General features: G+C 50.7%; 6 protein-coding genes across 9 annotated transcripts in view; 5 read left to right on the top strand and 1 right to left on the bottom strand.

Moving 5' to 3' along the window:
- Positions 1-219: 219 nt before the first annotated feature.
- Positions 220-2,613, top strand: C2CD4D (C2 calcium dependent domain containing 4D). Of its 2 annotated transcripts, none has more exons than XM_044236517.1 (2): positions 220-448; positions 1,464-2,613. In XM_044236517.1, the coding sequence occupies exon 2, from the start codon at positions 1,515-1,517 to the stop codon at positions 2,556-2,558; it is 1,044 nt and encodes a 347-aa protein (XP_044092452.1). In that variant the 5' UTR covers positions 220-448; positions 1,464-1,514; the 3' UTR covers positions 2,559-2,613. The 2 variants fall into 2 exon arrangements, with proteins under 2 accessions (XP_044092452.1, XP_044092451.1); XM_044236516.1 differs by having other exon boundaries at positions 1,371-2,613.
- A 5,181-nt stretch (positions 2,614-7,794) lies between these two features.
- Positions 7,795-30,048, top strand: RORC (RAR related orphan receptor C). 2 transcript variants are annotated; one of them, XM_044239259.1, is made up of 11 exons: positions 7,795-7,882; positions 10,080-10,109; positions 21,023-21,108; positions 21,454-21,595; positions 22,800-23,312; positions 23,546-23,667; positions 24,796-24,928; positions 25,093-25,200; positions 25,385-25,495; positions 26,802-26,911; positions 29,792-30,048. In XM_044239259.1, the coding sequence occupies exons 1-11, from the start codon at positions 7,843-7,845 to the stop codon at positions 29,951-29,953; spliced, it is 1,557 nt and encodes a 518-aa protein (XP_044095194.1). In that variant the 5' UTR covers positions 7,795-7,842; the 3' UTR covers positions 29,954-30,048. The 2 variants fall into 2 exon arrangements, with proteins under 2 accessions (XP_044095194.1, XP_044095196.1); XM_044239261.1 differs by lacking the exon at positions 29,792-30,048 and having other exon boundaries at positions 26,605-26,885.
- Positions 30,049-34,670: 4,622 nt separating this feature from the next.
- Positions 34,671-37,010, top strand: LINGO4 (leucine rich repeat and Ig domain containing 4). The gene has a single exon (XM_044239258.1). It carries the CDS (start codon positions 34,684-34,686, stop codon positions 36,463-36,465), a length of 1,782 nt encoding a protein of 593 aa, XP_044095193.1. The 5' UTR covers positions 34,671-34,683; the 3' UTR covers positions 36,466-37,010.
- Positions 37,011-45,435: 8,425 nt separating this feature from the next.
- Positions 45,436-61,667, top strand: TDRKH (tudor and KH domain containing). Of its 2 annotated transcripts, XM_044239256.1 has the most exons (14): positions 45,436-45,537; positions 53,826-53,974; positions 54,880-54,986; positions 55,594-55,783; positions 56,483-56,622; positions 56,723-57,047; positions 58,138-58,298; positions 58,488-58,660; positions 58,881-58,945; positions 59,206-59,357; positions 59,593-59,694; positions 59,958-60,054; positions 60,237-60,326; positions 60,509-61,667. In XM_044239256.1, exons 2-13 carry the CDS (start codon positions 53,851-53,853, stop codon positions 60,287-60,289), a joined length of 1,689 nt encoding a protein of 562 aa, XP_044095191.1. In that variant the 5' UTR covers positions 45,436-45,537; positions 53,826-53,850; the 3' UTR covers positions 60,290-60,326; positions 60,509-61,667. The 2 variants fall into 2 exon arrangements, with proteins under 2 accessions (XP_044095191.1, XP_044095192.1); XM_044239257.1 differs by lacking the exon at positions 53,826-53,974.
- Positions 61,668-61,987: 320 nt separating this feature from the next.
- OAZ3 (ornithine decarboxylase antizyme 3) lies at positions 61,988-65,058 on the bottom strand. The gene is given in 6 exon segments (XM_044239255.1): positions 61,988-62,228; positions 62,974-63,059; positions 63,566-63,741; positions 64,486-64,560; positions 64,562-64,622; positions 64,910-65,058. Coding segments are annotated over 6 exon segments (564 nt in total). The 5' UTR covers positions 64,933-65,058; the 3' UTR covers positions 61,988-62,085.
- A 3,241-nt stretch (positions 65,059-68,299) lies between these two features.
- MRPL9 (mitochondrial ribosomal protein L9) overlaps positions 68,300-68,332 on the top strand; it is a 4,217-nt gene continuing 4,184 nt past the window's right edge. Inside the window, exon 1 of the mRNA XM_044239254.1 lies at positions 68,300-68,332. This exon is cut by the window's right edge and continues 105 nt beyond it. Within this exon, the coding sequence (XP_044095189.1) occupies positions 68,321-68,332 (12 nt within the window). The 5' untranslated portion in view covers positions 68,300-68,320.

Raw genomic sequence — 68,332 nt, 5'->3', positions numbered from 1 at the left:
TAGTCACACTGCAAGTCCCTCTGTCTGAGTTACTGTGATGGCTCCAGAACAGAACAATGAGGGGGACTCCATCAAAAAGGGCTTTGCAGAGTGTGTGTGACCATGGCCATGGGTTTCACCTAGCAAGCCGAGGGTAGGGCCCGGGCAGCACAGAGGGATGGAAGCCACTGCCCCCTGATGACCTCCTTCTACTTCCCTGCAGAGAGGGCCAGGGCCCAGGACTGGCTTGCTGCTAGAAACCTGGAGGAAGGAGTTAAAAAGGCCGGGCTGATGACCGTGGAGACAGAGCTCTGTTTATCCAGGAAAAGAGGTCGAACGTAGGCAACAGAGGCCCCTGCCAGCTCCTCCCAGAAGAACTGGGCTGGGGGAGCAAGCTGGAGAGGAAGCTGCTCCCCTCTGGGCTCTGAACTCCTGCCAGCCAGAAGCCAGGAACCAGCGCAGCCCAAGGGTGAGGACTGCCCTCCGGGCGTCTGACGGAGCTAGCTGTGGGCTCGGGATCCCAGGCAGATGGTCAGACGGTCAGGATGTCGCGGTCCCGCGGGTGGGGCGTGGGTGTGCGGTGAGGGAGCAGCGGTGAAGCCTCCGGAACCGACTCTGGGGGTGGCAGAGAATCAATACCGCCTTTGTGCTCAGTGGTTCCTAGGGAGAGGAGTGGAGAGTGGGAGTGGTGGCCCAACGGACCGCCAGCCTTGCAGACTCAGGATGCCCTGGGGCTGGGAGGCTGCGGCAGGGCAACGAAGGGCTTGGGGAGGAGGGTATTCTGTGACCCCCGCCTCAACCCCAGAGGTGCGTCTCCTTGGACCTGCCCTGGGGGCTCGCAGGGCAGCAGCCTGGTGTGCCGTGAGTCGGCTCCGGCGTGGGAGCCACTCAGAAAGGAGAGGGAGGAGCAAGAGGAGGCAGGTGGGGCCAGGACGGAAGGATGGCTCAGGTTGGAGAGGCTCGTTCCTGGCTGCCAGGAAGGTAGCCGGAGCTAGCTTCCTCCTTCCTCTGGGAGGGGAGCCAGACAAGACCTAGGAGGAGAGTCTGAGTTCGGGATGGGCGAGGGAGAAGGGGATGAGATTGCCAAGGGCCTCTGTGTCTCTTCCCGGGAACAGGATGTCCCAGCAGGGGTCGGGATCTGTGTCCGTGTTTGTGACTATGGACCTTTCGGTAGTTTGAGCATGTTCATCCATTCTCCTAATAGTAGCCTAGAGTTTTAGTGGGTGTGTTGGGCCTTCTCACTGAGCATCTTTAGCACTAATGGCGGAGTCTGAGATCTCGGGTGCCTAAGGCGTGCATCTGCAAATGTGACTGTCCGATGCCCTGATGCCCTCCGTTTCTCCTCATGACCCCAGCTTCACCCCCCCCCCTTGTTTTTCCTGCTCGGATAGGGGCCCGTGCGCCAGGAGAAAGTGCGCCGTGGTGGACCAACCGGTATATGTTCGCCGTATCACCCACTTCGGGCCCTTTTCTGTCCTCCGCAGGCCTCCGCCAGAACGCTAAAATCGGACTTTCCCCACCCCCACCCCCACTGCATGTGGCTTTTGGAGAAAGCCGGCTACAGGCTGGGGCCCCCGGAATCCAGGCCTCAATGGGCGCCCTCCAGCCTACTCCCCAAGCGCCGAGCCCCGGGCCCGCCCGCGCGCGCCTGTCCAAACGTCCTCACTCCCGATCGCATTCCGCAGTTCTGCATCCCGCCGCGGCTCCCGGACGCTGGGGGCCCCAAGCCCCTGGCCGGGCGCAGCCTCCCCGCGGCCTGTTCGCTGCCCCACCTGGCAGGCCGGGAAGGCTGGGCCTTCCTGCGCGAGAGCCCGCACACGCGCCGGCGCGAGTCCCTGTTCCACCCGCCGCCGCCGCCGCCCGCCGCCGCCGCCGCCGCCAGGGGGCTTTCCCCAGCGCACGGCCGGTGGCACGTCTCCGCCCCGGACCTGCGCCTCTGCCGGGCCCCCGACAGCGACACGGCCTCGTCGCCCGAGTCGTCGCCCTTCGGCTCGCCGCGGTCAGGCCCCTGCCGACCCCGGCCGCACTCACTGTCCCCGGAGGAGGCGAGCTCGGCCGACACCAGCCCGCACGCGCCGCGCCGCGCGGGGCCGCCGCTCTTCCACCTGGACTTCCTGTGCTGCCAGCTGCGGCCGACCAAGGAGAGCTTGCTGCGCCTCGGACCCCACGGCGGCCAGCTGCGGCTCTCGGCCGAATACCAGGCCGGGCCCCGGCGGCTGCGCCTGCGCCTGGTGAGCGCGGAGGGCCTGCTGCAGTCGCGGCCGGGCCCCGGGAGCGGCGGTGGAGGCTGCTGCGTGGTGCTGAGGCTGCGGCCGCGCGTCGGTCCGCGGGGCCAACGGAGCCGCGTGGTCAAATGCAGCGCCAACCCCATCTTCAACGAGGACTTCTTCTTCGACGGGCTGGGCCCACCAGACCTGGCCGCCCGCAGTCTGAGGGCCAAGGTGCTGGACAGGGGCGCAGGCTTCCGCAGAGACGTGCTGCTGGGGGAGTGTGAGGCGCCCCTCATTGCCCTGCTGCCCCCCTTGGGCGGGGGGCTGGGTCTGGGGACCTCCCTGGCACCTGCCCATCTCAGCCTGTAGACTGAGAGACTGTCTCTTCCTCAAAGAGATCTCCTCTAGGTCTGCGTATTCTTTCTTTTCGTCTGCCCAGCTTGTATTTATTTTTGCTAATAAAATGTCTGTTTTTAGCAGGATCTCGCCCCTTGTTGGCATCCTATGCTCCGATCTACAGCCTGCTCTTTTCCCTCCGCCTTGGCTACACCAGGGATGGAAGAAACTCACTTACACCGAGTTAGAGCTGACCTCAAGTGGTGGTTCTCAAACTTGAGTGAGCATTAGAATAACCGGGCATCCACAGGCTTGGGCTCCATCCCCAAGAGATGCTGAAGCTAGATTAATAGGTCTGGGCAGGGTAGGTCCTAAGGCCCTGTCCAAAAAGGCCTCCACCCCTTCAGGGGGTCCTCTAATCACTGAGTCACTGCAGAAAAAGCTCTGTGACTGAAACCAACATCAGCCACCTTTCCCCCAAGGGGGTTCCTTGTGGCTGCATAGGGGAAATCAGCAGTCCCCCACCCCTCTGCCTCCCCACTTGTACCCTTGTGTGTCCTGAGGAGAAAAGAAATTTCTGTGTCTTGAGAGTGAGTCAGGAGATGTCAGCACACAGTGCTGAGTTAAGTGTTTTCTCTCTTGCCTGTGCCTGTGCCACCCTAGCGGGCAAAGCTGCAGCCAAGAGTCCAAGCAGCCCTTGAGGACTGAATGGCAGAGAAAAACTGTCCCAGGAATTGAGATGGGAAGGGCGTCTTACCTGAGTGTGAGAGCTCTTCTCAAAGATGCTCTGAAAGGCTACCCCAGTGAGTAGGGGGAGGATGGGGAAGGAGAAAATGTAGGTCACATTGTGTTTACCTCCTACCTGAATGTCCCTGACGTCAGCAGTGACCTTCTTCTCTCTCTCTCTCTCTCTCTCTCTCTCTGTCTCTCCACCCTCCCTGGAGTTGGTTCCTCTTGGCTCATGCCCAACTTAGAGGAAAGAGGGATGGAGGGAAGGAGGGAGAGGAGAAGGAAGGCAACGGGCCAACCCAGCTTCTTTCCCCCTCCCCCTTGGGCCCTTTCTCAGTTTCCATGGTGCCCTGAACCAGAGCCTGCTGGATCCTGATAAAGCTCAGCATGAGTGGTGCTAACAAAACACAAATGTACTTCGCTCAGATCGCAGGGATGCTTTCTCCCTCCCCTGATTAGGTACCCCCACCAGCCGCCCCAGCCCAAGGCCAGGGAACCCTTGCTCAAGCCATCCACCAGGGGGTAACATTGACCAAACCATAAAAAGGGCTAACAGCTACAAGGATTATCACCCAGCAAGGAACTGTTCAACAACTTGTCAACTCGTTTATTCTTCCCAGCACTTTTGTTAGCCAATGTGACCTTGGGCTTTACTCCTATAGTGAAGAGTACAGTTAGGATTCAAACTCAGAGGGTCTGGCTCCAGAGTCTAGGCTCTTAATACCCCACTATATCTCTAAGTGCCCGTTGCCACCTCCCACCCAGAAGGTGAGAGGTGTCTGAGAGGTGTCTCCTCCTTCCCTAGAAGGACAGTGTTACCATTTTTTTTCCAGTCTGTGAAATCACCCATTGGCCTAGCTCTTTCCTTAATACTGTCCTTCTCTGTCAGCCCCAAATCCCCCCATCACAACCTTTGATGAGCAACTGGATTTGATGCCCATTTGAAAGTCCCTGGAGAGAAACACAGAGGTCATTTAACTTTCATTCATGCATTCCTGCAACACAAGGTAGGGAGGCCCCACTGAGGTGCCAGTGATCAAAACAGACATTGGGATCAGACAAGTTACAAAATGAATAAGTAAAATGTTAAATAAAAAGAAAGAAAGAAAGAATGAATGAAAAGAAAAGAAAAGAGAAGTTAAGTTACTTGGTAAATGTTATGGAGAAAAAGAAAGCAGGAGGGGGCCTAGGAAAGGGGAGTTAGATAAAGGGAAGGGAAGACCATAGGAATGGATGGGCCAAAACATCGTTTTTTAGCCACAGTACTTTGGATCAGGTCCTGTAGCTTACCTGTGTTTTCCCAGTAATCATCACAACTGCTCGGTAAGGAAAGTACTGTCATTCCCATCTAACTGAGAGGTAGATCAGAGAGGCTAAGTAAACTCGCCTAGGAACAGCCTGGTTGCCCAGAAGGTTTAGGACCCTGGCTCCCCCAGATCTCCCACCCCACCCTGCTGCTCAGAGGAGGCTGTGAGGTGGAGATTCAAAGAGCGACTCACTCAAGTCACAGCTATGAGCTGTTCCCCTGTGCTGGAGGCCAGGGTTCCCAGAGGAACTTCTGTGTTCTGTGTTTTTGTGGCTGAAGCCACAGAAACGTGCCCCCAGACAAATACAGTGCCAAGAATCCCTCCTGTGTGCACACTGCTGGGGTCTCAAAGCCCGTTCCCAGGAGTTACTATCATTCCCTTTTACATAATGCAGTCATTGAAGACTCATAAATAGCAGGCCATGTTCTTATCCAAGTCTTTCAGCTCCCAAACTCCCAGCTTCCACCTTTCAGCACTGCTGCTGTGCCCAAGCCTAAGTGATCACAGATGTTAACTGACAGATGAGTGGTACAGGCAGGTCACCATAGAAAGTTCAGGGCCAGTAGCTGGGGTCAAACTCCTACTATTCCCTCCACCCACAGTGGCCTTTGTGACAGGAAGGGGGAGGGGTGGAGACCTGGAGCTCTACAGATGTTTCTAGAGCCTCTGTTATGCTTTTTTTAATGGTTGAGGGAAGAGGGAGGTACAGCCCCCTGCCTGGATCACTCCCATGGGCTGAGGACTCCCCAGGCCTGGACCTCCTAGAAAGGACCCAAGAAAAGTTGTCCTCATCATTGACTCAGGCTTCCCAGAGAGGATGGCCCTGGAAGGATGGCGCTGGAGCAGTATGGGGCCTGCAGGCTGCCCAGACCCCACATTCTTTCCACCTTCACACCCCCAGGCCCTCCCTGGAAGGGCAGGCTTGCACTGAGCTTTAAGTGGTTTCTGTGGTTTAGAGGGTGGGGAGGAAGGGAAAACAAGTCGGTGACTGGTCCCCCAGTTCCAAGCCACCACCACCAACCTCTACCTCCTCCAGGCTGCTTGCCCCCCACCCCCCCCACCCCACCCCACCACCCCGCTTTGAGATTCCCCAGTCTGATAAGGGAACTTGGGCACGTGGGGGTGAAATGATTCTCTGATCCCTATCAGCCTCTTCCTTGCATAAGAATTGTTAAGAATAAATTTGAGGAGGGGAAAAAAAAAAACAAACATTGCCCCGCTTTGAAAGGACCAATTCCTCCAGAAAAGGGGCTGTGATTGGAGCAGGAGACAGGAAGATTAGGCATGAGGGGGTACTCCCAAAAGGATGATCACAGTAACTTCTTGTCCTAGGGACAAGAATCCCAGGAATCCATGCTTGGGAAAGGAAAGGGGTAGAGATCCTGGAATGTCCAGAAAGCACATGACTTGCTTAGGCTGAGACGCCAGGACCCTGTCTTCCAAAGCCCCAGTCATTTCCTCCCCACCCTACACAGTGTCACCAGTGGCGTGGCTGGGAGAGACAGTCATACCTGTGGTTTGGGGGGGTAGCCCGATAGCCTGGCATGGTGGCCCCAACCAGGAGGTCAGAAAGGGCCCTGGGGGACCCAGAATCACAGAGGAAGAGAGGCTGGAAGAGGAGACAAGATGGAGAGGCACGGAAAACAACCATAGACAGGAAGGGGCAGACAGGGAGAGACAGAGAGGATCCTGAGTGGAAGCAAAGCCAATCACTGGGTTGGGAAAGGGAGAGCAGTACAGCCGGACCCCAGCCTTCCCCTGTACCCCTGTCCCTCTGCCTCTGGGCTGGCTCTACTTGTCTGCCAGAGGGCACCAGATGGGGTGGTACTTTGGAGAGCCTTGCCTCTTAATCCAAGCCTGCCCGAGGGGGAGAGTACCCAAACAGGTCTGCATCCTGTTCTGTGTGAAGTGTGGGCCACTTAGATGTGTGGGCCTTCCATTTACAAAAATGGTGTAGGGGACACACCGTCAGAATCTTGGCATAAGAAGGTCCCCCAAAGTGGCCGCTCTACTCTTCCTCACTCCCTATTCCTTGCCCACCATCCTAGGAGTTGGGAAGTCCTTCTTCACTTCTAGCCTTTGTCCTTCAAGCTGCAGCCACTGGGAGATACCAGGAGTTACCCAGGAATGGAGGTGCTGATGGCAGCAGAGTGCAAAGCTCCAGGGTGGGGCGGGAGGGTGGGATGGCAAGACAGGAGGGCAGGAGAGGGAAGGGACAGCCGCCCGCCATCTCCATGCCAGGTGCCACGTGCTGTGGTGTGGCTGGCTCCTGCTCTGCTGTTTACCAGCTGGGAGCGAGAGCAGGAGCTGGGGCCAGGGAGCCGCCCCACTGCGTCTTGGCCCCTGGCCAGCCAGCCTGTTGGGTAACCAGGAGAGCCAGGCCCAGCTAATCAAACTCTGGACTGAGGCTGTGCGAGAGAGAAGCGGCATCCAAGACCTGCCCCAGCCTCATCCTGTCCTGAAGCCTTCTGCAGAGCCCTTCCTCTGCATGGGCTCCAGTGTGGGCCCACTGAGTTGAGGTGGGGGGCCTCTACTTCCTCCAGCTAGTGCAGGGGCATCTCTCCTGGCTGCTCACCTTCCATTGTTCTCTGCCCCCACACACTCCTCCAGCCCTGCAATGCCCCCAACAGACCAGGAAAATGTGGAGGCATCAGCAAGCCAGGGAATTCAGGGGAAGGACAGGGAGGTGCAGGGGCTAAGCAGCCAGAGACTTCAAGAAATTGAGGAACCATGGGATGAGTCTGACCTCATCCCGGAGAAGCAGCACAATCCGTCCCCCCCACCCCCCAGAGAAGCCATCCCTTCCCCATCTCCTCTGTTCTTGCTGCCTCTCTTGGTCAGGTAGAAAACACACCATCCTAAAGTCACGAAGACCTGGGTTCAAATCACAGTTCAGCCACTTACTCTCCTTGGGCAAGTCAGTAACCTCTCTGAGCATCATGTAGCTTAGGGGTAAATCTGGAATAATGATAGGTGTTGTGAGGATCAAAAAAAATCATGGACCTACATAAAGCATCTGGCAAAGGGCCCAGCACACATAGGTGGTCAATAAATGCTAATCCCCTTCCCTTTTCTTGTTTCTCCTCCAGGTTCCAAACTCTGTTCTTCCAATCGCTCGCCTTGTCCCCTCCTGCTGCCAGGCCACTCTGCCAGCCACTCCTTTCCCCTGCCTGCTGACGGGCCAGGTACTCCCTCCCTGCTCCCTCCTCCCTCTCCTGGGCCCTGCTCCCTGCCCTCCTGGGCAGCCAGGGCAGCAAGGACGGCACCAAGGGAGCTGCCCCATGGACAGGGGCCCACAGAGACAGCACCGAGCCTCGCAGGGTAAGAGGCCCATGGCCCTGCAGGCAGGTGGAAAGGACTTGCCAGGAGGTTCAGAAGAGAGAGAGATTGGAAGAGTTTGGTCAAGAAGAGAGGAGGAGAAGGAGGAGGACAAGACAAGAAAAGAGGAGAGAGATGGACTGGCTGGGGATGCCGGCCAGTCTTGATGGAAACTGAAGGAGAAGCAGGAGGAGAGACTGGGGACTCAGCAGAGGAGGAGAGCATGGAAAGGGGGAGAAGCAGGAAACACATGGAGAGGAAAGAAAGGGAGCTGTGGAGAAGGAAGCAACAGGTGTGGGGCAGGGGTGGGTGGGGGTGTGAGGAGCTGAGCCAGGAAGAGTCAGAATGTGGGCAGGCCCTCCCCAGCACGAGCGCCCCCTGCGAGGAGGTGGCGACACTGCTGGTGGGACGGAACCTAGCCACCGCTGGAAGGCTGGCCACTCCACCTTCTGTTCACTCAACAACGGAGGGACCTGTCCTACCTTTAACGGTGACAAACCGAGGGTCGGGGGTGGAAGCAAGCACACCCTGTCAGCTGCCTATGCCCACTAGCCTGGCACTTTCCTTCCCACTGGCCCAGGAGGGTGGGGTTTCATTTCTGCAGCAGACCGGGGCAGTGGGAGACAGAGTCAGGCAGTCCTTGGCCCCACGTGTGGTCTAACTCAGAGACCCTCTCAGAGAGGGAGCCACTGCCACATGCTTGATCAGTAATGAGCACCAAAGCGAGTGAGGCCAGCAGGCTCTGGGGCCACCTGGTGGAGGAAGAAATCCACTTCCCAGGCAGGCAACCGGCTGGCTGGTGAGGGGAGCACCCCCCTCCTGGGACTGCTCCAAGGTACAGGGTTGGAGGCCAGAGAGAGGTGCCACGTCAGGGAGGAAGCTGGGTGGGGCCAGTCAGGATCAGGGGGAGGGGGGAGGGGCCGGATGGAACCTCCTTCCTGGGGCAATCCTCCCCCACCCCACCCCAGCAAAGCCCAACACTTCTAGTCCATTCATCACCACTACCACCACCCCCCAACCCTGCCCCTTTGAAGAAGCTGACCAGTGGGGAGCATCTCCTGTGCAGAAGGACAGTATGTGGGGGATGGTGGAGAGATGTCCAGGATTGGGCAGCGGAAGGGAAAATGTAACAGGAGAGCAGATTCGGAGGTCAGGGAGATTATAGGGGGCATAAGAGAGGGCTGCAGCCTTTTCTGGGACAAAAGGCTGGTCTTGTGCTCTATGAGAAGCTGCTGTGTGTGGTAGGAAAGGGATCAAGGACTGGCAGGAAAAACTTCTTCCCAGGGGCTCCCTTGGTAGGTGTTCAATAAATGCTATAAATGAATAACCACCTTCCCCACCCCACCACTAAAACCATGACTGCCATGACGCTGTAGCTAAGGCTTTCCCCTTAGCAGCCACCCCTCAGAAGTATGTGCGTCCCTGCCCACCCCGTGTCAACCCACCCAGGCACTCTACTTGCCTGCTGTCTACCTGCACTAGCAGTAGGAAGGGACTCCCTCCTCTGCGGGCTGGTAGACCAGATGTCTGGGAAAGCAGAATCTCTCTCTTCTTCCTCCAGATATTTTCAGTGTCTTACCCTCAATCTTCATACCTCTGGAAGCCCTAGGTGCTTTCAGGCACCAGAAAGCAACCAAGAGATTTAACTCCCACAGAGCTGTAACTCTAGCTCCAAAATATTTATGTGCTCCTCTAATGGGCCAGCCACTATGGAAGGCTCTGGGAATAACAAGGTCCCTGAGACAGCGTCCCAGGTAGCAAGAGAGCCTCATTTCATGGATAATGACACAATGATAGCAGTTAGATAACCACATGGCCGTGAGTGTTGGGAAACCAATCGCAAGGGGCTGAGTGTCAGCACGAGGTCAGGAGAGAGGGGCGTGGGCAGCTTCTCCCATCGGAAGCTTGAGAGATGAGAAGTTGGCTTAACGCTGAGCAGGGCGTCAGGAAAGGACATTTCGAGAGAAGGAATAGTTTGGGGGACTCCCAGTCGTGGTGAGAAGCCTGGCACTTCGGAGGCCCTGAGGGTCAGAGAACGGAGAGACGGGTACTGTGAAAGATGGGGCTACCTTCTGCTCAGATACCAGGTTCTGGAGGAAGGAATGGGGTAGGATAGGGGCTGTGATGGGGAGCGGTTTGTCTCCTGATGCCCACAGTGGTCTTCAACTTCTGGCCCCGGCCCTCTGTCTTCTCTTTCCAGAGCTGCTGGCTGCAAAGAAGACCCACACCTGTGAGTAGAGGGTTGGGGCAGCCCCTGGCATGGGGTGTGGAGAGATGAGTTGAACAGGGCTCTGCGGCTGTGTGCAAGAGAGCAAGGCTCGGAGCAGGCCCAGAGACAGGGGAGCCCAGCAGAGGCAGCAGAGGCAGCGCTTAGGGAAAGAGGGGAGATGGGGAGCCCAGCAGGGGGAGGGGTGAAGAAACCTCAAAAGCAGGGTGACAGATCAGGGGGAAGCCCACAGAGAAGGGGCACCAGAGACACAAGGAGAGAATGATTATTAAAGGGATCCTTGGGAGACTGAGAGGAGAGGTGCTGGACAGAGGCACAGGAGCCAGTAGGGGAAAGGAGGGAAAGAGAGAGCAGAGGGAGGCAGGGGCAGCCTCAGGAACTCAGAGAGCCTGTGCCAGCAGGCTTCGTGGCAGCTGAGCCAAGTTTGGTGCTCCTCTCAGTGGTTAACACGTCCTGAGGTGTGAACAAGCCAGGCTGTACAGAGCTGGAGAGCAGGAAAGCCTTCACCTCTGTAGGAAACATAATACCCAGGGACACTCTGGGCCCTGAAAGATTGAGGTTACAGCATGTGGGAAGGGGTCTAGAGCTCAGGAAGGATTTCCCAAGGATACTGGAGAGTATGTACCCTCTTTTAGGGACCTCTCAGCACAGCAGATCTAGTCCCCTATTTTGTGGGAGAGACTACTCTCCCAGAAAATGCACCCACTCCACTTCAGTCACAAAGCTTCTATCCCATCAGGGCCATGCACGCTGCCCTTAATAGCCCAAGGGTACTCTGGGGGAAGGCCTCCATAAGCATAAGTCCCTGAATTAAGGAGGACAGAGGACCATTCTGCGGCAAGAGACCACCTGCTTTTCTCCATGGCCCTCCCTTGGATTACCAACCAGTTCCTCCGGAGAGCCCGCTGACCCTACTCTGGCTTCCAAGATTGCTTAGAGCCTCCCCGTTCCCCATAGAGAAATCTCAGAGGCAACAGCATCCCCTGGTCCCTGAGCTGGGCAGACAGGGGCTGGGGGGGCATCCAGGATGCCACATCCTCCTGGGTGGGGGCTTGCTTTGCTCAGCACAATCCTGATCTGTGCCTCGCCTGCCCCTAGCCACAGGGCCCCACGGAAATGCTGAGCAGGGCCCTGGGAGGAAAGCAGGTCAAGGAGTGACGTGCTTGTGAGCTGGGGGATGGGAGCCAGGGACCATATGTGGGTGGGGAGGGAGAATGGGGACTTTCGGAGCAGCTGGAACTGGAAGAGGCTACATGCCATTCCTACCTTAACCTCTTACCACAGAAACCTTGGCCAGGACCACGCCCCCTTCCCAGTCCAAAGGTCCTGGGCAACCATGCCCCTACCCCCAGTCCAGAGTGTCCTCTGAGAAGCCAGGGGGACAGCCCCTACCCCAATCCACTGCCCAGGTCCTGAGAGCCAGAGGAAGGCCAGTGGGGAAAAGCCTATACCAGGCTGAGGAGCTGCTGGAGGCCTGGCAAGATCAGAGACCTCTTTAAGAAGTTTGGTACAGAGAACCCAGGAGAGATTGACTCCCCCAGGCTGGGAGGCTCAGAGAAATAGGCTCCAAATTGAGACAACCCCAAGGAGGGGCTCCAAGACAACCCCAAGAAGGGAGGAACCCAGGAGAGACCCCCAGACAAAAAGAGGGCCTAGCTACTAGAGGGCCCTGAAAAGGGAACTCCCAGTCTGAGGTACCCCACAGAGCAGATATGAGGCTGAAAGAGCCCCTCAGAAGGACCCCCAGGCCGAAAAACTCTAGACTCACATGCCAGGAGACCTCTCAAGCTGAGACACACCCGCAAGAGCAGATTTGAACCAGAGAAACCCTGCCATTCCTGAGGCCAAACTGCCGGAGTTTGAATCCTGACCCCACCACTTACTAGCTGTGTGACCTTGGGCAAGTTACTTCACTTCTCTGTTGTCTCATTTTCTTCATCTTCAAAATGGAGATAACAGTACCTTACCTCATAAAAGTATTTTGTAAGGATTAGATAATCCATATAAAACCTTAAGAAGTGTTTCTGGCACAATGTAAACATTATTATTATTATTACCCTCACCATCATCACCGCTATCATCGTTATCTGCATTCCAATTTCAGTTTTGCTCTTGAGGAAATTTCTGACAGACTAACACTTCCTGCAGATAGTGGGTATTTGTCTGATGATTATTACCGCTGCTCTTATCATTGATTCCCTAGCCCCGGGGCATGCACCACGTCAGTACGGAGGGCTTGAGCATGGTGGGCGGTGGGGCAGCCTCCCAGATCGCACCCCACTGGGTGGCTGTTGGCAGTCCACAGGGTCTCAGGTGGCACAAGCCACTGCCCCCTCCAGGCAGACATCCTGTGACTTACCTCTAGAAACATCCCTGTCCCCGGAGTCACCTGGCAAAGAGGGTCAGGCTTGGGTCCTCAGTGGGAGGGGGGAGTAGGAACCTGGCCCGACTCCTGTGAGCTCCACTCTGGTTCCCCAGCCAGAACTACCCCAGCGGGTGGAAACAGCTTTTACCGCGTGTGGCTGTCGCATGTGGTTTTGGAATTTTCCAACGCCCCCTGCAATTGGCTGCCCCGCCCCTCACACCCTGCCCCGGGCCCAGATTGGCCACGTGGGGCGCCTGTCATCCTACTTGCTGCACCCCAGAAGGGGTGGGGATGCGGTGAGGGGGGTTTGTCACTCGGCCACCTGTGTGGTGGTGGCTTAAACCCCCCCCTGCCCCAGAAGAATTGGGAGAGAGCTAGGTGCAGAGCTACGAGCTGAGGCTCTGCAGAAAGGGCCTCACCCCCAACCCAGCTGCCAGCTGTGCCCCATCCCTGGACCACCCCCTGCTGAGGACAGAGAGCTGAGGTGGCAGCAAAGCCGAAGGCTCAGTCATGAGAAGTAAGTGATGGGGGCCACGTGGGAGTGGGGAAGCCTGGACGCCATCGTCATCCCTGGGCCTCTAGAACAGAGGGGTGTCTTGGGAACAGTGTGAGCAAAGCTGAGTGCTCTTTCTTGCTGACAGTGTGTGTCCCAGTCAAGGCCAAGGTCTGTTGGGAGATGGGTGGAGTAACTGACAAGTCCTGCTCCCCGGGCAATTTTCTTAGAGCGGGTTGGGTAATACATGGGGTTGTAGAGGAACGCCACTGTCGTGAGCCGTGGAAACAATCTGCTGGATTATCTGAGGTGCTCTGCTCCTCGTTTAACAAGAAAGGACTAAGCCCCAGGAAGGGGAGAGCTTCGCCCCAGATCCCACTGCTGTAGCAGAGGGCGGCTGCTAACTGACAGGCACAGACCCGGTCTCTCACTGCAGAATTTCCCTCCATGCCTCCAACCTGCCTCTGAGTTGGTGAAAGAGGAGCCAGACGGCGAGAGGGGTTGCTGTGCCCCAAAGCAGCAGGACAGGGAAAGGAAAGCCAGATCAGCAGGTAGAAGGGGTCCGAACCCGACATCCAGGTCTCAACATGCATGTGTGTGTGTGTGTCCCCAGTTGCAGTCACCCATTTGATGAGGGGGATAGGGGAAGGGAGATAGGAGCAGAAAGCCTTCAGCTTCACCCCCTTCCTGGTGTGGAGCCATGGGCCAACAGCTAGTAGGCAGATGTCTGGGGTCCCTGTGCCTTCTAGCAGAGCAAGGATGGGTGAATCAGACAATCCCTGTGTTCATGTAAGGAAAGCTAGAACACCTCTCAGAGCAGCGGGCAAATGCGCAAAAGGGAAGCCCCATGTCCCTGTGGCCTGAGGCCTGAGGCAGCCCCAGCCTCAACCTGGGGTCTTCCCACAAACCACAGAAGAGAAGCCATATTGGGTCCTGGAAAGACCCATGGGTCGAGAGTCTAAAAACCAGGTTCTGGTGCCAGCTCTGTCACTAACTTGCCATGTAGCCTTAGGCAGGTCACTGGGCCCTGGTCTCCTCATCAACAAAACAAGAGAGCTGAACCTAAAAACAAAACCAGCTTGGGAGAGGCTCCCAGTTCTAAGGACCCATGACCAAGAAGAGAGCCCTGGTCCCCAAGGTGAGCATCCCCAAGGCTGGTGAAGGCGTCTCAACGCTCCCAGGACACAGACGAAAAGGAGGCCATAGGAAAGGAAGAGCTTGGGACAGAGATCCCAGTGCAGGTGTATGAGCTGGGTGGGTCAGTGAGGCGAGGAAAAAAGCCAAACCTTCCACAGGAAGAGGGGCCTTTTGGAGCTTTTGTTTCCTTCTAGCTTCTTCTGATTAGCAGCAAAGGTTAGCAAACTAATCTTCCCAGAAATGACCTCCAGTCAGCAAATCCACCCTAGCAAGCAAGGATCAGATATGCTTCAGAGCTCGGCAGGAGAGCAGGAGTCCCCAGAACTGAATGAAGGAGCTTCTAGGCAGCTCCACATGATATCCCCCAACAGCTCCATCCAGGCTGGTAGATAGGAGAGAGGGGTCCCCTCCGATCTGGGACTGGATGCCACCAATGCTTCTCACTTGGACATCTCTGGGTATCTCATGGCCCTGGGTTACCTGACTGTCCCCCACTCCCACCCCATAACACTCCTAATGAATGCCAGCCACCTCCAAGCCCTCTGACCATAGTCAGAGAGAGGCAGCACATTGGGGGCTGGGGACTATGACACACCCAGAGACCAAGGGGCAGACACAGACCAGGAAATAAAGAGAGGAGCAGAGCCCAGTGATGTCCTGATGGAGCTATAAATGGAGAAGTACCAGGAAATACCACCAAAACATCAAGGTATGAAACCCAAGACAGAGCTGGAGCACAGAAGACAGTAAGGCACACTGACACAGAGAGAGAGATGCAGAGGGAGGAGGATGGGTGGCCAAGGGGAGACGTGAAATAATGACAGCGTCCAGGAAGGCAGAGAGAGGGAGGCATGGATGGCACAGCTCCTCGCCATGGCTACCTGCTGCTAAGTAAAGAGGAAAAGTCCATTGGCCAAACAGACTCCCCAGCCAACCAGAGGCATGGTGGCCCTAGTCATCTCTCTCTCTGAGGACATGCCAGTGTGAAGCCAAGAGGCATGAGGCCCCAGCACTGGCTATGGATGGCGAGGTGGTGGGGGTGGGGGGCAGATGGGAGGTTTCATGCCTGTCTTTGCTGTGCCCTGATCTTCCCAATTCTGGTCATGATCATGATGAGCAGTGGGTCAGAAAGAAGTCCAGGTCCCCAGGGGGTCACAGCTCTTATCCTGAGAGCCCAGGGCCACCTGAAGACTTTACAAAGGGCCTCCTCCTTCCCTGTATCGCCCCTGCACCTTTGCCTTTTCCTCTCTTCCATTCCTAACAGGAATCCCAAACACCCCCAGCCCAAGATACTAGCAGCTGGAGTATCCCAGCCTGTCCCGTACAGCGAAGCATGGGTGTTGGTGTCCCCACCCGTCCCAGAGGCACCCCTCCCCTCCCCTGCCTCTGTGTCCCTGACGCAAACAGGGAACAGGGACTTTCCCATGCTAAGAGCCCTCTACGGAAGGCAGCCCTGGGGTCTCCTCTCGTCCTCCATGACCAGTCCTTTCTGAGATCTAACCTCTACTCCTTCTGCCACTGCAATGCTGTCCTGGGACTCTGGCCTCAGAACAGACAGAGGTGTCTCTTTCGGAAAGGGACACTAACAGGGCGGGACTCAGCACCAGAGCCAGAGTGTCACTGGGTTCCATGTGTCCTGGAACGGCAGAGCCCTGTGGAAGGGAGCTCCGACCCTGGCGGCTGGGAAGCCTGTGCCTGGGACTTGGGGCTCCCACTCCTCAGAGCTTCCTCCTGGTGATTCATCCCCTCCCCCACCATGCACTGGTTGTTTTCACTCAATTCTTCTGTTTCCCCTCCTTTCTCCTGTCCCAGACTGCGGGGGTGGCGGGGGCACCAGGAGGGGTTTCAGGTGGTTGGCTGGCTTTCGTGGCTTTTCAGAACCCCAGACTCTCCCTCGCCCACCTGAGTTTTAGCTTCACGACTTTCTCAGCCCCGGGATCTGGGTGTATCAGCAGAAAATCCTCACCCTGGCTTGGGAGTAGTGTTCAGCAGGTAGAGAGCAGCTCTCTCCTGGCCCCCCACTGACCCTCCCCCTCCTGTTCCCCTGTGGTGGCACCCACCACCGTGGTTTCCAGCTTTGCAGAAGCTGTGGGAAGGAGGGCTGAGAAAGGAGGGAGGCTGGTGGCAGGCTGGGGTACACAGGGGACCCCTGGCCAGAGCTGTGGTCTCTGTGCTGGTGGGGGGTTGGGAGGAGCTAAACTAAGAATTCCTCTTTCCCATTCACTCATTCATCTCTGCAGAGGCCTACTAAGATGTATGAAAGCCAGTCCACACCCCTGAAGGAGCTCTGCTGGGTCAGGCAAGCTGTTCCACCTTGACCTTGGAAGCCTGCCCCAAGACATGAGTAAAGGCAAGAGGAGGTGGGCTCCAGAGAGGAAGAGCTGGGACAGAGGGAGCCATGTCTCCATGGGTCTTTACACTAGACACGAGTGTCAGCTTTAGTTCCACAGGGGGTCCTCTCTGAATTCTGTTCCCAGCCCACCTCCACACTTCACACTTTTCCTCTGCAGCCAATAATCTTGACCCCTATCCCATCTCCTTGATGTATTTGGGTATCTCATCCTTGGAGGGGGTGTTGGGGACATGGGCTCTCGAGGTACAAAGACCTGGGTTCAAATGCCAGATACTCCACTTCAGACTGTGTAACTGTAGTCAAGCCACTTATACCTTCCCAGATTGCTTTCTCATCTGTGAAAGGGGGACAAGGCAAGTAATGGCATAATCATTAAGGAAACACATATGGAAAGCCTGGCGCAGAGTAAGAATTCAGCCAAGGCTGACGTCTATCACTACCATCCCACCTTAATCACTGTCCAGTGGAGAAAAGGAGAGAGAAAGAGAAGAGAAGGAAGGCCCAGCAGGAGACTGACAAAGCACCAGGAGAAGCTAAGGACCCCACGGCTCCTCTGACTGCACCCACTCACCATCAGGGCTAGGGGAGGCTCTGGGGTTTGAGGGGAGAGATCCCCCTGGGTTAGAGCCCCTCCTTTGCTCCTACCACTTCCTCTCTGTGGCATAGGGCACCTGGACAAGGCTCACAGCTGGCTTCCTAAGGTGGCCCAGGGCCAGGCTCTGGATGCATTCAGAGAGCGCTATCAGTGAATCTCACAGCTGTGGGAAGGGCGAGATTAGAGGGGTTGGAGGGAGGGGCAGACAGACCACTTTGTTGCTACCGGATTTCCCCACAGAGGAGATGTGCATAGCAAGCTCCGTGGGAATACTTTAGTCTCTGAAGCAATCCAGAAGAGATTCCAGCACCCTATCAGAATTGAAGCTTTAGAGGTCTCCCAGGTTGAAGAGAAGACACAAGAATGAACTGAGGGAGGAGATGACCAACCCTACCCTCAACCCCCAGGAGGAGCCGCCTGACCCAAAAAGCCTCAAGAGGGCCCAGATTCTTGCTACTCAAAAGCATAGGCTGATGACCAGCCAGAGTGAGCACCAACCAGAGCCTGTCCAAATGCACAATCTGGGCCCCCACACCTGAGAAGGGACCTGCTCACAACACGTTCACAAGATCCCTCGGTGATCTTGTGTGAAACGCAAAGGGCTAGAATCACAAAGTCCCTAGATGATCTCAGGAGCCTTCCTGAGCAAGGAGGCACTTCTGTCTCCTGGGAGTGTGAGAGTTTCCTTTGCTGGGCCCCCCAGGAGAGAGCAACAATGAGATACAAAGATCTTCCCGAAGCAGCGGGGGCCACAGGGGCTGGCCTAGACAGCCCTGACCTTTGCTTGGTTCGAGTTCCTGGCACCCGCAGGCCCTTAGATGGTAAGTTCCTGGCAGGCCAGGCTCCAGCACAACAGTTTGAGTAATCCTGTGATTACTCAGCTCCCCCTCCCCAACCTAGGTTCCCATCACCTGCTGCTTTAGGCAGGGGCTCAGGGGTAGGCTGTGAAGGTGAGGGATCCGAGGTGTTTTTCAGCTCCTGCTCACCCCACTGCCACCTCTGCCAGCCCTTCCCGTTCTCTCCCCTCCCCACCTCCACAAGTCACACTCATGCGCACCAGTACTTTCTCTTTGAGGTTTCGGGCAGATGGCATTGAACGGGGTACAGGTGGCAGGGGAAGGAGGGAGCAGTGGGAGCAGAGGGCCTGATGGTACACACAGGGCCAGGCTCACGGCACTGGGACTGGGACCACACTGTGGGTTTTTCTGTGTCGCTGCCCCTGTTTCTCCATCTCAAGGTCTAAATCTCTGTTGCCTGCCAGTCCCAAGCCTCTCGGTCTTTCGAGCTCAGAAGCTACAGGGTCTGGACCCCTCTAGCCCAGAAACTCTGACTCCATGTTCCTACCTCACTGTGTACCTCTGTCTTGCGGGCCTGTGGTTGGGGAACCCTGAAGATTGGCTGGTCTGGTGGCTGGGGTCCAAACTCCAGCATCCCCCCAGGCATAGGTATACCTGTGAAGGGGTATACCTATGGTGGCTGGCTACACCATCCCATGAGAAGAGCAAGGTCTGGTTCACAGCGTTGTGAGGTTCCTGGAGCTGGGATCAGCTGTGGGTCAGGTGTGGGGCAGAGAGAGATGGGTCTGGGTCACCTGTGTGGTTGGCGCACACACGCACACGGATGTGGCTCTGGGAGAAGGGAAGAGGCCAGGAGGCCTGTGGTTGACTGCTGGGCTGGAGTCCGAGTTCCCACTGTGGCTTGGCCTAATCTCCCCTCTGCTTGCTTTTTTGGGTGACCCACGTTGGTTTCTCCCCTCTCTGAGCTGAGGGCCAGAGAGAGAGACCCATGCTGCTGGAGGGGAAGGTATCAAGGCAAGCACAACACGTGCTTGGGTCGTGCAAGCACAACACAATTCTATGGGGCACAAGGCTTCTGCTGGGCCTCAGGTGCCCATTGCATTTCTTCACCCTCAGCTGTGCTCCGTAGTAAGAGCATACATAGAATTCGCCTCTGAAACACAGTGCTTTCCGTAGGTAATGTCATCACACCTACTGACCTACCTACAATCATCCCACAGACAAACAATGTTCTTTTTTAATCCTGATTTCACTGACAAGGGAACCTAGGCCTAGAGAATCTAAGTGACTTGACATGCAGGTGCCTCCACATTTTCTGCCCCCTTTCCAGCTTCCAGTCCTCTCTTGTTCTCTCTTCCCTTCCATGCATTCCAATCTGCTCTTAATTTACTGGGAAGAATCTGAAAGGCTCTCTTGCCATCTGTCCATGATGATCACACCCTCCTATGTGGATGTTGGGCAGGCAAGTGAGGGCTGAGGTTGGGGAAAGAAGTGACTTCTCGTGAGGGAATTGCAGACACCCCTGGGCCTTGTCCCCCAGGAGAAGGCAGCTGCTTACTCTGACTCAGCTCCAAGTTGGCTTGAGGGGACAATGGTTTCAAGATGAGAGAAACAAAATTCCACGGGGTGGTGGGCAAGCCACCGTCCCCCTCCCCACCTCACATCAGGAGGCCCTTTGCAGGACCAGGGTCCAGGCCTGGGCCGGAGGTAAGCTCAACGGAACACAGGCTTGCCTTACAGGCAACCTGTTGCCTCCACTGACCCTCACAGTGGAACACAATTGGGGACCAGTCAGAGATGACCTGGGGCTGGGGGCTTAGATCAGTTTTCTGGCCTGCTCAGACTCAGCCTCCCTGCTCAAAGGGGAGGCAGCAAGGCACCCACGGCAGAGAAGAGACCCTTGTCCCCTTGGGATGGATAAAACCCCCTGACATAGTGGAAATCCCAACTCCCTTCAAAGATAAGCTGGGAGAAGCCCAACTGCTGGTCCCTGAAACTCAGTAGAGAGCTTTGGGCATTGAAAGGGATAGGGCAAAGTAGAGGAGAAGAATCTGGAGCCCTGAAAGGTCATGATGGGCTCAGTGGGCAGCCGGGGGCCCTACTGGCCAATGAACAAACACTAACACACCAACAGGCAACTGTGCCTGCCAGTTAACAAACAAACGTACCTTTTATGTGTGCACGTATCCTCATACATGCCCGATGGCATATGGACCTCAAAGCCAGGTATAAGGAACAACTTAATGGAAAGCAGGGGAGATAGAGTGTAGACCCAGCTCTGGAGGAAACTAGCTGCATGAACTCCAGGCCAATCGCCTTACCCTGTCTGGTCTATCTGTCCACCTGGAAAGGAAAGGAAAGGACAAAGGTTGCATGAGATGGTCTCTAGTCCCAGCCAGAGTTAACATCCATGACTGGCGCACATGTGATTGGGCCTATAAACACAGGCACTCTCTTGGGCGCACACACGCAGAGCTGCCCACTCTCTGCTCCAGGGCCTGGGGCCTCAGCGTCCTGTTTGATTCTTAACCGGATCTTCAGTATCTGACAGACCTGGCTTGTTGAGCCCTCTCCTGGGCTCCATCTCACTCCTCCTTACTCTCTCTGGGTCCTACTCAGTGTCCTCTTGGCCCCTGGTTGCTGCCCAGCCCATCCCTGAGCCTTCACTGCCAGCCGAGCGCAGCCAGAGCATGGCCAGCATCTCTATTTGGTCCCCTGGGGCCTCCTGCCTTAACGTACCTCATCTCCTCCCCCCACCCCCATGTCTCACCCTATGCCCATGGGAGCAAAGCCTGGTGGGGGAGGGTGGCCTAGAGGAAGCCCCCTGGGCGGGAAGCAGGTGTTGTTAATCAGCAAGAGCTCCTAGGTCCTCAGGAGGGAGGGTGGCAACTGGAGCTTTTCAACTTCAAGGGTGGAGCAGGTGTCCTCTCTGCAGCTGCATTTTCTGCCCCCATGGAGCTGAGACAGCTCCTGGTCGCCCCGTGAAACTGAAAACGGCCTCCCCAGACCCTTTGCAGGGCAGCACTGGCACTGCCCTTCTTCCATTTTGCAAGACGGGGTAGGGCAAGCCGGAGCAGGGTGGGGAAGCACCGTGTACCTGTATCTACAGCCCAGAGGCGCAGGGTAGGAGGCAGATGAGGTCCCTGGGCTGACCTACTGTTCCTTCTCTCTTTCAGCACAAATTGAAGTCATTCCTTGCAAAATCTGTGGGGACAAGTCATCTGGGATCCACTATGGGGTTATCACCTGTGAGGGGTGCAAGGTGAGCATGCACAAGCAGGCACATTCGCACGCAGTTTCTCTTCCAAGGTGGACAGAAGGGGTGATGTGGGCTTTGTTCTCTTTCTGTGGCATTTGTTCTGACACTGGGTCGGTCTCCTGAGGCAGCTGGGGGGCTGCTGGAGCAGTGCCTGACTCGGGAGGGCCTCTCCATAATCTGGGGACATGACTGTGTGGCAAGTCGTAATTCTGCTAAGAAAGGGAGGAGAGAAAACGGACCGGTCGTGGGGTCTGGGAATGCTGGAGTCAGAACCTGGGCTGGAAGCCCTGGGGACAGAGCTGGGGTTGGCCGAGATGGGCAACTGAGGTCTCTGCCTGCCTTCCCCAGGGTTTCTTCCGCCGGAGCCAGCAGTGCCATGTGGTCTACTCCTGCACCCGCCAGCAGAACTGTCCCATCGACCGCACCAGCCGAAACCGATGCCAGCACTGTCGCCTGCAGAAATGCCTGGCACTGGGCATGTCCCGAGATGGTGAGGCCAAGCAGGCAGCCTCCTGGGGTTTCCCTGGAGTCTCCAAAGAGGCAGGCAGGTCTGCTGTGCTAGGCAGAGGCTGCCCCTTAGAAACGTCCTTCCATCCATGGGGCATGGGCTGGCCACGCATTGTGGGGGTACACCTCAGCAAAGTTCTTCGTGGTCCCCAACTGTAGGCTCTGCTAGAACAGTCCTCCTTCCCCCAGTGCCCCAGGCTCCTCATTTCCTTCTTTCTGGGATCGATTCTCCTTACTTCCTTTGCCTGTGGCCCAGTTACTATCCAGCTTCCACACTCCCTCCTGCCCCATGGCTCCGGAGCTAGCACCATCCCCCCAGACCCCCATCCCCTTGCTAGGACACGGGACAGTGGCTAAAGACTGGAGCCAGAGTCAGCCTGAGAACCACCTGGAAGGCATGAGGGTAAGGGCTGCAGTTCCTGAGGCCTTTCTCCTCAGCCCTTGCCCACCACCTCAGTGCAGCCCCCCATCACCACCAAGAGGGAGCCCAGGGTGGGGTTGGGGGAGGCATGAGGTGAGGAGGAGCCAGAAAGAGGCTGTCAGCACTTTTCAGCGCCCAAAATAACAAAGTGAAAGGAAACACGCAGGGGTGCAAAGGGGCAGGCGGGGCGAGGGGCTGTGCCCCCACACCTGGGAGGGGTGTGGGGGGTAGTGAAAAGGCAGGAAAGAGAGAGCAGAAGAGGATGTTCAGAAACAAGCCGCGGAGCCTGGGTTGGGCTGTGGTGAGTATCTAGGTCACCAGGGAGCCTGCAGGCCTGACCACAGGGAGACCTGTGTTCTCAGCTCTCCTCTTCCTCCGACCCTCCTAGACAGGCGAGGTGACCCCAATACAGCTCGAGACACCCAACTCGACCACCCCCAGCCCCGACATCAAGAGGTCAGACTCCTCAGTCCAGACTTGCTGCTTGAATTCTGCTACCAGCAGAAGCTGGTTTCCAGCTGGGAGAGTTTGCTTGGGAGACTGGGCTGAACATAGCCCGCGGCAAACACCTGCAAGAGGTGGAAGGGCTCTCAAGCAAAAGTGGGGGTCCCCAGGGGAGGTTCTTAGGCCACACTGGAGAAGCTGTGCTTGGAGCCAGCTATTCAGGGAACAGCAAGTGAATTCTGTAATGATCAAAATGCCTGTCAATGCTGTCCTGTACCCCGAGCTCCTGCCTTGAAAACTCCTGATCCCCGACCTCTTTCAGCTGTCAAGTTCGGCCGCATGTCCAAGAAGCAGAGGGACAGCCTGCACGCCGAGGTGCAGAAACAGCTTCAGCGGCAGCAACAGCAGCAGCGGGGACAGGTGGCCAAGACCCCACCAGCGGGGGGCCAGGGGGCCGACCCCCTCGCCTGCCCTATAGGGCTCCCTGATGGGCAGCTGCCCCTGGGCTCCTCACCTGACCTGCCTGAGGCCGCGGCCTGCCCCCCTGGCCTCCTGAGAGCCCCGGGCTCCGAGTCTTCCTACCCCAGCAGCTTGGCCAAGGCCGGGCCTGACGGGGCTTCATACCACCTGGAATACAGCCCTGAGCGGGGCAAGGCTGAGACTGGCAAGGGCTTCTACAGCACAGGCAGCCAGCTGAGCCCTGACAGATGTGGACTTCGTTTTGAGGATGCCGGGCATCCTGGGCTTGAGGAACCAGGACAGGGCCCGGACAGCTACTGCAGCCTCAGTTTCCACAGCGCCCCAGAGGGGCCTTATGCCTCCCTGACAGAGACTGGTGAGCAATGGGGTGGCGGAGAGGGTAGGGATGATGAGGGAGGGGCTTCCAAGAGAATGGCCCTAGTCAGCACCCTGTGTACACCAAACATGAGCCCCAGGGAGCTGAGGGACCTAGGGGTGGGAGGTAGAACAGGGGTGGGCCAGGCCAAGGATAGGCCAAGGGCATACCCAAGGAGTATGGGTAGGGTCGCAGCTGGCTGAGATGAAGCCTGTGCCTTCCCCTGTCCCCAGAGCACCTGGTGCAGAACGTTTGTAAGTCCTACCGAGAGACGTGTCAGCTGCGGCTAGAGGACCTGCTACGGCAGCGCCCTAACATCTTCTCCCGGGAGGAGGTGGCCGGCTACCAGACGAAGGTGAGGCCAGGAGACCATGTGGGAGGGGCTTGGGGGAGGGTAAGAAATGGCTACCTGCATATGCAAGTGGGCTGGGGCGAAGCAGACAGACACAAGTGTGTACCTGCTTTTTTTTTTTTTTTTTTTTTAAAGATTTTATTTATTTATTTGACAGACAGAGATCACAAGTAGGCAGAGAGGCAGGCAGAGATAGAGGAGGAAGCAGGCTCCCTGCTGAGCAGAGAGCCCGATGCGGGACTCGATCCCAGGACCCTGAGATCATGACCTGAGCCGAAGGCAGCGGCTTAACCCACTGAGCCACCCAGGTGCCCCGTGTACCTGCTTTTAAGTCTGGGGTGTGTGTGTGCTTACGCGTCTATGTGTAGCAGATGGACAGGTTTTCCTTTTCTCCTATTGGTGTTTTGCCTGGACTTCATCCTACCTCTGCCAGCAACCAGACCTTGGTGTGTACAGCCCTCAGTACACTCTCCTTTCCCGTCCCCTCTGTGTGATAGCAATAGACAGAACCCTGACTCCCATTTGTTAAACACCCCTTCTCTGCCGGGCACTTTGCTAAATTCACGCTTCCCAGAAATGATCCTCCACCCTCACCACAGCAACCTACGAGGCTGGCATTTATTTCTGTATTTAACAGACTGGGAAACTGAGCTTGGGGAAGTCAACAGACTTACCGCAGGTCATAAAGTAGCAGAGCCACAGGCACACTGAGATCCACCGGGCTCCAAAGTTTATGCTCTTGCCTATCACACCTGTTCTAAAAAACACTCGTTGGGCATTCAGTTTTTCCTGCTCTACAGGACTTTACGGGGAGAGGGGTCAGTATGTGCTTCTCACCTCAACAAAACACAAACCCTTTGAGGGCAAAGCTGCATCTCAGACTTTTGTTTCATTTCCTCACAACAGCTAACTTGGTGCCAGTGGCTGGTGGGTGCTCAGTGAGTGGGACCAAATGACAAGAGTTGACCCCGAGGGTGCATCTGTGCTGAGAATGGGCTGAAAATGCCAGAGTGGAGAGTGTGGGAGTTCTGAACTTCACGACGGCAGTTTATCAGTCTGGGCTCCCAGGGGCGTGGGAGGGTGACAGGGTCATAAACGAGGCTACAGTGGGACCCTCCTCCTTCCTTGCAGTCCATGTGGGAGATGTGGGAACGCTGTGCCCACCGCCTCACCGAGGCCATTCAGTACGTGGTGGAGTTCGCTAAGAGGCTCTCAGGCTTTATGGAGCTCTGCCAGAATGACCAGATTGTGCTTCTCAAAGCAGGTACCCGGAGACTGGGGGCAGGCCTGGAGGGAGGGGCAGAGAGCATGCAGTGGGGTGGGGCTGAGCGAAGGGAGGTGGCTTAGGGAAAGCAGGACACTGGAGGGGCACCTAGCCAGCTCCCTGGCTCCTCCTGACCCCTGCTCGCCTGTCCCCCGCCTCTCCAGGAGCAATGGAAGTGGTGCTGGTCAGGATGTGCCGGGCCTACAACGCTGACAACCACACGGTCTTTTTCGAAGGCAAATACGGTGGCATGGAGCTGTTCCGAGCCTTGGGTGAGGGGCAGGGGTAAATGAGAGAGACCAGAATTGGATGGCAAGTCCATCTAAAGCTTCAAGACCCAGGCTCCCTCTTTTCAGGGCAAATCACTCCCCCTGCTCCCAACACCAAGAGGGCGGGTGTCCTCGGGCGCAGTGGCCTCATCTACCTTGCTCATCCTTTGGTTTTTCCCTCTCTCAGGCTGCAGTGAGCTCATCAGCTCCATCTTTGACTTCTCCCGCTCCCTGAGCTCCTTGCGCTTTTCTGAGGACGAGATCGCTCTCTACACAGCGCTGGTGCTCATCAATGCCAGTGAGTGTCGCAGGGCTTGCCTGAGGGACATGCAGGTGGCTGGAGTGAGACGGATGCTGAAGGACCTGGACCTTCAAATGCGGTTAAATCTGGGAAATGGCTTTAAAGAGCAGAGAGAAGATTTCAGAGGCGCCTCAGGGAGGGAAACACCCTCCAAGGTGGGCTTGGAGAAGTGGGGAGCTGGGGAGCCGTGAGGAAGAGAAGAAGGGCGCCACTTCCCAGGGAGAGTTTCCTCTGCTCCTGAGCTCTCATGACACTCAGTTCAGTGAGGCCACACACTGGAATGACCTGGAGATTTTAAAAAAGTGATTCTTCCCTGGGCTCCACTCCCAGAGACTCTGAGGTCATTGATCTGGGGAATAGCCAGAGCGCCAGGATTTTTTATAGCCTCCCGCAGGTGATTGTCATGTGCGTGGGGATCACTGCTCTGTGTAAGCTGGGTTGAGGACCGTGCGCTGTCATGGCAGGACTCGGGGGGCCCACCCCCCGAAACAGAGCAGGCTGGGCTGAGCTGGGGAAGGCTAAGAATTTGGAGAACTCAGAGAAGTGGGTCGAGCTACTAACCTGAGTTTGCCCATCAAAATTATCTGTTGTCTGACTCTGCCAGTGGGTAGAGACCTAAACACATCCTTCGAACTAGAGATAAAGACTTAAAAGATGACTTCTGGCCATTTTATGGAGCCAGGGCAAAAGGTGGTTTGTCTGTTGAAATTAGCCCCAGATGGCTGCAGAGGCCCTAGTGCTGGCCTAGGAGGCTTCAGCAGAGCCATTTAAGACAGGGCTCCCTCTCATTTTTCCCCCCATAGTGGAATCCGAGCATTGAATGGGCTATGTGAAATATCAGGGTACCAGGGAGAAGGCTGCTTGGAGTCAGGAGATTCAATTTCTTTACTTTTTTAAAAGATTTTATTTGAGAGAGAGAAGGCAAGAAAGAGAGAAGGAGCAGAGGGAGAGAGAGAACCAGGCTCCCCACTGAGCAGGGAGACAGATGCGTGGCCTGATCCCAGGACCTTGGATTATGACCTAAGCCGAAGGCAGATGCTTAACTGACTGAGCCACCCTGGCTCCCCAGGAGACTGGATGTCCTTATCCATTTCATCTCTCCCCAGCTTTCCTTGTAGACAGCTAGCCAAGCCCCAGGCTCCAGAGCTTCTCATGACCAAACCAGGATGCACATGCACGTGCGTACACATTCAGCCGAGAAGGCCACTATCCAGCACAGATGTCCAAACTGATACACCCTTCTGGGGGCCGTTAACGTCCGTGTTCTTTCTTGTTCTCACTATGGTCCCATGCCCTCCTTCAGACCGGCCAGGGCTGCAAGAGAAAAGGAAAGTAGAGCAGCTGCAGCACAACCTGGAGCTGGCTTTTCATCACCATCTCTACAAGACTCACCGCCAAGGCATTCTGGCTAAGGTAAGAGCAGTCCCTGAGGTGGAGGAGGTCAGGTCGAGTACAGGAGCAGGGCCCCCAGGACTGGCGAGGGCCAGGCTCCAAGGTTGGGGGTAGGAAGCCCTTGAGTGCCATGTTGTGTTAAGAGAGCTTGCAGCAGCTCGGGAACCAAGGGGATGAGATGTCGCTTCCATGTGCATGGAGACAGAAGGTTAAGAGAACCTGGAATTGGGAGGGACTGCCAGGAAATAATTTGGCTTAATATAGCCCACACTCACCCAGCACCTGTTTGTGTAAGGCACTGTGGAACGGAAAGATCCCAAGAGGCCGTCCTTGCCCTCACCGAGCGTTTCTGGTCTGGTACAAAGAGGCTCGTATACCAGTGACTCTAATATAGAATAGCCTACGGTATGTGATACAATAGTAATGCAATTAACAAGATGCGGCTGTCCCAGACATGCAGTCATCCTCAGGGCAGCTTAGTCAACAGGACAGGTATTAAAACCTCCCTTTAGTGATGAGGAGACTTAAGCAACTAGTCCAAGTTTGCACGGTTGGTAAGTAATAAATGTAAGATTTAATCCCAGTGCTCTGCTGCCATATCCCCGTACCACTCGTAGGTTACTTCGATAAGAGATAGTGGGGGAATGTTATTACAGCATAAAACAGGAATTAAAAATAATTTGGGGTAAAAGGAGTGGGTCATAAACGCTTCCTAGGAAGGTGGCATTTAAGGTTGGCAATGAAGTATGTCAGATTTTAACAGACGTTCATGGGGGTAGGGCAAGCATTCCAGGCTGTGGGAACCATTGGCAAAAATAAGGAGGCAAAATAGCACATATATGGGGAATAGCTGTGGCACATTCTAACATGTAAGATTGAGAGCTGGCATTGATGAGGGCAGGGAAGTAGCAGAAGACAGTCTTGAAATTAGGTCAGGTAGCAAATCAGAGAGGACGTCCAGTGCCATATTAAAGGATGAAGGCTTTATTTCCAGGCAATGGAGAGCTCCGAAGGCTAGAGGAATGATATCATCAGATCTATTATTTAGGCAATTTAATTTGGAACCCACGTAGAGGAACAATTTATGTGATCGTTCAAGCAATGGGTCCTTGCTATGTGCCAGGCACAGTGAGTGCTAGGTGCTGAGGTTAGAGATGACTTACACAACATTCTAAGTCCGAAAGAACTTCAAGTCCGGTCGGCCGGATTGGAAGGAGAGACTGGAGCCTGGGAGCGCAGCTGGAAAGCAGATCTGGTTGGCTTCACCTTCAGAATACAAACCCTCCACCATCACACCTAACCCCCAAGTGTTCTCTTGTGGCCTGTTAGGCCCCCCAGGCCTCGCTAGGCCATCCTACAGGAGAGCCATTTAGCACAGGTTTCAGTCCTGCTGTAGCAACCCATCCTGCTGAGAGGCAACCCGAGAGTCTGTCACGGCTCACTGGCCTCATGCATGATATGACCCCGACTTCTTTTCTCACCTCCTCTCCTCCCACCACCCCCTCAGTCACCTGTTCCAGCAGCTCTGGCTTCCTTGCCATTCCTTCAGCACATCACACGCACGTGCATCTCAGGGCTTTTGTATCTGCTGTTCCTGCTGCCCATAAAGTTCTTCCCCAGTCTTCCAAATGGCTCCATCTCTTCATTCTGGAAAGGTTTTCCCTGACCGCCCGAGGCAAAAAGCCCTCCACCCCTCACCCGGCAGTACTGTTTTTATTTTTTTTTCCCCAGGCAGTACTGTTTTTAAAGAAATTCTCAAACTTACTATATATTTGTTTTCTGGATCCTTCATTAGAATATGCATTTATAAAGCTAGAGATTTTATTTTATTATACTTTATTTTATCCAGTGACATATCACCATAGCCATCACAGTGCCTAGTTGAGTAGGTTCTCAACAGTTAGTGATGAACGGATGGCAGATGAAGCTACTATGGCAGTCCAGACAAACTCAGACTAAACCAGCAGAAATGAGAAGACTATGAATCCAAGAGATATCAAGAGATCTATGTGCCTGGTCTTCTCTGACTGCCCCTTTCCTAGAAAACTAAGTGGGGGGAAGAGGGAGCAGCTAGTGAGCAGAAGCTGCAGAGGTTGAATGGTTTTTTCAGCCTTTCCCCAGTGAGGTCTCCCTGCCTGTGTCTCCTCATGGGTCTCTGGGCCTCTTTTGTTCCCCTCTGGCTGAGTACTGGTACTGGTGGTGTTGGGTACCTGCTTGGAAACCGTTTATAATTCAGAGAGGTATTGAGCATTTGTCATGTGCCAAGCATTATGACAGGAACAGAGGATACAGAGAGGGAGATGGAGAGAGGGAGACAAGGAGAGACCCTACTTAAGGAAATTAAACCTAGCTAGGGTGGGAAGGCAAACAAATTAGACCGTTTTCCTAAAATGGGGTTTAAGTGCTACTACACAGAGGGAAGCCCAAAGGAAAGGCACCTCATCCAGGTTAGGGAAATATTCCCAGAGGAGGGGACACTTGAAAGTGAGGAAGGTTAGCCAAGCAAAGAAGGATCAGAAAGGTATTCCAGGTGAGGAGAAGAGCATCAAGTAAGGTCCCAGGGGCATGTGATGGACTACAACAGAGCTGCAGGGCATCACTCTTCTAAGAGCAGAAAGTGTGAATTAGAGTACTCACCAGGGTTCATTTTAGGAATAGCAGGAATGTAAGGGGGGGGGGGTTCATTCAGGAAACATGCACCTGTCCCGCAGCAGCCCTTGCTTGCCTCCGGTTTCCTGAACATAACCCCCCTGTGATGAACTCTTACCAAGTCCCTCTTCCAGTGCCAAGTGCAGAGGGGGAAAGCAAGGCAGGCTGTTCTAGCCCAGGGAGGAGAGAACATCTTTGCTCTGGGGAGAAGGTCAGAGTACTGACCCTCCTCCCCTGTTAACCCATCTCCAGCTGCCCCCCAAGGGGAAACTTCGGAGCCTGTGTAGCCAGCACGTGGAAAAGTTGCAGACCTTCCAGCATCTCCACCCCATTGTGGTCCAAGCTGCTTTTCCTCCACTCTACAAGGAACTCTTCAGCACTGAAATTGAGTCACCTGAAGGCCTGTCCGAGTGACCTGGAGGAGGGACTCCTTTCCCTTCCCTACAGCCTACTGGCATTCCTCCCGGATCTCATCCCACCTTCACATTTTTCTTACCTGTGCCCCCGGAGGGTGGTCCCTGCCTATTCTTGAGGGGTGTGCAGTTGCTGAGACTGGTTTTCCCCCAAAGGCTTGCCTGGCAGTGGGGCCAAGAGCCAGAGGGTGACGATGAAGGAACACCATCTCCAGCCTCAGCTTTGTTGTCTCTCCTTTCCCATGACCCTTCACCCCCAGCTTCTGAGAGGCCTCGGGTGGCACATAAGGACCTCTAGAAGGACCATGGTGTCCTCAGGACACTAGGCAGATCCAGGACACCCTGGACGAATAGAACTCACCTCTGGGCTCAGAAGCTAAGAATAGGACTTTAAAATACCTCATTGCATCTCCCCGTGGGCTTTGGCTGGTGAAATATGTCAAGCTCAGAGACTGATGGCTGAAGCCCAGGAGAACCTGTACATAACATGAATCCGAATCTTTAGATTTTCTGTTTCCCCCTTCCTCTTAGCTCAGCAAGGAAATGGTTGGGCACCCTGCCCTTTTCCCAGGGTCTTTAAAAACAAAAAACAACAACAACAACAAAAAAAACAGGATATGTGAAGAATACGGATGGAATGGGGGTAAGGGGCTGGGATAATTTCCTTATGGCATTTGTGTACAGGGATAGGATACAATTGGAGGCCAAGAACATCACAGATAGTTCGAACTCAAACCACTTCTGTGCACTTTAGAAATAGACTTCAGGCGTCAGCACAAATCTGAGGAGAGACACACATCCACATACAAGGAAACACACACTCACAAACTCAAACTGCAATTCTCTACCTCTACCTTTGTAGACACATTTAACCTAACATGATTTCCTTGAGGTCACAGCTCAGAGGCAATTAGTGGCCTCAGGGAAAGAGTCCCAATCCTGAGGGACCCCAGAACATTCTCATGGTTCCACCAATCTTAGACCTGGGGTGGCCCAAACTCAATCCCAGCCCCAGTTGTCAGCATAAGAAACCCCAAAGAAGAAGAGATGATTGGATATTGGTCAGTCAGATGCCCACAGACGAACCCCTGGAAGAGTCATCCTTCATCGCGTGGAAAGGAAATAGACGTCATTTCACCCCAACTCCAGCAAGGGGGAGACCAGGGAACAGGACAGACACCTGTGTGTCTAGCTGTGATCGTGCCACAGAACTTCTCTTGGCTTTACAAATCACTGTGAGCCCTCCTCTGAGGGATAAACAGCCAGTGATGTGGGGGTGTTGTGTTCCTCTCAGGGGAGGGGTTTAGTCAGCTAAACATAAACCCCAACTTGTGCTATTCTTCATAAAATGACTTTAAAGCCCATAGGTATGTGTGGCAGGGACAGGGGCAAGGGTTCTTAAATCCGATTACAGACAAGCTGCTCTCCTGTCTCATTCCTGTGTGGAGACCCAGGTTTCTAACCCAGCGACCCATGAACATCAGAAGGACTGCAGCCCCCACTCTGCACAGCCCTCCAGGGAGGCCTGGGAGCTGCTGCTCAGGAACCCCCACCGAAGGAGTCTCAAACTAAGCCCCATGGGAGATGTTCCGGACTGAGAACTTTCCCCACAAAATGCTACCCCTGGGGGACATTAAGACTGAGAGGCTGCACAGACTCTCCCTGCATCTGGGAGACTAAAAGACAACCCTGAGGAGGGTGATGGGCCCCAGAGCTCCCCAGGGAGGAGTCAGGATGTCCACAAGAGACCTTTTCGAGTTGCTGGCTGCCTCTACCTCCTGACCCCTCCTGGACCCCAAAGTCTCCCTGTGTGCTCCCCACCCCTTCACCTTCCTGTAGTGGCGCTTGCTGCAGCCCTCCCTGGTTGCTTTATTTATTTATTTTGCACCAACAGGGTTGCTGCAGACTCATTCTTGCCTGGTTTAAAAAGAGAGAGAGGAAAAAAAAAAAAAAGGAGAAATGCTTTCTGGCTCTTTTCTCTACCTCGGTCTTGGCAGCAGCGGCCGCAGCAGCGACAGCAGCCACAGTGGGCAGGCAGGCAGGCGGGCAGCGGGTGGCAGGCGGCGAGGAGTGAGACATACCCGGAGGTACAGCCAGCCCCCACCCCGGCCCTGGGGTGCAGCTTGAATGGGACGGCCCCCAGCCCCAGATAGATGCAATGTCCAACTTGATGCCGCCCTCCAGCTTTTCCGGTAAGTGACCCCACCCCTTGTCCCAAGGCTGCAGCTGCCCTTCTCTATAGCATTCTCAGAGACATGGCTAGACCAACATGCCTGTCAGGCTGGAGGGTTTGTGCCCCTCTTGTCCCTCCCCACCAGCTGTCCCCAGCCCCCCCCCTTCCCCTCCTGGCTCTGGTCAGCCATTGATCTTGGCCCCGCTGGACTTCAATGGGAAAACTAAAATGTCCCAGAGGCCCCTGTGGGGAAGGACTCTAAGGAGACCTCCATCCATCTCCCCAGTGCTTCCTCTACCTCTGGGATGGATTTTTCCCACATTTCAGTGTGGAAATTCCAGAAGTCTTTCCCCCAAGAGCCCTCTCCCCATGCAGGTCCCCACACCTCGGTCAGGTCTGCTTTAAAAGGGATAATCCAGGTTCGGATGTGTTTCTGGACTGCCACATAGACGCAAGAAGAAATTTTCCTGTTCCCTGAAGAGATGCTGCCCCAGACCCCATCCCATTTAGAGAAATAAGTGGTTCTGACACCCATTTCTTCCTGCAAAAGTGGCTGGAAGCCAGTCCTGTAGCCATGGAGACTGGCAAGGGAAGTTTGTGATTAAATTAGCCACCTTAAAAATAAAGAAAAGGGGTTGTCCCCAGATCCCCCAGCCCCTGGCCCAGCAGGCTTTGGGGACCAAGAGGAAACTCACAGGAGTAGGAGGAAGGGAAGCTGGGTTACATGCTTCACTGCACTTTTGCTGAATGCACAGCAAAAAGGATGAGCAGGAACTGCAGCAGTTGTGATAAAGAGCTAGCTGTCGGGTGGACTTCCCAGAACAGGCACAGGGACACTGGGACACATCTGTCCCATGCCAGAAATACCTGCTAGGTTGGGCTGGGGACAAGAGGAGACTAAGCAGCAGCCCTGGCCTGCCCCATGCACTTATCTCTCATCCTAAGCCTGGGGACGGTGTCCTGCCTCCCTCTGCCTCTCTGATCTTCAGTTTCCCACTACCACAGCAGGAGCACTACGAGAACAGCACTTCTAAAGGGGGCTGTGAAGCCTCATTTCAATCAGGATCCAGGGATGTGATCCCCCCCGAATGGGAAGAAGTCCTACCATCTCTTAAACTGCCTCTTCTAAGTTCCACATGGGAGAAAATGGGACGTGTGGGAGAAAACTGACCCTGCAGGGCCCAGACAGCCTGAAGCCCCAAAGGCCATCTGGATCCGCAGCTAGAAAGAAATCCAGGCACCCTGACATCCAGTTAGCATCACTTGTCTCTAGTCCCATCTCTTTAGCCCTCACTTGCCAATTCCAATACCTCCCCTCCCTTGTTCAATGCCCTATTGACATTGAACAGGGGAAGCTGAGGGTGAGTTCACCATCTACCAGCCCCTTCTCCTCTAGCACCTCGATCACTCCCTGGTGGCCATTCTGCCCACCATCATCATGATTCTGCCGAGGCCCTCGGTTCCCAGAAGACTCACTTGCAGTCCAGAGGCTCTGCACACAGCCTCCCCCAGCAATCGCTGTGCCAGCCAAGGGCTCGCACACTCCCCACCCACAGCACTGGGCCGGGAGCTGTCTCTCACCTGTCTGTGCATCCCTGGCTCACACCTGTATCCTGTGTATCCCTTGGACAGCTGAGCCCAAAGGGGACAAGAGAGCTCCCTCAGATTAACACCTTGGACTAAATCAAAACACCACTGAGGAGGAATAGAAGAGAAGCCTGAGACTAAGGACCAAGCAACGACCTCAAAACTTGGGCATCCCTTGGGTCCCTCACATACCCCAGTGTCAGCCCCTAGGGGATCACCCTTAGGATTCTTGTGAGGGACTCAAGTGCCCCCTGCAACCTATACTGTGGCTGAGGTGCAGCTTGGCTGTTGTTCACACAGGCATTTCAGGGAGACTGGATCTTGCTCATTCAGGGCCCCAGGCCAGACTGGAGAAGGGCAGAGGGGCAATAAGTGCAGCCTGGGGGAGCAGAGCTGAGCAGGTTTCCCAGCCTTGGAGGACTCAGTCAAGGCGAGGACCTCACTCCAATCTTAATCCAAGGATGTGATTCCCCCTGAGCTAGGGGGGAAAAGCTGGGGCAAATAACACGGGAGAACAAGGGTCAGCAGAGAGTGGGAGGGCAGGGCTTGGGGAGAACAAGTATCAGGGAGAAGGGACCAGAGGTATTCCTGGATCTCACAGATACAGGAAAAACCCAATACAGGAAGACTCAGAGTTACTTCCTTGTTTCCTGTCCCATCCACAGGAAACTTTCCCCACTGGAGTCAGGCTCAACTAAGGTTCCATGAACCAGTAAGCACTTGGCCTGGTGTCCAGGGCTAGGGGCAGGAGGAAAATAGAGATTCTCTGAAGAGGAGGCCCAGGAGGCACCCAAGGAAGTGGTCCACCGGTGGTGCTTCCCGGGTCTCCACCCTACTCGCTGGCCATGCTGAGACAGATAGCTCCATCTCTCTCTCCTCTAAGGAGGCCCAGGGAAGGCTGGGGTCACCATCACCTGAAGTCACTTTCCATAAAGGGCCATATCATCATCTATTCCAGGACTGAAGAGGGTATGGCCATGGCCACAGCTCGAAAGCGAGCCTGGCCCCCTTGGCCCCCTCTCCTGTTCCTGTTCCTTCTGCCCGGAGGGAGCTGTGGTGGGTGCCCTGCTGTCTGTGACTGCACCTCACAGCCCCGAGCAGTGTTTTGTGCCCATCGGCGATTGGAGGCTGTGCCTGGAGGACTCCCACTGGACACTGAGCTCCTGGACCTGAGTGGGAATCGCCTGTGGGGACTTCAGCGTGGCATGCTCTCCCGCCTGGGCCTGCTCCGGGAGCTAGACCTCAGCTACAACCAGCTGTCCAGCCTGGAACCCGGAGCCTTCCATGGCCTCCAAAGCTTACTCACCCTGAGGCTGCAGGGCAATCGGCTACGAATCATGGGGCCTGGGAGCTTCTCAGGCCTACCAGCCCTCAGGCTGCTGGACCTTCGCCTCAACCAGATTGTCCTATTCCTTGACGGAGCCTTTGGGGAGCTGGGCAGCCTTCAGCAGCTGGAGGTTGGGGACAACCACCTGGTGTTTGTGGCTCCAGGAGCCTTTGCAGGGCTGGCCAAGCTGAGCACCCTCACACTGGAGCGCTGTAACCTCAGCACAGTGCCCGGCCCAGCCCTGGCCCGCCTCCCGACACTGGTGGCCCTCAGGCTTCGAGAACTGGACATCAGGAGGCTGCCAGCCGGGGCACTCCGGGGCCTGGGGCAGCTCAAGGAGCTGGAGATCCACCACTGGCCATCTCTAGAGGCCCTGGAGCCTGGGAGCCTGGCAGGGCTCAATCTTAGCAACCTGGCCATCACCCGCTGCAATCTGAGCTCCGTGCCCTTCCAAGCGCTCCATCACCTGAGCTTCCTCAGGGTCCTGGATCTATCTCAGAACCCCATCTCAGCCATCCCAGCCCGAAGGCTCAGTCCTCTGGTGCGGCTCCAGGAGCTCCGCATGTCTGGCGCATGCCTCACCTCCATCGCCGCCCATGCCTTCCACGGCCTGACCGCCTTCCACCTCCTGGATGTGGCAGATAACGCTCTTCAGACCCTAGAGGAGACAGCCTTCCCTGCTCCAGACAAACTGGTCACGCTGAGGCTGTCCGGCAACCCCCTGACCTGTGACTGTCGCCTCCTCTGGCTGCTACGGCTCCGCCGCCGCCTGGACTTTGGCGCGTCGCCCCCAGCCTGTGCAGGCCCCCGGCATGTGCAGGGGAAGAGCCTGAGGGAGTTTTCAGACATCCTACCTCCAGGGCACTTCACCTGCCAACCAGCCCTGATCCGAAAGTCCGGGCCGCGATGGGTCATCGCAGAGGAGGGGGGGCATGCCGTTTTCTCGTGCTCCGGAGACGGAGACCCAGCCCCAACTGTCTCCTGGATGAGGCCACAGGGGGCTTGGCTGGGAAGGGCTGGGAGAGTGAGGGTCCTAGAGGATGGGACGCTGGAGATCCGCTCAGTGCAGCTACAGGACAGGGGAGCCTACATCTGCGTGGTCAGCAATGTTGCTGGGAATGACTCCCTGAAGACCTGGCTAGAAGTAATCCAAGTGGAACCGCCAAATGGCACCCTCTCTGACCCCAATATCACCATGCCAGCTATCCCAGGGCCCTTCTTCCTAGACAGCAGGGGGGTCGCTATGGTGCTGGCAGTGGGCTTCCTTCCCTTCCTCACCTCCGTGACCCTCTGCTTTGGCCTCATTGCCCTCTGGAGCAAGGGCAAAGGCCGGGTCAAACATCACATGAACTTTGACTTTGTGGCCCCTCGGCCCTCTGGGGATAAGAACTCTGGGGGTAACCGGGTCACTGCCAAGCTCTTCTGACCTTTCCTTCCATGGTGGAATTCCAGCCAAGGTACCAGAAGGGAAGAAAACCACGGCTCCTTGGACCAGAAGCTAGTCCAACACTCGCCTGCCTCGTGCCAGCAGCTAAGGATGGTCTGTCTCCCCCTGCTTTTGCAGTTTGAGGGTCCCAGGGAGCAGAAGATACAGATCCGCAGTCAGCCCAGCCCTCCCCAACCACCCTTCCCCCAACAAAGCAGGAAACATCCCCAAGGGTCCAGTCTACTTGCTCGCACTTATGCCCTTTAACAATCACTACCAGCTGCCAACCACAGCTATAAGATTATTGCAGAGGTGGGGCTAGGAAGTGCCGCTTCCTTCTCAGTGTTTCTGCTCCTCAACCAGCCAGTCTCCCTCTTTTTTTCTGCTCTGTCCCCTCCCCAGGCACAAGGAACTAGGGCCAAGGACCTTAGGGTAGGAAGATGTGAATGTGCGATAGCGGTGGTGGTGGTGGGGAGGTCACACAACACATTGGCGCTATGTCTGCATGAGCCTCCAATACCTGTCCCATCTGTCACATCATTAAACTTGCTGCCAAATGGCCATGACAGTTGCAGCCTAAATGAAGTGTGATATCGGGAGTTTTATTTCACTCTTTTTGCCCCTTCATTGTTAGCAAATCTCTCCCTTCCTACCCTTTCTGCCTGCCCACTGAGCATGTATCCCAATGGGCTTGCCTGATATACAGGCTTGACACAGAAGGAGGCCCAGAGATGTTCTGTAGAGACTCCTATCTATTTCAGTTTCAGCTCTTTCCCTGTCCTCTGCATCTGTGCAGCTGGAGAAGGGGAGGTCCTCCACCTTCCAAGAGAGCTGCTGCATTAATACCAGCCTAGGACACCCAGCTCCTTCACTTCTTTCTCATTCTTATTGGGGTCTCCTAATCATGATCTCCCAATCACAGATCCCTAGTTCCCTGGTGGAAAAGTATAAAGGGAACTCCTAGAAAATGCCCAATGAAAGCAAGGATCTGCAGTTGTGCTAGGAGAAAGTCCCAGAACCCAGCAGGACCAGGCTTGGAGAAAAGAGGCAGGAAGAGGCACCACACACTGTAGTGAAAAGCAGAGGAAAGAGGCAGCAGCAGGTTCTGGCTGCCTAGTTAATTTCCACTACCTTTCTGCAGGTGCCCCTTGTTTTCCTGTTTAGTGCAGCCCCAGTGGGAAGCTGTCTCTGGATAGAGGTCACTACTGAACAGAAATCCCAGGTACAGAGGAGAGGTGGGAGGAGCTGCTGACTGCCTCTGAGTGTGCTTCAAAGAGAAAGCAAGGCAGAACCAGAGAAAAGGAGAGATTCGAGAGGCAGCAGCACCAGCATCATCAGAAGGGGAGGAGTGAAGGGAGAGGAGGGGCAGGGAGGAGGGACTGAGAAGTGGGGAGTCATGTGGCCCTAGGGAGCCTCTCTCTGCAGCAGCATCTGCTCAGTGTCCTTAGCTCCCCTCTGCCCTCAAGAGCCCCCAACCACCCCACAATATGCAAGCATCATGAGCCTCCTAGCAATTCCTTCTGCTCGCGTCCTTGCTTCGAGGAGACTCCGCTAATTAGAAGATTCCCAGCTCAAACTGTCCCTGACCAGAGAGGGGAGCAGGTGCCCTCCAGGAGGCAGCCAGACTTGACCAGCACGCAAGCTCTTCAGTGGGGCCCAATGAGGATATGAGAGTGGACCAGAGGTAAGAACCCAGCAGGCTGGGGAGTGAGGCTGGAAAATCCAACAATCTTGAGAAAACGGTATCCTTGAGCTTCCAACCTCATCCCCCCAAACCCCAACCCAATTCTCTCACATCCTAGCAACTGCCCCTCTCCAGTTTGTAAGGCACCGGAAAGGTTTCCCTGGCACAGCCCTTTCCCCTCCAAAATCTTCCACTAGACTTGGGGGGTCTAGTACTAGAGGTCCTCACTCTAGTTGCCCACTCTGCAACGCAGAAGAGGGCAAAAGCAGCATTGCTGTGCAGACAAATCTCTGGAAAGCCCCCAGAGGCAGTGGGGAACAGATGACGTGCCCTAGAGCAGACGATGCAGCTCCCCGGGTCCCACAGTCTCTACAACAGCACTGCCCAAAGGCAAGAGAATGTGAGTCACCCATGTAATTTCAGATGGTCTCGTATTACGTTAAAAAAGCAAAGAACCCAGAGATACCATAACATTTTAATACTATATTTTATTGAACCCAGGGCACCCAAACTATTATCATTTCAGCATGTTATCAATATGAAAATTAGTAATGAAATAGTTTACATTGTTTTCATATTACATGTTTGAAACTCAGTGTCTATTTTACACTTATAGCAAATCTCAATTCAATCACTAAATTTTCGCAAAAGATGCGAGCTGTTCATAGGTTTCATAAAAGTCATTGTTGAAAAGGGGGGTTCACACATCCACGTTGTTCCAAATATATTAAAAGTTTTCCAATAACTAAATCAAGTATCAGTTTTAATATTTAAATGTAGCCCTCGAGAAGCACATTCAGCCTGAGGAAAATGCCCGTGGAAATACCGCCCACTAACACCCCTTGTTTTCCCTACACAGTTTTTCCTAAAGCTCTTTGATGTGGCAAGGTCACTGTGATAAGCACTTCCACGTCTTGTCCAATCACCAGCAAGCCAGTTCCTTATCTTACCTGCCTGGGGAGGCTGCCCTCAGCCCAGGTGTGACTACACAGGCTGTGTGTGTGTGTGTGTGTGTGTGTGTGTGTGTGAAGAAGCATGTAAATGCAACTAGGGACACGTGCTAGTGGTGTGTGTGTATGTGAGGGGGTGTTACTAAGGACCACATAGTGGGGGCAACCCAACCCAGGCTCTTCGCAGGGTCAAACAAATTGAGGGAACTTGCTCAAGGACACACACTAGTTAGTGAGGCAGCTGTTTTTGAACTCGGGGTTGTCGGGAATCAAAACCCAAATGCTTCCCATTAAGTATGCTGCTTTAGTCGTTGCCTGCTCCTTTGACCCCTCCCCAGGGCCTCTCCATGGAAGGGTCTGACCTGGCTCCTCTTCCACCCCACCACTCAGAACTAGTCCCTTAGGGGGACACAGCCAGCTGTTGGTCCTCCCCTGCCTTCAGGAACTAAGGTGCCTGACTCAAGAAGCTGGGGGTTGTTTGGTTGGTTGTAACCCTTTCTTCTCAGTTCCCTCTCCAAATGTCCTCGCTGCCTCTGCTCCAGGGACTGGCAGAAAGGGGCAGAAATTCCATGGATCAAATGGTCTGAACTGAAATCCTGGATGCCAGCAACAGAGCCTCTCAAAATTTGGAGTCTTCAGACTTCCTCCTTTTCTGGGTTCTAATGTCAAAAACCTCTTAGGTTATAGAGAGGCTGCTCGGTAATTTCTAGAACAACCAGAAGGTCTACCTTCTGTCTACCCCTGCTTGACAGAACCTTCCTGAGATTACCTCATTCTCCCACTCTCCTCTCTTCCATTTCAGACATGTTCTCACCTAAGCTGAGAGAAACTTGGGCCCCTAAATACTCGGGCAGCATTTGGGCACTCCCCATTTTGGTCCCTGACACATTCCAATTTCTCTATTTCCTATGCTATGCTGGATCCCGGATTCAATGATGAAAGCCCTGCAACGCAATGATCCACAGCTTTTTTGGAGTCACAGACCCCTCTGAGAATGCCTGGAGTGAGCTATGAAAAAAATGCTTATAAATTGTCCTCAGTCACCCTGAAACCATCACAGGCTCCATGGAAGGCAGGTGAAGAAGCTCTGCCATCAGAAGCAGGGGCAGGGAAGGCTGAGGACAAGCCGATACTCTCTGGGGTCCATCATAGGCAAGGAGAAAGGCTGGGAAGGACTATGGTACAGAATGGATGTTAGCACAGGCAGCTTCTCCTCTCCTTTGCTCCCCTCCTCCCACCAGCTTCCATCTCTCAGTGGGAGGCAGGAGAGTTCGGGGTGGGGAGGGAATTTTGCCCACAGAAGAGACTGTGGTGGTGATTCAGGATGGAGAGCATTTGATATCAGGGACTCCTGAGTCCTCTTCCTCCAAATTGCTCTGTAAGGAGAATTAAGTAGGAAGACATAGAGCTGAGTGGTGGAGACCAGAGAAGTAGAGGACACCTGCCACAATTCATCCATCTGCTCTAAAGACTAAAGAGCAGCACAGCATAACCGGGGATACTTAGGCCCGCCCTCTGGGTTACTGGTTTCAGATGCAGAGCCTTGAGTCATGGGGGAGGATGGGGTAACTCCTACAACGGGAGTTGAATGCTGTTTTCTAAAAACCCAGCTGGCTGAATATTGTATGCCTGGATTATCTGCCTGTTGTCCAAGAAGGGAACTCTGTAAGCAGGAAAGGCTCTGGAACCAGGCTACTGCCTTTGAGAACCTCTCACTGCCCAGCCTTCTAGCTAAGGTCCACTTTCCTGCTTAGCTTATTGAATGGAAACACCTGCTCACTGAATGCTCTGGAAAACCCAGACCTTATGTTAACTGGTATCACCTACTCCTGCACCCTTCAAGGGAAGACCCTTCCAGGGAAGAGGACAGACTCTTCAAAACTGAAGATAAGGACACAGAAATTGCAATTCATTCAATCCCAGCCTCATATCACAATCTTTCAATCCTGACTCAGGCTCTTGGAGGGGTGCATGAAATGACAAATCCCAAATAGGATTTGAGAGTTTGAAATCGTCTCACCTAAACCTGTCCCTTCTACTGCCAACCTCTCTGTTCAGCCAATTAAAAGTTAATTAGAAGCCAACACTCCTTCAAAAAACTTCTGTGGAAAGGGATTACACCTGGTTTTCTGCTGTTCTGATTAAGAAATTCCTCCTGTGGTTAATTTGTAACCCTCGTTTTTGGACTTCCACTTCATATCCTTTTTGCCTACCACCTCTATTGGAACTAGAAGATAATGGGTCCATAAAGCAGGCCTGTACTTTTTATAGCAACAATGGTTATTCTTGCTTAGGTCTGAACTACTGGTTTACCTTTTTAAAAGTAAACGTGGCTACTGCAATCAAGGCAGTCAAATACTGAGGAATAATCTTAACAAGAAATATGTAAAGTCTATATGACAAATACTTTAAAATGCTGCTGACAGAACACCAATGGCTTAGATGGGTATGTAGGAAGATTCTGTATGACAAATACAATTCTCCCTTGGGTAAACTAACAATATGTGGTTCCAATCAAAATAAAATTAACAGTACAATCACAAAGTACCTTGGGGTATATTCTCGCAATATACTACACAGTAATGAGAATGAATGGACTAAAACTACACACAACAATATAGCTGAACTCACAAAAATAATGCCAAACAAAAAAAATCTAGACACAAATAAGTACATATTGTTTGATTCTCTTTATACAGAAAACAAAAAGAGGCAAAACTAGTTTGTGCTATTAGAAATCAAAAGAGCCCACTACTCCCTCGAGGGGAGTAGTAACTGAGAAGGAACACAAGGGTGGCTTTGAGTGGTAATGTTCTGTTTCTTGATCTGGTGTTGGATACACAAATGTGTTATTTTTTTGAAAATTCATCAAGATGTATTCTTTCAGGGTGTCTGGGTGGCTCAGCTGTCAAGAGTCTGCCTTCGGCTCAGGTCATGATCCCAGCATCCTGGGATGGAGCCCCATATTGGGCTCCTCCTTCTCCAGCTCCCCCATGCTGGTGTTCCCTCTCGCTATCTCTCTCTGCCATAAATAAAAATCTTTTAAAAAAATGTATTCTTTTCATCTGTGCACTTTTCTATATGTATATTATACATCAATTTTTAAAATTTGGATGAGAAAATATATAATGTACATTAATTTAAAAAAACCAGTATGGTACTAGAATTGAAAAGAGATCAATAGAACACAAAAAATCCAGAAACAGACTTGAATACATATGGCAATTTGGGTCTTATAAAGGTAGAATTAAAAAAAAAAAGAGGAAATACGGGTTCATTCAATAAGTAGAGATGAATAAAACAAAGCTAAGTTGGTTATCTATTCACACTTTTACACCAAAATAAATTCCAGGAGAATATTTACATACAAAAAAGACACTATTAAAGTATTTTTAAAAAACACTGGAGAATTTCTTAATAATCTTGGTCGAAGTCTTTTCTAAATATTATAGGAAACCAGAAGTTATTTAAAAATAGTGATAAATTCAAATACATAAAAATATTTGCCTAGCAAAAATACCACCATAAGCAAAGTAAAAAGACATAGGAGTGTTGTATTCACGATGGTCGCTTAATGTAGGGGTGGAATCATGGGGCGTGGAAGAGTCTCCCTCTCTGGTGATTTGCCCAGCTCCTAAGAGATTGGGGTCATTCTATGGGAAGGGAGGAGTCCTATTCTCTGCATCATGTGTCCCCCCAATTGAGCTATTCTAGAGCAGAACACTGGGTACAGACAAGTGGAATACCCACCCTCTGGTTAGGCCTGGGGGCCTATGGACATGGCAAGCCCCGTACACAGGCTCTTGTTCCAGCCAATGAGAGGCATTACTTGAATAGGGGACTCACGCTTAGGGTCACAATGCGTGTTTGTGCCCAAGGCGGCCCTCAATCATGGGCAGGGCCTCATTGAGCATGCAGGTTTCTCCTACACTGAATGCTGGACAACATGCCAACCACAAGGTTTCTTGCCATGGGGAAGGAGGAGTTCTTATTTCTGCATCATGTTCACCTCTGGGCAATGATTGGAGATAAGGGCTAGGTTCTGAAGCCTGAAAAGCAAGGTTGGGAAGAGATGATGACCTAAGGCCATTACGTGTCCGATGTGTTCAGTTTGGGGCCAGCTTTCTAGGTGTTGTTCAGGTTGTCTGCGCTCAGGCTGTGCCAGACAGGGCATTAGTGCCCACATAGGCTGTATAATTGCAGTACAGTCAAGTGGCGAGCAGAAGATAATCATTTGGGGTTTCTCGGTAGCCCCATATGGGAAAGTTTTTCTTCTGGAGGGCAGGCAGAGTGCTGCATTGTGGCTCTGGAATTGCCAAACTGGAGGGCTTTTGGACCAGGAGTGTGAGGACGGAAGTCTGAGAACACAAGCTAGGCTTAGGATTTATTATACAGATAAACATCAGCCAGATGAAGTATACTTGGGTATCAATTTAATGTGAAAGGACTGGTTAAATATGCCTTTTTTTAAAAGATTTTATTTATTTATTTGACAGACAGAGATCACCAGTAGGCAGAGAGACAGGCAGAGAGAGAGGAAGGAAAGCAGGCTCCCCGCGGAGCAGAGAGCCCGATGTGGGGCTCATCCCAGGACCCTGGGATCATGACCTGAGCCGAAGGCAGAGGCTTTAACCGGCTGAGCCACCCAGGCGCCCCTGGTTAAACATATCTTAATACATCCCTCAGTCTCACTGCAAAACTTACTATGAAGCACATACATAGCTGTGCTGGTAAGCTATCTAGGCTATATAATGGCAAGAACAGTACGGATAATAAATTATCAACTGAGAAAAAAATATATATACATGAATATATGTGCATATTTACTATAGAATATCTTGTGGGGGCGCCTAGGTGGTTGAGGGGGTTAAAGCCTCTGCCTTCCACTCACAGTTCATGGTCCCAGGGTCCTGGGGTAGAGCCCAGCATTGGGCTCCCTGCTTGGGAGCCTGCTTCGCGCCCACCCCCTCCCCCCGCCGCCTCTCTGCCTACTTGTGATCTCTCTCTGTCGAATAAATAAATAAAATCTTTAAAAAAAAAAAGAGAGAGAGAGAAAATCTTGTGAAAAAAAAAATTACAAGAATGTAGTAAAACTGGTTGCCTCCTGAGGGAAGAGAGACCTTATTCACCGTAAAAACCGTTAAAGTCTATAAATTTTGTAGAATGTGTATTAATTACTCAAAATGTACATTTTAAAAATTAATACAAAGCGAAAACCTGAGGCCCAAAGGCATCGCTCTAGTTGACCAAAGATACCATCTGGAGCTCCTTCGACACGCACGGAGTGCTCACCGTAAGCCAGAGCGACAAAAGATAGTGCCAAAGACCTCCACGTTAGGAGGAGCGTCCAGCCCCGCGTCCCCGGGTGAGCCCGGAGGAGAACTCCGGCTCGCGAGACTCCCTGCCCGCCCGACGGCGGTAGCAGGGCCCAACCGTCCTTAACGGTCCACGGTCCGGAACAGCGCCTAGAATGCCCTCTCCCCAAGGAAACCGCCGCCTGGGAAAGCCCACCCCCTTTGCCGCGCTGAACAGAACGGGGCCCCCAGCTGTGCCTTTGCTCCGGTCGCCAACACGCTCCCCTCGATCCCTAGGTAAGGGCGATCCTCTGACGCCCGCACTACCCGTAGCTCCCTTACCACGGGGCGCTCCAACTCGGGTCCCTCTCCATCTCCCCAGCTGCCGTGGCCGTCTTTATCGTCTGTTCACTCCGAGCATCTCTTTCCCCTCAACCTCTCCATCTCTACCGAGCCTGTTTTATGTTTTAAAAAAAAAAAATTGTTTTCCATGCCTCCTGAGTCCCTTCCACAGTATTAGGACCAATCAAGGCAAAAGATCACAGAGGAAAAGTGGCGGAGCATCGCCATCGCCGGTCAGGAGGCTGCTCTCCCCACGGTAACTGGGGTGTCGGTGACACTAGCTTTGTACAAAGGCACTAATTTTTTGCGAACGGTGACAAGCATGCGTGATTCCACGCCCTCGCACCTTGGTCCCAGACTCAGGAGCGCTGATTTTTCCCCCAGATTAGGGGACGTTGAAGCTTCCTCGGTAATTGGACTAGAGGTGGGCGGGCAGGACTCCGCGAAGCCTCTAATTGGCTGTTTAATTCTCAGCAGGTGCAGTCTCAATTAACAACGTCTGATTTCCCTGGCTCCTATTGGGTGACGTGGTGGCCGGCTTTGAAGTCCATCCGGGTAATTGGGTATCAGCACGCAGCGGCCCGGTCCTTCAGGGGCAGCCCGCGGAAGGATTGGTTGTGGCGAGGCAGGCGATTGGTCGGACTGCGATCCGGGCGTTGATTGGTGCAGGCAGGCTGCGGGGGCGAGGAAGAGGCGACTGAAGCGAGGCAGGCGGGGCTCGAGTTGCTGTGCGAGAGGGAGGAGGTGACGGCCGCGGGGGCTAGGTGCGAGGCGGAGCGCGCGACGGCTGACTGGAGGAGCGGTAAAGGCTGGGACCGGACGCGGAAACTTAGGGGATGCGAGAGGCCGGGCCGGGGGCAACAAGCAGGCGGGACTATGGGGCTGAGAGAAGGGAGGCGTCTGGAGGGTATGGGGCAGCCGAACGGCGGGCTACCAACCGAATCCGGAGGACATGCTCTGGTCCCACAACGGACCCGGGGCCGGAGTGTTTGCCCCAAGCTACTTTGGACTCCTCGAGAGATCTTTTTTGAGACTGAGAACCGCCATCAGTTTGCCTTTTCTTTTCTCCAGCTTTTTCTTTAATTATTCTAATAGGATGGCTATTCAGTCAGTCGTCTGAATAGTAAATTGGAGTTTTTGTTTTCCCAGTTTCCCTCCTTGAGGTTTTGTCTGAAGATTCCCCGTCAAAGCTACGTTTTTACTCTATTCTCACTCTGAACGGGTTGACTTTCTTCACTCATTGGTTAAAAATAAATGTAACAAGGATGAGAAAATTGAACAAGCTGCTTCAATTCAACAGGCCTGTCACTATGTTTTGGCTACTTTGTAGGTTCTGGTTATTTGGAGATAAGGGAGTGAGATTTCTTGCCCCATGGAGCTTACGATGATTTGACTCCTAACGATGTTTTTGAAATAACATAAAAGTAAGCCTTATTTATGCATATCAAATAGCAACTGTTTCATACAAATATCAAGAAATTTCAAAATGGGTTTTTACTGAAAACTATTATCTGCTTCTCTCACCTTGAAATGATCCACGTGTCTCCTCTTTACTCAGTTTCCCCTAGAATGATGGTCTTAAATGCCAACCTCCTTTTCACATTCAATTTGAAGTAATAAAATTAAATACAAGTTGGCATTCAGTACTATACAGTTATATCCGTGTTGCTGTAATATTTCCCACTTATTTTAAAAGAGAAACCATATGAAATTATATACATATTATAGTAAAATCATACTTGATTAATCAAGTAGATATGCATTCTTTGAGACTTAAGGTAGCTCCACAAACTTCATTTGTAATATGTGAAAAGGAGTTAAGTGAAATTTTGCTTTCAATTCAAATAGAATATTTGAATAAATAATAAATTTATCCTCATCATGGACATTCACCTTCCCACCACATTTCGTCCACCACCAAATCATTAATATTGTGTCTCAGACACCATCTACTGGATGTTCAAATGAGAAACCTGATAGCTAGCTCTTTGGCTCACCCTTGGACCTTTCCATGAATCAATTGTTAGATCTTACGTGTATTCTATCTATTAAAACTCTCCTCTCCATCTCCATCATTGGCACCTGAACTATCCTCTGAATTTGTCTTCCTACCCCACACTTGCTACCTTCCATTCTTCTCAGTACAGACCCAGCCATTAGTAAAGAATTACAAGCAATGCTATGTGTTATGAAGTGATATTTGGAGTACTATGGAAGCCCATAGTGATGAAACCCAACCAAGCATGAGAAGTTGGGATGGGGAGGGGCATTGGCAGCAGAGCAGGAGGAATATCAGATATTTTTTTGCCTTGATCCTTACAGTTTCTGAACTGGGGTGAAAATTCTGATAGTTTTTTTTTCTCCTTAAAGAGGTGCGTTTGTGACTGGTCTTCAAACCACAGTGCATACCGCATTGTATGGAAATGACTAATTAGCTGTGTAACCTTAGGGAAATCCCTATATTTCCCTGTGCTTCAGTTTCCCCAGTTGGAACATTATTAGTGGAATCAGATCATTTCTTTGGTCCTCCCAATTGTAAAATTCTATGGTTTCTTAGGCATGAATTATGGCCAGAAATGTGTTAAAAGGCAGACAGCATTAGAACATGGATTCAGTTACCACTCTTGTTCACAGACCTAGATTTGTTTCCCAAAACCTTTAACACCTACAGACTCTTGCCTGTCGAGATAAGCTTCCTTGCCAGTTAGGAAGCCCCATGAAATCAGCTACTAAGTCTGTCTGGACTGCTGTATCCTCTAGGGCCAGTCACATAATGAATACTAAATATTTATTGGTTTGGGTGCAGAAAAATTATTTTTATTTTAAAGAGTTTTCAACACTGCCCTCTAAAAAATCTTTTAAGTTCTAGCTCCCCCCAGCTGTTGCTTTTTTTGTTTTTTGGTTTTTTTTTTTTTTAGATTTTATTTATTTGACAGAGAAAGCAAGCACACAAACAGAGGGAACAGCAGAGAGGGAAAAGCAGCCCCTTGCCTCCACTGAGCAGGGAGCCCCAGTGCGGGGCTAAATCCCAGGACCCTGGGATCAAGACCTGAGTGGAAGGCAATCACCTAACCAACTGAGCTACCCAGGTGTCCCCAGCTGTTGCTTTAACCAAGAATTTATAATGTCTTTGCATTGTCTGTAGCTAGTTGTTTTGGTGTTTTATCCTTCCTCCTAGATTGTATTTCAGGGTGAGAATTCTTATTCCTCCTTATGTCCCCAGCATATTCAGCCCATAACAAAGAGCATTATTTAAATGAGGCACTATAATAGTGAAGATGAGCTTTGGACTTTAGAGACCATATAAAAAAATATATGAAGTAACCACTAGATAAAAGAAGTGAACTCACTTCTGAATACCCAGAATAAAAAATAAGAAAAAAGTGGTTTGAGGTTCAAAAATTCAAGACTTTAAGCAAAAGTCTTTATGGGACAGAGCTTATTTCCTTTCCTTTGGTATATGCAAACATGATACCACCCAAAGTTTCACAGAAATCAGTGAAAGGTTTTATTTACAGCCTAGAAAAAAAGAGAAACTGATTTTTTTTAATCCAGTTAGGAAAGGAACCTCATAACTCTAACACACATTAAACTCAAGCCTTTTCTTCCTACCTACTAAAAAAGAAAAAAAAAGCAGCCACATTTCTCCATGTCTATACTAAATTTCCAAAAGTGATATACTGTATATATTGGATCTTCTTACTAAATAACAAATTGTCTGAAATAACAAGAAACTTGAAAAGCGTCCCTCACCCAGATAATGAAATGTTTTCTCTTTTGGGCCTGAGTGGGCAAGACAGTGAATAAAATTTGTTTAAAACTATCATCTAAAAACATAAGTTTTAAAAATATAGACAAACTTCTGGTGGTTCTCTAAAGAACTTTATTCATTTTTGCTGGTCAGTAAAGCTCTAGAGACCAGATGCAAAGTTTAGTCCTCTGTCTGAATATAGTAAGAAATCCACCTGCAGTCTTACCATGATTTTTATCTGCTTCTTGGAATGAGTTTTTTTTTTTTTTAACTAAGATTTTATTTATTAGAGAGCGTGGGGGACGGGGGCCGGGAAGGAGCAGAAGGAGAGGAAGACTCAGGGCTCAATCCCAGTACCTCTCTGAGATCATGACCTGAGCTGAAGGCAGACACTTAGCCAACTGAGCCTCCCAAGTGTCCCTGGAATGAGTTATCTGTTCTAGGTCTCCTCTTTTCCTTCATCACCCTTCCTGAAAGGCTTTTAGGGAAAGCACTTTTTTTTTTCTTTCTGCCTCAGGAAAAGCATTTAGAATCAAAGTTTTATTCCTGAATAGGTCCTATGTTAATGAGTATGTTTTTAGCCTTCCTAGAACCAGTTTTTCTTAAAGGTTAAAAAAAAAAATGTTTTTCTTGGATATCAAATCATCTGGGTAAACTTTTGTACCTGGAGGCAAATCATAGCATAAATTATATTTTCTCATTCATTTTAAAGCAAATTTTGTTAAAAGCTACACTGTTTTATTCTACTAGATTGTACTATCTGAAAGTAGACACTGTCTTTATTTTTTTTTACCAGCTACAGTGTTTTCCACTAGTGTTAATTTTGAATTTCCTAAATAAAAACACCAAGTACTGTTCTGCTCAGTTTATGTAAAAAAAAAAAAAAAGGGAGAGAGGGGCTCCTAAAGTCACTGTGTAAGGTTTGTAATATCCAAATAATAACCCAGATTCTGGGTGAGAGGTAACCTTTCTAAGAAGGTATATTCCTCTATAAAATTGGGGTTAACATTTTCTACCTTATAGGATTACATGAAGATAACTAAAATAATGGAGGTAAAGTGCCTGGTAGCAGAGTATCTACTCAGTACATTTATCTTTTCATCCTTAATGTCACAATAACACCTAGCACCTAGAAGTGCTGAATAGATGTGGTTGACCTAGCCTGCTTGAAGCCATTCTCCAGGACACAGGCATAACAGATACACAGTTGCATACAGTGTGAGCAGATGCTATCATGGAAGTCTCATTCATAGGGCAGCAGGAGCTAAGGAGAAACTCACCCTAAGTCAGCCAGGGGAAATCACACTGGCCTCAGCAGAAGTGTAGCAATAGAGCTGAGATGTGAGGAAGGAATAGGATTTTGCCAGGGAGACCAACTGAGCTAAGGAGTATGACCAGGAAGACAGAAGGGTCACAGGAAAGCACGTCCTGTTCCCCTGATGGCAGTGGGCTTCAAGTATAAGGTTGTGAAAGCAGTAGGCAAGCAGATTATAAAGACCCTTTCATGCCATTAATGGTTTTTCACATGGGCAACAGAGTTGCTCAAGAAGTTTATTTATTCAGCAAATGTTTATTGACTGGCTACAGTGTGCACTGAGGAACAAAACAAAAATTCCTGCCCATGAGGTCTTCATTTTGATTTTAACCCCAATGGGTTTTGAGAAGGAAGAAGAGCAATACTTTTAGGAGAGCCTTCAGTGCCAGTGCCCAATGGGGTTAAAATAAAAATGAAGACCTCATGTGTTAATATAATGATTTGGGCTTATAATCATAGTGAGATTGAAAACCACTGGGAGGTTTGGAGTGGCTGAGTAATGTTATTTGACTTCAGCTGTTGAGAATAAACTGAATGGACAATGGCAAATGCTGGGATATAATTGATTGCAATGATCAAGGCAAGAGATAATGATGGTTTAGGGCAGATGGTCATTTTAGGAATGAACGGATAAAAAGTGGTCAGATTCTGGATAATTTGAAGGTAGAATGAATAGGATTTGCTGACAGACTAAAGGTGCTATTTGAGGGAGAGGATGAGTAAGATTTTTACCTGAGGAACTAAAAAAATGGACTTGCCATTTACTGAGTCAGCTAAGACTGCAGGCAGGGGTTGAGATCAGGAGCTCAGTGTGGTACCTGTTAAGTTTGAGGGGCCTATTAGATCTCCAACAGAGAGGTCTCCTAGGCAGTTGGGTATAAAAACCTGATGTTCAGGAGAATGACCCTAAATGGATGGATGAATTTGGGAGCTATTAGCATACAGATGGGATTTAAAGCCAAACTATGAATCAAACTCTGTGAGATCACTAAGGAAGTGAGATAGAACCCACAAGAGGGCAAAGGACAGAGGCCTGGGGGCAGTGTGGTTTTAAGAGATTACCAGTGCCAGAGAAGGAAATGGACTGATGGGTCAGCCAGAAAGGGGGAAGGAAAACCAGAAGAGTGCTGCTGTGGAAGCCAAGTGAAGAAAGAGTCTCAGAGCAGGAGGAGCTCCCAGTTGTGCCAGGTATGAAGGCAAGGGCAGGTAGAGTGAAGACAGAGAATTGACCATTGGACTTAGCCATGTGAAGTCACTGGTGACCTTGGCAAGAACAGTGGGAGTAGATTCAAGAAGAGAAATTGAGCACTGAAGTATTGGCACTTGTGAGTTTTCCTGTGAAAGGGAGGAAAGAAATGAGAAGAATCTGGAGGAGTAAGTGGAATCAAGAAAGGTTTTCTTTAAGAAACAAGAAACCGTGGCGTGTTTGTTGACGGAAAGAGGAAGATCCAGGAGAGAGGAAAACATTAAGAATGCATGAGAAGGAAGGAGAGCAATACTTTTATGAGAGCCTTCAGTGCCAGGAGAAGAGACAGTTCATCCATGGCCACAGGAGGTAGGTATTTGGGCATAGAGGTAGGTGTTAAGTGTGGTAGAGCTCAGTTAATATCTTCTCTGAATGCTGTGCTTTCTCGGTCGCATAGGAGGTAAGACATCAGTTGAGAGCGTGGATGGAGGAGGTGCTAGAGGCTTGAGAAGAGACAATGTGAGTTGTGTGGGAGGGTGTGAGAGGTTATGGAATAAGAAAATACAGTGATGATGTTAAGGTTAGCTTGGCAGAGGGGCGCCTGGGTGGCTCAGTCGTTTAAGTGTCTGCCTTTGGATCAAAGAAAGACAATTATCGTATGATCTCACTGATGTGAAGAATTTGAGAAACAAGACAGAGGATCATAGGGAGTGAGGAAAAAATGAAACAAGATGAAACCAGAGAGGGAGACCAACCACAAGAGATTCTCAATCTCTGGAAACAAACTGAGGGTTGCTGGAGGGGAGGGTGGTAGAAGGGATGGTGTGGCTGGGAGATGGACACTGGGGAGGGTATGTGCTATGGTGAGTGCTGTGAATTGTGTTAACATTGATGATTCACAGACCTGTACCTGTGAAACAAATAATACATTATATGTTAATTTTTTTTTAAAATGGTGTCTGCCTTTAGCTCAGCTTAGGATCCCAAGGCCAGGCATCTGGCTCCCTGCTCAGAAGGAAGTTTTGTTTGTTTGTTTGTTTGTTTGTTTTAAAGATTTTATTTATTTATTTGTCAGAGAGAGAGGGAGAGAGAGCAAGCACAGGCAGACAGAGAGGCAGGCAGAGGCAGAGGGAAAAGCAGGCTCCCTGGCGAGCAAGGAGCCCGATGCGGAACTCAATCCCAGGACGCCGGGATCATGACCTGAGCCAAAGGCAGCCGCCTTACCAACTGAGCCACCCAGGCGTCCCAGAGGGATGTTTGTTTTAACCATCTCCCTCTGCCTGCTTGTGCTCGCTCCCTCTCTTGCTCTCAAATAAACAAAATCTTAAAAATTAGCTTGGCAGGGACACCTGGATGGCTCAGTTGGTTGGGCGTTTGCCTTTGGCTCAGGTCATGAATCCAGGGTCCTGGGATCAGGCTCCCCAACTCAGCGGGGAGCCTACTTCTCCCTCTGCCTGCTGCTCTCCCTGCTTGTGCTCACTTGCTCTTTCTCTCTCTCTGACAAATCTTTAAAAAAAAATTAGCTTGGCAGCAAAATGAAGATACAGTGACAAAGAGCAGCAAGGCTAGTGGTCTGAATGAGATTTGATGAGCTTCTGAATCAGTCAGGGGCAGTGTTGTTAGAGTCATTAGCATATAGGTAGTAGTTGAAGGTGCAGGTGTGGATGAAATTGCCCCAAGACAGCAGAGTAACAGTAGCAGTGGATAGAGGCCACAGAGAGATAGGCCCAAAACTACAAAGGCACTTCCAGGGAAAGAGGAGGAGAAACCCCAACACAGAAGGTGCAGAGGTGAGATTAGATAGGTTTTATACATGCCAGCTATGACGCCTGGGTGGCTCAGTTGGTTATACATGCCAGCTAGTTTGTCTGGGAAGTTGTAGTTTTGGTGAAGGAACAGGGCAGACCTCCTTTCAGTGTTAGCCGAGGAATAAATAGAAATCAGTAGAGGTAAAGAAGTAGAAGGAGCAGAGCCTAAAACTAGGGCTGAAGGGGCACCTGGGTGGCTCCGTTGGTTAAGCATCTGCCTTTAGCTCAGGTCGTGATCCTGGAGTCCCAAGGTCGAGCCCCTTGTCAGGCTCCCCACTCAGCAGGGAATCTGTTTCTCCCTCTGCCCTTCCCCCTGCTCATGCATTCGCTCTTTCTCTCTGTCAAATAAATAAATAAAATATTTAAAAATAAGTAAATAAAGGGGCGCCTGGGTGGAAGACACTTAATGACTGAGTGGGTTAAAGCCTCTGCCTTTGGCTCAGGTCATGATCCCAGGGTCCTGGGATCTAGCCCCACATCAGGCTTTCTGCTCAGCAGGGAGCCTGCTTCCCTTCCTCTCTCTTTGCCTGCCTCTCTGCCTACTTGTGATCTCTGTCAAATAAATAAAAAGATAAGTAAATAAAACTAGGCCTGGAAAGCCATTCTTGCAGAGACAACAGCTTCTGGAAAGGCCTAAAGGCATGGAAGGGCACAGATAAGCAATTTTAGGTAGTCTGAAGTGAAATCTAAAGATATATTTTTGAACTATTTTATTCATTTAACAATTTTTTTGTTCTTCCATCTTATAAAATTGTGACCAATGTATGGTTTTCCTTGGGAGGGTATGGGGAATGAAGTTTGCCTCTTTATGTATGTTGCTTAGCAACTTAGAAAAAATACCCTGAGAACTTTTACATGAAATAGGTTTGGTGGGGGGTAGGGGAGATTTTGAGACTGCTTAAGCTTTTAATATGGAAAGGTTGATAGTCATATTCTTTTTAATAATACTGTAATATGTTTCCGTGCCTCTCCGCCAGTCATAAAGGTACAGGATGAAAACTTCTTTTTTTCCCTCATTTACTTATTTCAGGATGTAAGTCTGAATACAACAGAAAATGTCCACTGAACGAACTTCTTGGGCAAGTTTGTCCACTATTCAGAAAATAGCACTGGGCCTCGGGATCCCAGCCAGTGCAACGGTTGCCTATATCCTATACCGCAGATACAGGGAAAGTAGAGGTACGTGAGCCCCACAGCTGTGCATATGGCAATGTTCAGAACGTGCTCTGGCCTTATTAAATTAAAATGAAAATTCTCCTTGCTGGACTGGGTATGTCTGTTGGGATGTAATTGGCTTTCTGTGAGGGGTCTTTGAAATTATTTTGTTTCTTCTTTTCTATGTCCTTAATGTGCAGCTAGTCTATGAAATGATAAATTCATTTTATAATTCTCTTGATTTGTTCCATTCAACAGCAGCACCACAATGGCTTCTTTTTCATCTTTTTTTTTAACATCTATACTCTTTATCTTTTTTATATGCTTCTTGTATTTAGTTGTTAGAAAGCTAACCATGGGATCCAGTTTACCCATAGGCTGGACCTAGAGAAAGGATTTAGGTACAAATGGAAGTTCTGAGACCAGTGAACTCCTTGGGCAACTTTAAAATCTTTACTCTTTTTTAAAAAATATTTTATTTATTTATTTGACAGAGTCAGAGTGAGAGAGGAAACACAAGCAGGGGGAGTGGGAGCAGGAGAAGCAGGCTTCTTGCTGAGCAGGGAGCCTGATGTGGGACTCAATCCCAGGATCCCAGGATCATGACCTGAGCCAAAGGCAGACACTTAATGACTGAGCTACCCAAGTGCCCCAACCTTCATTCTTCTCCAGGAGTCCTCTCCTAGGAGATCCAGTTTACACAAAATCCAGCACCCCTTCCTTGCAGATCCAAATCTGAAGTAGTATCCCAGAGATAATGTTCTGGTCTTCTGGACCCTCTCATCCTACTCAGATGCTGCTACTTGTCATTATGGTTGAGATTCTGGGTCTATCTCGTGGATAGTTCTCTTTGACGGCTAGATTTATGGGAGGGCTGGGGTACCTTGGATGCTATCCAAGTCTGATCTGATGAGCCATGATCTGTGCAGAGGAGCGGTTGACGTTTGTTGGGGAGGACGACATTGAGATAGAGATGCGAGTTCCCCAGGAAGCTGTGAAGCTCATCATTGGCCGGCAAGGAGCCAATATTAAACAGGTAAGTGGCAAACGGGCAGTTGTCTTCCCCAGGGATTGATTCTGCTTAATCTTGCTTCCCTCCTCTGCCCCCATCCCATACTATGTATGTCCTCAAAAGAAAAAAAATACAGGAACTTTTAGCTAACTATGCTCTTTTCTTTCTAGAGAGGCGTACTTCTCCCTAGAGAATAAATGACTCAGCTTGAAATGGGGACTTTTGATTGCATGATTCTCAACTTGGTGTAGCTTAAACCATTCCTTTCTACTATGGAATTAATGAGCTCTTGTTAATTGTTAGTAAATGTTGAGTTGCTGTTTAGTTCTTCTATTGTTTATTTGGAATATCAAAAAAAACCCAAATATTTGATTGTCTGATCAAAAAAAAATTAGGGGGAAAAAGGGTTCTAAACACTAAGAGAAACTGTTTTGAATCAACTGCTAGTTGAGGTTAGCTTTGTCACTAATCTCCTTTCATAACTACAGGTAATTGAGGACTGTTTATACCATCCTAATTTAGCTGATTACTTCCAGTTCCATCTACCTCCATGGTTAGGTTGAGAGTGTACCTTGCTGACCCTAATGGGAGCTCTTCTAGAGCGTACTGCCATATATCCTTTTCTCTGCAGCTGCGGAAACAGACAGGTGCTCGGATTGATGTGGACACAGAGGATGTAGGCGATGAACGGGTGCTGCTTATCAGTGGGTTTCCTGTTCAGGTGTGCAAGGCAAAAGCAGCCATCCACCAGATCCTGACAGAGAATACCCCCGTGTCTGAGCAGCTCTCAGTTCCCCAGAGATCCGTGGGCAGGATCATAGGTACCACTGGACAGCTTCCTCTGTTGTTCCCTTTTTTCTTCACCTTTGCCTTCTTTCACACCTTCCCAAGGGTTTTTCCTGGCCTGCCTCTCTTCACCTTGGTGGGGGGGTGGGGAGACAGGGATATTGAGACCAGAGCTTTACTTTTTTTATAGAACCAGTGGTAAAGCAAACCCATTACCTCAAGAAGTTTTATGATCTGATCCTTACAAGTAGGTTCCAGAAGGGTTCAGGTAAATGTGTTTACCTCATAATAGATTTTTAAAAGAAAGCTAATCCTGCTCATGTTATCCCAGATCTTTCAAGACAGTGCTTTTCTAGAGAGCATCTGTTATGCCTTCCCCAAGAGCATTCCTTACGCTGCTATTAGAGGTAGAGAAATGTCCATCATTGGCCCAGTGTTTCACAGTGTGGGATATCTTCTGAAGTGCAGGTGTAAAGTATGCTGAATGGTCAAAAAATGGAAATGACATGAACTTATACTAATCAAGAGTTTAAGCAGAAAGAGAAGACTGTGCCTAGTCCCCTTCTCACAGTAAGGATTGCAGTAGCTTCTGCTTTCTGTTCAGTATCTTACATTCTGTTCACTTGGGACATGAGAACTGACTCTTCTCTCCCAGTATATACAAAATAGTGGTTTCTGTAATAGTTAAGTTTGGCCAGGAGGAAAGGACAGGTTTTTACATTTTTTCAATGCAGGGAGAGGTGGGGAGACTATTCGTTCAATCTGTAAGGCCTCTGGAGCCAAAATTACCTGTGACAAAGAATCAGAGGGGACATTGCTACTATCAAGGCTTATAAAAATCTCAGGAACGCAGAAGGAAGTGGCAGCAGCTAAGGCAAGTAGCTAATAGATTTGAATTGTGTCTAAGAATGAGAACTCTTTATTCTGTCCTGGGTGAAAATATCTGGCCACAGAGATCTCATCTCTTACCACAGCATTTGATACTGGAGAAAGTTTCAGAAGATGAAGAACTTCGGAAGAGAATTGCACATTCTGCAGAAACCAGAGTCCCACGCAAGCAGCCAATCAGTGTGAGAAGAGAGGAAGTGGCAGAGTCTGGTGGAGCTGGCGAGCCAGCTTTGTGGAAAAACGCTGGTACTGGCGCAGTGCCAGAGCCAGCAACCCTACCAGGATCTCCTCCCCGAAAAGGAGGTGGTGATGTGGCTGTTGTAGGGCCAGAAAGTGCTTGGGAGAAACCTAATGGTGACAGCTTTCAGAAATCTGGAGCCCAGACCAGTCCAGAGATGTCCATGTTTGAAAGTATGTAACAAAGTGGGAACCCATTTGCCATATAGAACATAGAAATACTGGCTTAGATAACCCAAAATAGGAAGCAGTAAAAACAATTTGTTTTTTGGATTGCATTTAGAAGTCTCTTCACAGATATACTTTTATGTGGTAATATTTCACTTGAGGTTAGTACTAAACATAAATAATAATTTTCTGAACACAGACCAGTTAGTGATGGAGAATGATATAGAAATATGCTAGTTCACAGGGCCCCTGACTGGCTCAGTCAGCAGAGCATGTGACTCTTGATCTCAGGGTTGTTGGTTTGAGCCCCATGTTAGGTAGAAAGATTACCTAAAAATAAAATCTTAGCATGGAGCACTGGGTGTAGTGAAAAAATGAATACTGTTATGCTGAAAATAAATTAAAAAAAAATAAAATCTTAAAATATGCTAGTTCACAGGAAACTAGTACTACTGAATATATCAATAATTGAATTTACATGATATTCTTTCACAGATTTATTAAATAAGTAAAATACTCAATCTGGTGGGGTTTTTTTTGTTTTTGGCCTACCTCATTACTGTTTTTAAAAATCATCACCATTAAAAAGAATAATCACCAGTAAGAAGAATGAAAAGACAGTGAGCATTCTCTTCTGTGTATAGGTTGTGGGATGGGGGCAGGGAAGACCAGGGCCCGTAAGAGGTTCTCAGACTTGTCCATGGTCACATAATGAGTCAGTGATAGAATGAGATCTGGAACAAGCCCACATCTTTCCACTGGTCCATGCTGCAGCTAGCATATGGAGGATTTACCTTTGTTGTAATTGGTGTCTGATTTGAATATATGGCAGATGACTAGGAGTATAAACTCAATGTATTTATTACTCAGTTACATAGAAAGGTACACAAATCAACTTAGGATGTGTCTTCAGGCTGTTCTTGTGTGATTCATCCAGTTTTCCCTCCATTTTTTAAATGGTCAAAGCCATTTGGTGTTTGTACCTTCACCTCTGAGACAGTCTCCCCATTTCAAACAGAGGTGATTCTGATATTTCTAAACTACCAGTTTAGAAAGTGAGGATTCTATAGCTTAACTTGTTTATCCCTGTGTTTAGTCCCCAGTCCTGACTTCAGTTTCCATGCCGATGAGTTCCTGGAAGTCTATGTCTCTGCCTCTGAACATCCCAACCACTTCTGGATCCAAATCATCGGCTCCCGCAGCCTGCAGCTAGATAAGCTTGTCAGTGAGATGACCCAGCACTATGAGAATAGTCTAGTGAGTGCCATAGGGATTGGGCTGTGTTTGATTTTTAAAAAGGGTGGGGGGGCCTCTTTTTTCATTGTAGTGTGTTCTCTTTTCCTGGGAAGCAACTACTTGTTCTTCCTTTTGGTACTTTCCGCTTATCTGTTTTTTAGCCTGCGCATCCTAACTCTTCCCCATCCTGATCCTCACTCCCCTGTGCAGCCTGAAGATTTGACTGTGCATGTGGGAGACATTGTAGCAGCACCTTTACCTACAAATGGTTCCTGGTATCGAGCTCGAGTCCTTGGCACCTTGGAGAATGGGAATCTGGACCTTTACTTTGTTGACTTTGGAGATAATGGAGATTGCCCACTGAAGGACCTCCGGGCACTCAGGTCAGTATGGAGGCCGTGGTGGAGTCCCAGTTGTTAACTCTGCCTTGGCCCATAGCTGGTGGTATGCTCATGGCACTCATGTAGGGGGATTGGGAAGAGAACTTGTTTACAGAGCAGATTATTATCTTCTCCAGCTGGGTTAATTGGTGATCTCTAGAAACAATGACTGTAAGAGACCCTTCTGGCACTGGGATTCTAATTTCAGTTTCTTTCACTTTAGGAGTGACTTCCTGAGCCTCCCATTTCAAGCAATAGAGTGTAGTCTGGCACGGATTGCCCCCTCAGGTAAATTGGTCACGTGGCCTATTGACCTTGCCTCCACATAGAAAAGCTTTCCTACAGCACATGGAAGGAATTCTCACATTCCCAAGCTTTAGGAGTTCTGGGGGCTCAGATGTCTTTCCTCCCCAGCAGTAGAAAGCAGCAAGCAGGCAGACAGAGGTGCCTTGTGGAGTAGAAAGGGTGGTTCCAATTTCCCTCCAGGGTGTAATCTCACCCCATCAGCAGGGATCCCTTCATAGGTTCTCCCTGCAATCTTTTACCAGGTGAACAGTGGGAAGAGGAAGCTTTGGATGAGTTTGACAGACTAACTCACTGTGCTGACTGGAAGCCCCTGGTGGCCAAGATCTCCAGCTATGTCCAGACTGGGATCTCAACTTGGCCCAAGATTTACTTGTATGATACTAGCAATGGGAAGGTATGACTGGGGTCCACTCGTTGCTCACTATCTCTTCAGTATATTTATGGTCTCATTTACTTTTTCTTTCCTAGAAATCCTTATCTGATACTACTCCTACCTCATAAGATCCTGCTTACTTCCCACTCAAGGAATGTCTTTGAAGTATCAATCCTAATCTAACTCTTCTGTCCTAGTTCCTCAGATATTCCTATCCCTAGAGAGAACATCATTCCCTTTTCATTTTTCTTCTCAGAAACTCGATATTGGGTTAGAATTAGTTCGTAAAGGATACGCAGTTGAGCTTCCAGAAGACGTGGAAGGAAGAAGAGCTGTCCCAGACATGTTGCACAATGTGGTGAGTGAGCCATTGTGGCTACGTGTAGCTTCAGGGCAGATCTGGTGCCTAGAGAGATGGGAGGGCTTCTAGTCCTGTGTGCATTCCATGGAGGGCTTTCCTAAGGAGTAGCTCCACAGGTTGCTCAAAGGAAGCACTGTGTCCCTCTTGGCAGCCAAACCCAACTGCCTTAACCACATCCTGTGGGCATAAAGCTGGGATGGCCTCTCCTTTCCCACCAGCCAACACTACATTCTTCCTTTCTCTCGTCTTCATCCCTACAGGCCACAGAAACAGATGTGTCTCTCGACAGCATGCTCACTGGGACCAAGAAGAGCCCTGGAGAGATAGCAAATACCCTGTCCTGCCTCAGCTTATCAGGTACAGGCTGCATTTCCTCCCTAGAGCATCTTTTGAAGTTACTGTTTTTCAATTGGTCTCTCCAAACCGGGGGTGATGTGAAATCTGGGCTCTTAACCAAAAGCATCCTGAGAACCAAGTAGCCCATTTTCCCCTGAGTCTCAGTGGCCGTGCCTAACTTCCTCTCCATTCCTGCTACACAGAAGCTGCCTCCATGTCTGGTGACGATAACCTGGATGATGACTACTTACTGTGAAGTTGGCTTCAGCCACCTTAGCTGCCTGCTTTGCCGTGTGAGTACAGCTCTCCTCTCTCTGAAGCCACCAGAGAGTAACAAGGGTGACAACAGGGGCCTTGCCTTCTGCTCTCTTCCCTAGCCTGTCTGAACACTGCTCTGCAGCTGAGTTCCTGCAGCTTCACTCTCAGGTTGAGCCCTTTCAAGCTTTTTGTGTCTGTGTGTTTGTGTCTTTGGCAGGTTTGGCACAGGATTTGGTACGTGGAAAGGAGCCTATGATAAAGAGATCTGTGCAGTCCTTCCTCTGTTACATACACGATCTGGCTTGCTGCGGACTGAATGCCTTCTCTCCTTCTGTCGGACTACCAGAAAGAGTGCAGGGTAGAGGGAGACAAGTACATGTCCCCACTTCACCTGCCTAACCCCGTATTCTTCCAGAGTTTGCTTCCAGGTTGCTCAACATCTGGCTCACTGTTTTCTGCCAGGCATTGATCTATGCTTCTGCAAGGCTGTGTCCTTTTTGGGGCTGGGAAGCAGCCAGGGTTTGGTCACTGGAAGTGATGATTCTGCAGACTTCTGACTCACCTCATCAGGTGACTTTAGTTAAAGGTTTTTGAGTGGTGAACTCAAAGACTGCAGTTGAGTCAGGAGGCAGTTTCAGAAATCAGCAGAATTATTATTTAAAAAGCCTCAGGAAAGGGGAAGAGAACACTGCCTCCCAGCCTTAACTGCTGATATGTTATTAGAGATAGGTTTTTCCCTGTAAACTTTGGTTAAAATACAAGTAGACAAGGAGAGAGCGGCTCAGGAAATGTTCTGAAGTGCTAGTGTAGTATCTGTGTGTATACACACATTCATAGAGTGAAAGAGAACTTACATAGCTGTTTGAATCATTTGGGGGATTCTTTGCTGAATAAAGTTCTCACAAAATTATCTAAAACTAAATGTTGGTTGAATCAGATGGAAGCAGGCCTGTGGGTATCTTCTGAACCTAAACCTGGTAGAATTTGTCACGTGCCTCACAAGGATGGCCCATTTTTTAAACAAATGCCCTTCCCATATACAGATCCTGTCCTTTCCCTAAAGTTACTTCAGAATTAACCATTCACTAAGAACCAGACCAATTTAGGCTCAGATGGTATAAATAAGAACCGCAAGGGTGTCTGCGGCTTTTAAGTCTTGCCAATCAGGTGGGTTCCTTATTCTTTCAACACAACCTGTACTTTTCTTGCTGTGTGGAATGTCCTCTCCTATGCTTACTTCTTGAATTTGTCTGTTGAAATCCTCCCCTTGAGTCACAGCTGTGGGATCCAGGTAACTTCTTGGATTTCCTCCACAACCAAAGAGAACGAATTAATATTTCTCTAATTTGAACTGAAATATATGGATAAAAATCTCCCGTCAAGGCTTAAGTCTTTCTGAATTCCATAGTGCCCGGTTTTTTCTCTCAGCAAGTGCTCAGTAAATGGTTAGGATAAGTAAAAGTAAAACACAAAGGAAACTAAGATTCTTAGTTTCTCCATTCCCTCTGTGGTGCAGGTCCCTCTTAATTTTTCAATCATTAAATGTTTATCCTGTAGTGATTTTGGCTCTTTAGGGCTCCTGTTCCACTTCAGCCTACCCACTTTTCCCCCCAAGAAATAGTGAACACTTGAGGATTGCATAACCAACCCTGCCTTCCCCCCGCAGCCCACCCCCCCCCAGAAAAGTTAACACTTGAGGATTGCACTACCCTTTATTCCTAAGATGGAAGGTGTCCTGAATCACATCCTGGTTCCCATTTATCAGGTTCCCATTATCCGCAGGAATAAGTATGTTCAGGGAGGCTCACTGGAGAGGTGGTCAAGGTCCCTTTCAAGGGGATACACCATAAAGATGACATTGTCCCAGGGAGGGAGGGCAGGGTGATCTGGCCTGACCAACTCAAACCCCATGTAGCTGAAGGCCCGTAGCAGGGCACCTGTGAAAGGAGAAAAACAATTAGAAAACACTTCAAGGCTCCATACAGCTATTCCCCCAGATTTGGCTTCTTTCTCCAGGGAGTGGCTGGGGGAAAGCCATGTAGTGTTGGCATTAGGGTGATGTGTTGTGGACTAGCTGATTTAGACTCCAAACGTGGCTCTAACATTTACTTAGCTTTGTAACATACAAGTTAACCTTTCTGAACTTGTTTTCTCATTTGTAAGATGGAGATCATAGAACCTTCCTCACAATTTAAATGAGCTGAGGTTTATGAAGCCCAACACAATGATAGGGTAATAAGCTCTTGACCATCTTCCAACAGTATGAAGGAAGAAGTGGTTTCTGCAACATGTGCTCCAAGCATCTGGTTAAAAATATTCCTATCCTCCTGGCCCTATGCTCAACCCTTCGCACTGTAGGTGCTTAATATGTTTGAGGTTCTTTCTGTCCCACCAGCCTACATGCCTTGAATGGTTCTGTGTTAATTTCTTTAGTGCTTCCTCAGTCTGGCTTCTGACATCTACCTGCAGGGCCTTCCTCATAATCCCAGTGTAATTTGAAGGCACAGAGTGCTGGGTGCCATCATTTCCTTGCACGTGTGGGTAGGGGGAGGGGTGGTTAAATCCTTGAAATGCCTACGGCACATTCTCTTCTGAAGAGTAGGGGAAGAGCGTCTCCTACAAAGGGAAAGCTGCTGTCAGCTGCTTCAGCACTATGGTTCAGGAAGGACAGCCAATCCCCACCTTTGTCATTCCGGTTGTTTTGGAAGTTTACAAACACGGAGTCCACATTGGTCTTCTCCTCTACATACTCCAGTGTTGCAGTCAAACTAGGGGCCAGAGAGAAGAATTACAGTTAATGTTTAGTGAACTAAAAATCCAGACCCCTACTTGGAATAGAAGAAACCTTACAGCTCCCTTTTTCCTGACCTAAGCCAGGAAGTAAAAGTTGATGAACTTGGATTGATAGATTTTTCTCTGAAGGCCAGGGATTGCACACAATAGGACTGACACCCAAGGGGGCCTGGGTAGAAGAACTGCTCTATAAACACAAACAGCTGTAAGGCACGTCCTATCACTCAACTATTTATGGATCCTCACTTCTGTGTTTCTGAATCAGAAACCCTCCCGTGGGCTGTGATTCCTTGAAACCCAGATTCTGGCTCAGCTCACGGGCTTGTTTGCCTGCCAGTTCAGTGGTGCGAGAGTATCTAGCTTCTGAATCAACCCTCACTGGTTAGCAGCCCCACTCCCTGATTATGACATAAAAGAAGGAAACATTTTGCCCCTTCCCCTCTCACTCCTCTTTCCTGCTTTCCCATCCGGGGTCAGTCACCTTTCCCGGTTGCCTTGATCCAAGGCCTGATACGGGATATCCAGGAAGAGTCGATGGTCACAAAGAAGGCCGTGCCAATGGGCAGAGGTCTGGGGGGTGAGGCGGAAATGGAAGTCTAACTGTACTGGGTCCTGATGGAGCAGGGGGTCAGTAGCCAGCACCGTCAGGTTCCCAGCCTGGAAGAGGAATAAAAGAGTAATAGTTTTCTGTTCTCATCTTGACCTCAGATCAGATCGCAGGCCGATTTGGCTGTGTCTGAGAGAGCTAATTATGTGCTGACCGGGAGCCTGGGAGAATTGGAGCCAGAGTCTTACTCCATCCCTTAGTCCTAGGACCTAATTCTCTACCATGGAGTTTTCCTTGATATCAAACAATCTAGAAAGGAGTCGATGCAGTTGCAGGTTTACTGTCTGCTGACCTCACCTGAGAGGCCCACCAGCCCTTTGGAAACTTACATCAGAGGTCTTACTCCTCACACGACACTCTGTCATTTGTTTACTGTCTCACTGGTAATGCTTTACCTCTTTTTTCCATGATAGTGTTTTCTCTGAATTCTATTTCTCATTTAAAATACAGAGGTCACCCACAGGCATGTTACTGCAGTAGGGTACAGGGGCAAGTTGAGGCGTTCTGGTTTCTAGACCCTGCTTAGCATCTAAACAACTTTATTTCCCTGAAGTCTTACTACGTTCTGCTCTTTGTTCCCACCTCCTCTTTTCCCATTCTGCTTTTCACCACCAACTCTATGATCTTGACTTAATATCTCTGGGCCAGAATCCTTGTTTCTAAAGCAACTAGCTGTTGTACATGAGCTCCAAGATCTACAGACTCTTTTCCAACTAGCTAATGCCCCTTCTTCACAAAGTATCACAGCAAGCTAGGGACTTCCCTGGCACGGCGCCAGCACAGAGGCCACTTACCGAGTATAATTCTTTAAGTTGGTTGTGATCACCCTGTTTGGTGCTTCTGACCACCTGGAGGCCTGCTAGGGACTCAGGAGCACTGAAGGCAGGAACGGGGCCGGAGTGTCAAGTCCTCCCGTTCCTTATAAGTGATGCTGGTTGGGAAAAGGGGCCCAAATTAGTTCCCTCTGTATCTGAGAAAGGGAGAGGCTCCTAACTTCCAAGTACATAGGACTGGGCTCTGGCACTACCTTCTGTATCTTCTGTTGCCCAGCCTGTTTCCATTCTCCCAGGCCAGCCAGATGGAAAAATTTTAAAGTTCCACGCCAGCATTCCACCCTCTTTTGCTATTATCACTTACCACTTGGGAATTTCCTTCAAATTCTTTTACTTTTCCTGAAAGTTTATATGAACAACTACAAGTAGAGATGAAAACAAGTACCTTTTATAACAACAAGGCAGCATCTTCTCCCGGAGGGTGATCCGGTATTTGTAACAGTAAAGGTAAAAGGCGTATGGTGACCAGATCGGGTAGAGGTAGTTCCGTGTTTTTCCCCTCTTGATATAAGAAAGGGAGAAGGCAGAGGGTCGCAACCTGTAACAAGGCAGTTTCTCAGTTCAGTGCCTCCCTGCGGCAAAGTGAGGTTCAGAGAGGGTGGCAGAGGTTCACACAACCTGGTGTCATTGTGACCCGGTGGGTACTATGACATGGGCAAGGGGTCAGCCCTTATGTCACTTCAGGACTCCACTCTGCTGCTCCCCTACCCCACCCCACCAACCCCCTTAACTATGGCTCCTATTTATCTAGTAAGTACTTCATAGCAGTTCCAGTTATTAGAATACTTAAGTTTCTGTACTGATTGGAAAACAGGTTCACCTGAGCACCTATCCAGTGCACCCAACCTGGCTCCTTATTCTGGCATATACATGCATGTGTGTGCATACTCTCCTGTAACACACATGTATACACATTGCACTTAAGCCATTAACTGGTTGGTGTCTTTAACACTGAAGGCTTCGGAGGCCCTAATGCAATGTCTGACCTGATACGTTGGTTCCCAGTTCCTATCAATTCAATGTTTTTATTATATCCCTACCTTTAATAACCCAGGGGTACTACACATGGTTGAATTATATCATTGCCTTGTAGGGTAGACATTGCGAACAGCCTCCAGGAGCCAGGACAGCTAATGGAAGTAGCTGCTGGGTGGGGCTGTAGCAAAGTGGAAAGCTCAACTCAGCTCTGTCCAGTTGGAGAAATGCAGACTCAGTGGTCCCAGATCGTGTGATTTTTCTTAACTCTGTGTGTGTGTGTGTGTGTGTGTGTGTAAAGGATTTTATTTGACAGAGACAGTGAGAGAGGGAATACAAATGAAGGAATGGGAGAGGGAGAAGCAGTTCCCCTGCCGAGCAGGGAGCCCATTGTGGGGCTCAATGCAGGGCTGGATCCCAGGACCCTGGGACCATGACCAGAACTGAAAGCAGACCCTTAACAACGGAGCACCCAGGTGCCCCCGTATGATTTTTCAACATAAAATGGAAAGATGGATTTTTGTGTTAAATTCCTCCAAATGTTAACTAGGGGCTATAACTCAAAAAAGAATAACTGTTAATGAAAAAAAAAAAAAAGGCAACACTGTGAGCAAAATTTGATTCTGGGGCTACCAGTTTGAAACCTCTGCATAGTCATTCACTCACCCATTCAACAAATATTGATTGAGGGCCTACTGAAAGCCAGGCAATATTCTAGGCGCTTGGGATACACCAGTAAACAAAACAAAGACCCCTGCTTAATGGAACTTAACTTCTAACAGTGAGAAGACAGGGGCACCTGGGTGGCTCAGTTAAGTGCCCTGACTCTTGATTTTGTGGGGCTCCCCCAATCAGCAGGAAGTCTGTCTCCCTCCCTCTTTCTCCCTGTTGCACTCTCTCTCTCTCTAATAAATCTGAAACAGTGAGAAGACAAACTATAAACATAAAATTTAGTATGTTAGATGATAAGTGCTATGGAGAAAAGATGATAAAGGAAAATTATGAGTGTGAAGGGGTTAGGCAGCCTGGAGAAATAAGTAGGGTGATCCACATGGGTCTCAATGAAAAGATAACATTTAATCAAAGACTTAAAGGTGGGGGGAGTTAGCCAAGCCAACATCTGGGGGTGAGAGCATTCCATGCCTAAGCTACAGCTAGTGCAAACGCCCTGAGGAGAAAGTGCCTGAGTGTTCTCAAGAAACTGGGAGGCCATGGTGTAAGCTGTGAGGAAAGGAGGAGATGAAGTCAAACAGCTAACGGGGCAGATTAGGGAGGCCCTGTAGACGACTGTATGGCCCTTTTATTCTGACTAAAGGGGGAAGTCACTGCAAAGTTTTGAGTAGGGGGATAACATGATCTGATGTATGTTTTTTTTTTTTTAAAGATCCTGACTGTTGTGTTGTAAATAAATTGCAGAGCACTAAGGCAGATTTGCCAACAAACTACTGCAGTGATCCAGAAGAAAGATGGTGTCTTACTCCAGGCTGAAGCATTAGAGGTGGTGGGAAGTAGTGGGATTCTGGAAACAGTTTAAAGATAGAACCCCCAGAATTTCTGGGAGTCTGAGAAAAATAAGTTGAGTCCAAGAACTGAAAGAACAGTTTCAGTTTCCATCAACTGAGATGGGGAAGGCCGCAGATGAGGCAGTTTGAGGCAGGGTAGAGATGGGTTTGATTTGAAGCACGTTAACTTTAAATTGTCCATTAGATAAATAAGAAGACAAATAAGCAGCAGGCTATTCAAGTCTGAGTTTAGGAGAAGTCTAGGAGAGAGAAAGAACTTTGGAAATCACGAAGACTGAATGAGATCAAAGCAGGGGTGTATACTGAAAAGAGTCAAGATCCAAAGACTGTCCTTGGGGCACTCCAAGTTAAGTTTGGAGAAAAGGAGAAATCAGCAAAGCAAACTGTGAAGAAAACTGGTGAAGTTGGAAGACAACATAAACAAAACTGGTGTCCCGGAAGCTAAGTGAGGCAAGTGTAATTAGGAGAAATGAGGACGTTTAAGGGTCAAATAACAGGATGCACAGAACACCTTTACGCAATCTCTGATGCCAAACAGACCCTGTTCACTCCATGTATGTGGTCTTCTCTCGGGTAGGAAGATTCTCCACAGAACAGTCTGGACCCTGCTGCTAAGGGAGCAGAAGGCAAGCTGGGGACAAAGCACAAGCTGGGGTGGGGGTTGTGGGTTGTCAGCTTGTACTTTCTCCTTTGTGCCTTCTGCTCCCTCACCACTGCCATACTTTCCTTTTTCTGTGGCTTATCTCCCTTGCGATTTAGAATTCTTTAAATACTAGCTGGAGTACCACAGTTGTAAAGATTAAGGGTAGGCCTCCTCCTGGCTGTCCACAGTTTTCCAGAGGATCCCATCTCTCCCCCATTTTAGGAAGATCTCAAGTAAGGAAAACTGAGCGCAGCAACCCTCTTCCCTTGGCATCCAGTTATCACAGAATGCCACAGCCGCAAATGACCTCAAAGCCACAAGAAATAAACCAAAGCCCCCATTTTAAAGATAAAGTGAAGCCAAGAGGGAGACGGTGTCTTTCTCCGGTTCATGCCATGATCTGTCAGGGCGTCCCTGCTCGGAAAAGAAACAGGGAGGAAGGAGTGAGGAAAACGCCGAATCACGGATCATTGCCTTAGCTCCCGAAGCTCCCTACCGCCAGGAGGCGGTTAGGCAACCCTCGGACCGGGGCCGGATCTGCTCCTCCGCTTCGCCAGCCGGAGAGGCGGCAGCTCAGGCGCGCCGCGGGCAGCCGCTGGGGCCTTTCCTGCGCCGGCGCTGGGGTCCTCTTCCATTCTCCCTCGGCGCTGGGAACATGGCGGCGGCC

Source organism: Neovison vison, chromosome 2 (assembly GCF_020171115.1).
Source record: "Neovison vison isolate M4711 chromosome 2, ASM_NN_V1, whole genome shotgun sequence".
Lineage (NCBI taxonomy): Eukaryota > Metazoa > Chordata > Mammalia > Carnivora > Mustelidae > Neogale > Neogale vison.
Note: the sequence above shows the minus strand (reverse complement) of the source record. Positions and strands in the feature narration are given on the sequence as shown.

Excerpts from the sequence above, each read along its gene's own strand:
- C2CD4D (XM_044236517.1), top strand. The coding sequence starts at position 1,515 with ATGTGGCTTTTGGAGAAAGCCGGCTACAGGCTGGGGCCCCCGGAATCC.
- RORC (XM_044239259.1), top strand. The coding sequence starts at position 7,843 with ATGGACAGGGGCCCACAGAGACAGCACCGAGCCTCGCAGG. Across the intron at positions 10,110-21,022 it reads TGCAAAGAAGACCCACACCT|CACAAATTGAAGTCATTCCT; the intron begins GTGAGTAGAGGG and ends TCTCTCTTTCAG. Across the intron at positions 26,912-29,791 it reads GCCAAGGCATTCTGGCTAAG|CTGCCCCCCAAGGGGAAACT; the intron begins GTAAGAGCAGTC and ends ACCCATCTCCAG.
- LINGO4 (XM_044239258.1), top strand. The coding sequence starts at position 34,684 with ATGGCCATGGCCACAGCTCGAAAGCGAGCCTGGCCCCCTTGGCCCCCT.
- TDRKH (XM_044239256.1), top strand. The coding sequence starts at position 53,851 with ATGTCCACTGAACGAACTTCTTGGGCAAGTTTGTCCACTATTCAGAAA. Across the intron at positions 58,661-58,880 it reads AAGGACCTCCGGGCACTCAG|GAGTGACTTCCTGAGCCTCC; the intron begins GTCAGTATGGAG and ends CTTTCACTTTAG. Across the intron at positions 58,946-59,205 it reads GGCACGGATTGCCCCCTCAG|GTGAACAGTGGGAAGAGGAA; the intron begins GTAAATTGGTCA and ends ATCTTTTACCAG.